Source organism: Protomyctophum bolini (assembly GCF_963924005.1).
Source record: "Protomyctophum bolini genome assembly, chromosome: 8".
NCBI classification, from domain to species: Eukaryota; Metazoa; Chordata; class Actinopteri; order Myctophiformes; family Myctophidae; genus Protomyctophum; species Protomyctophum bolini.
In genome coordinates, this window is record NC_137869.1 from 17,104,297 (window position 1) to 17,176,385 (window position 72,089).

At 39.9% G+C, this 72,089-nt stretch overlaps 1 protein-coding gene across 1 annotated transcript; it reads right to left on the reverse strand.

Moving 5' to 3' along the window:
- Positions 1-1,448: 1,448 nt before the first annotated feature.
- On the reverse strand, positions 1,449-17,022 carry lmo4b (LIM domain only 4b). Its single transcript, XM_080770163.1, has 5 exons — positions 16,475-17,022; positions 14,350-14,590; positions 8,757-8,853; positions 7,607-7,762; positions 1,449-4,453 (listed from the first exon to the last, which is right to left on the reverse strand). The coding sequence occupies exons 2-5, from the start codon at positions 14,583-14,585 to the stop codon at positions 4,445-4,447; spliced, it is 498 nt and encodes a 165-aa protein (XP_080626289.1). The 5' UTR covers positions 14,586-14,590; positions 16,475-17,022; the 3' UTR covers positions 1,449-4,444.
- Positions 17,023-72,089: the final 55,067 nt, after the last annotated feature.

The window sequence follows — 72,089 nt, forward strand, 5'->3', positions numbered from 1 at the left end:
GGAGATGAATATTGATTAAAAGAAAAAAGAAAAGAAAAAGTTACAGCAGAATGGAATTATCTACAAATAAACATAAACGGTCCACAAATAAATATACGGAGAGTGGGCGACTGCTCCTAAGTAATCTGGTTGTGGTACATCCACAGGGTCCCTGGTGGGGAAGGAAGAAGCTCAAGTTGAAGTAAAGTGATTTCCCTCAGGCAGACATGCCATTTAAGAGTGCTCCATTGTAGTGGGTGAGATCCATTAGGCCTCATTCTGCTGTGGCACATCAAAGTCACTCCTCACATATGGATTATGTGTAAAATGGTATTTGGACCGAAAAGAATTTGAGGGAGTTTAGAAAAACTGAGCAATTTTCAGATTGTCCCGTGACTTGCGTTTGAAACGGGAGCCATGTGCATCTGTGTGTAGGGGACAAATATTACTGTATAGACTGTGTGTGCGTGCGTGCGTGCGTGCAGAGAGAGAGAGAATGAACAGCTTAAGAGGATTTCATAATGGAAAAGGCCACCATACTGTTGCATGGCATAGCGCAGCTAAGATTTGGATTACTGAGGTTGCTTTAAAGCAAACTAGAACCCCAAATCAACTTATAGGATCATTCCTGCTTCCCCAGTCACATTCATTCAAATGCACATGACTTAAAAAAACACTTTTGACTTGATTTGTAGGAAGGAACTTAAAGGGGTAGTTCACCCCCAAAAAGCCATCTTTCTATTGATTACTCACCCCATGGAGACTTGAATTCATGGATATGTTTGGGTTTTTGTCGCATGACCAGCTCCCTATACTTCCTGAGGAGACACTGAATTAGACGCTTTGTGTCTCCATAGGGAACCACTGCTGGTCATCAAGTTATTGGCTATAGGATTGTGGCAAAAACAAAAGAAATATCCATGAATTCAAGTCTCCATGGGGTGAGTAATCGAAGAAAGTATATCAAATATAGTGGAAATAGCCGATCTACAAGCTCACAATTTGTGCATCGTGAACTTGTAGATTTGCTATTTTCAATATTTTTTGCAATTGTTTTTTCATTTATTTTCTTTAAATGTCCTGATTTTCAATACAGAAATGCATTGATATGCATAAGAAAATGGACTTTGTTGTACTTGTCCACCACTGGACTCTGGTCATAATAATACTTAAATTGTACTAAAAGTGGTTAAACTCTGAAAGTTAAATTGAGATGCTAGATTTTACTGTGCAGCTTCCCCACGAGCCACGACTCCCCTTTACTTACATTTTGGTGAGGCTGATATTTTAACTCATGTGTACATGGTTATTACTATAAAGTAATTTCCATTTCAGGTTGAATGGGTTCTTGGAGGCCAAGCACCCTATGAATTACACATGAATAAAAATGCAATTACCACAGTCATTCCATTTTCTGTTAAGTGTGATATCACTTTTATGCATATATGTAAGTGCATTGTGGCAATATGCACATACGTTTTTACAAAACGGTAATAATATTCTGTAATGCTGGAGCAGAGTGGAGTTTGAACCTCCCAGTACACAGTACCTCATAATTTCACATTTACAGGAGTTGGGGTCATAGCAATTTTTTTTAAACGTTTCTCTCATGTAATTGTGAACACTATCACATTAAATGAGAAATGCCATGTTCGTGGTATGATTTAAAAGGCTGAGAACAAATCCAGTTGTGTGGCATGTAGTACGGTTTTTCTGAGTGAAACTGTGTTTCTTACAGTAAAGACCCATAACCTCACACTAACCTAACATTTTTCAGACTATTGGGATGTCGGAATAATGGGCCGTCAGACTAATGGGCAGCCCCCCGCAAAAGTAGCATTTTCTTCAGCTTTGCAAGATTTTTCTCTGAGTGAAACCGTGTTTCTTACAGTAAAGACCATCTACTGTCACGCTTTCGTGGTTCATATCAACACTGCAAACTCTTGAGTGTTAATTTAATTCTCAGTTAAAATGTTGTGTATCTTGACTCCGAGTGTACACATGGTTCTATTTGGTTCTATTAAGATTTAAAATAAGGCCTAAAATAAGATTTTGCTGTGGTTCTCCAGCAGAGTGTGGATGGCACTGACAGACCAGGTAACCTACAGTATTATGAATATTATGTATACTAATTAAATTACTGATGATAAATTATATTGATGATATTGTTAATATCATGATAAAATGATGACGTTAGTCTCACAGTAACTGGCGTTACGTTAGTCTCACAGTAACTGAAGTTACTGCCAGCACTTCAGGAAAGGTGTGACCTGACAACCCAGAATCTCAAGAGTATGACGAGCATCTCTGATAATGGTACCAGTAGTACCATTATCAAAATAAATTGAAGATTTAACTACTCAGAAAATAGCAGATCCATATGCTCACACCGCCTTGCAACATGTTTTGAGCTTGTAGATTGGCGTTTTGTGTAGATCGTGTTTTGCCAATTATTTGGGGGCCCACTTGTAGTATCCTCACAGCCCACAGGTTGAGAATCACTGATCTATACTGGATATAATATCTGGCATGAGTTATCTTTTTCGTCATATCCTACAGACCAACATGGTTTCGGTGAACATGCACAAGTACAAGTACAGACACCCAGATATAAGAGCATCAACAGTTCCTGGGTTCCTCCATCAGGCCCATTAGGACTTGCGAAGACTTCAAACACCAATTTGTTCTGCAAATAGCCTATTCAATTTGTGACCGCCAAAGAGAGACACCTCTCTCCCTCTCTGCAGTAATTGAATCTTCAAAGGGACATTTTCCTCTATTTCTGTCAGGCATTATGGTGATGAATAGCAAACGCCCATTTGAACAGAAAGAGAGTGATACATGTTTATCCATTTTTCCTTTTAGACGCCCGTTATGACCATTGTTAATTGCCATGCAGGAAATTGAAAGGCAACGCTACTGCATTTGGAATATTAAACACAGATACTGGTCACACAAACTGTTATCAAAAGGTTGCATGAAAAGCAAATGCTTGACACTTGTACCGATTATTGTATATACCATTCACGAGAAGTCAGGAATCGTTTCATTAGTAAAAAAAAACAAGGCATTGTTCTACTACACTGATGTACTGCAAGGATAAAAAAAAAGATCTAATTGCATGAGATGGCAATATTTAGCACACACATAATTACAAAACAAAACTTATGCAAACCTACTGGAACGCAGTTATAATCTCCTGTCTGTTAGGATCATTATGTCAAGCAATCACCAGGAAACGTCTTATTTTTGAAATCTTGATGATTTTTTTTTATTAATTAAATACACCATACTGGAGCAAATGTCTCGGAAAATATCACAAATAAATTTATCTTTCATTCAGCATTTTATATGTTGGTGAAAATCTCTACATTACTGACTAGGAGCATGTTTCCTTACGGCTGATTTATACTTCGTTGCACGTGGGTGTCGCGCGCCGAAGATAGCCGATCTACAACCTCACAAGCACATCACAGAGCTTGTACATCCCCCATTTCCTGTGCGTGACACCTACGCACAGCTATAAGTATAACTCAGGCTTTAGTTTGCCATGGGTTCGGGGGAGGGGGTAAAGACTGGACTGTGTGTTGAGGGTAGAATGTACTGTAGCCACGCCTTGACAACGACATTTACATGCATACTGTACATACATGGTAGTTATACAAATACAACGCGAGTGTTCATGATTTGTTTTCCACAAAAAGCCACAGATTCTTTTCCCCCCGTCTCTCTCTGTCTCTAAACCCCAACTTTTCATTATACACCACCAAAGAAAACACATCCCTCCCTTTACAACATTTAAAATATAGAAAGTGGAAACACCATGTTGATTCGAGGGAAATGGAGGATAGAAAAGGAAAAGATTTTTTTTAAGGTCCCGGTCACTTCCCTCCCGCCCTCCCCCCAAAATTGTCTTTAAACAAATGCACAAACGCAGATTTCAAAAGCCCTGCGTTCGAGTACCCTTTGTGTCTCTTTTTTTAGTTCTCCGCTCTCGCTCCCCTCACTTCACCCAGAACATCCACCGCGTGGCATCTCATTTTGTCTTCCTGAAGAGTCCCTCAGGCGGCTCGGCTCTGACCAGTCTCTTTTATTTATTTATTTATCTTTTTTTAAATTCCAGGGCCACCGAGTCCTCGGTATCCCAGTTTTGGGGCATTTGTGGCCGCCGAGAATCCACCCATAACCTTGGGGAAAGCCAAAGACTGAAAGTGTCTGTGGGTTTATGGACTTCAGAAATAATATCAGAGTATAGGTAAGGTAGGATGGAGGTGGTGCTCCTGGGTACTCAGGGTTGATGGACACAAGGAGCCTGGGAGCTCAGCTAAAGAAAAACAGGCTTGGGGTGCTGATCCACGTCGTCTCGGGTGACAATGAGTTAAGGGTTTAAATGAAGGCACGCATCCTGCTTCCTGCACGGCGCTCGTTCTCTCTCTCTCTCTCTCTCTCTCTCCCCCCACCCGGCCTAACACACCTAAAGGGATGGAAGATAAAAGTGGGAAAAACAAAAAGATCAAAAGGTGAGTCAATGTGGGTTGGAGAGAGAGACAAAAGGTGAGATGACAGTAACAAGAGAAGAGTCGGGGTCCTCCTCCCTGAAGCATTCACGCACTAAAACACTCCCACAATATTCCACAGCATTCCTGTGAGCTGCGGAATATTCCATCAACGGGTTTTTATTCCCCCTTTCCTCATCAGATCCAGTAAAGCCCTCATTTAATTTATTGATCAGTGAGGCTTTGGAAACCATCTGCTGCCCCATTTCCTTTGCATTAACTTTAAAGGTGCACGCATGAAGTGATTCTCTTTGGTATCATTTTAACAATGCTCCAACGTAACCACAGGAGGCGACCGAGTTCCTGTGAAAACTCTAAAAATGCGGCAGAATAAAGGCAATTATCTGTCTCGCTTCCACAAACATTCAGGCCAACTTTTTCATCTCTCTATCCCCCCCCCCCCTCGCTCCCTTTGCTTCTTTCCTTTACGATTTCTAAGGGGCAATTTACTTTTCCCTTCATCCCTCAATCCACTAGGAGGGCGTCAAGTCTATTAGTAATTGCAAACTCCTACTTGGGGGCTAATTAAAGTGACTGACGCTGGGAGGGTCTCGTTCCCCTGGGTCATGGCTGCTCCGTATGAGAAAGGTAATTTGTCTGTCCTGAAGAAGGAGATTAGGGAGAGCCGGGGAGGCCTACTTAATAAATGAGCATCAAATGTCCTGTGTGCCACGACGAGCACACAGACGACACCAATTGTGTCACTGTGAAATCGCACATTATCAAAATGATGGCCAATAGATGAGCCTGCGTGTCCATGCGGGCAAAGACTGATTCATTTGCTTTCCACACTGCTTTCCATTGCTTCCTCCCTCTCTCTCTCACTGCCTCTATTTGCTTGTTATGTTGCACTGCTGGAGATATGTAAGTTGTATTGGCTTTGAAAGCCCCTCTCAGCACCAGCAGTTATTCTACTAGGAATGTACGGTGCACTCATACTGCACATGCATCCGCACACAGCTGCTGTTTACACAGACTCAAAGAAACACAACCTATGTCTGATGAAGGTCCTCACCAGGAACATAATTCTACTGGTTTCACAGAGACGACACGAGGCCTCTCAACCCGCTGTGCTAGGGAGGGAGGTGTCTCTGTTTATTTAATAATTCCCTCTCCGCTATAATTAAAGCACCAGGGCCAATATTCAGATTGCATTTTAGCATCAATAATTCAGTAGTTTTCACTACAATTGATGTTAGTCCATAAATAAACAATGAGGCCTCATATTTACTGCACCAGCCATGGTACAGCAGACACTGTGGGAGGGGGGGGGCGGCGGAGAGCAAAGGACTTAAACAGACATTTAAAATTAAGCTAGATAATGCAACGGCTTTCAATTTGAATGTGAGGCACTCTTAAGAGCTGATTTGTAAAAGTGACAAGCCCTTAAAAGGCCTGTAATGTGGAGGAAGGGAGGGGTTGAGGGAGAGTGTGTGTATGGGGGGGGGGGGGTTTAATGGAGTTCCACCTCTCCACCACTCACATATCCACTCAAGGTGAAATGCATGCTTCCAACAATATAATTCCTCCTTCAGTCCAACTCTGACACACACACACACACACACACACACACACACACACACACACAATACAGTGTGTGCAGACAAGGTATCAATAAAGCTGCTTGTTGTGAGAGCCGCAATGATTCTATCACCCTGCTGGCAGAATGGGAGCTATCCTGAAGAATGAAGTTATCCTCCATATATGATTAGTCCCTCTGTTTCTGCTTTCACCGGAGGCATCCAGATCAAATCAGGGTGAGCCGTGATGACATGTTGCATGATATACTAGCTGTGGCTGGGTGTCTGTGATGAACCTCAGGCCTTGGATACATATTTTCGGCCCTGCACGTAATATCTCCGAGCAGGTGGTAACACTCACATTGATACGGTTGATGAATGCGTCCTTTAAAGCAGAAAGGAAAGAACACAAAAGTAGCTGCTAATAGAGACAGGCTTTATGTCGTTGCTCTGCAACATTGTTGATCGACTACTGTGTGATTTGTTGGAGGGAGACAGAGAACGTGACACTTCTAACGAATTTTAGGCTCATTGTATGATGAATATCTGAAGTAGCTGATCTGCAAGTTCACAGCACATCGCATGGTGACATGTTGTGAGTTTGCAAATTGGTGATTTTTGAAAATGTGAACAATAAAATAAAAAAGAGGAAAATATCACCAAAATAGGGATGGCAGGATTAATGTGGTTAATGCGTGAGGAACAAAAAAACGCTTGTGCTTATAGTGGAGTGTTTGTGTACACACGAGTAAGGCACTCTGAATCACTCTCACAGATTCTATGTGGCTCCCCACCCCACCCCATGCCTTCTGTCCACTGCACAGAGAATGATGGAAAAATCCATCGCCGGTCTAAAAAAAATTTAAATTCATCTTCGGTCAATAACATTTAATATCTATTCCTTGCCTCGCAGTAAAGACGAAATCAATGTCATCAATATAATCAGAGTGAAAAATGTGGGCGTTGAGAAATAACAGAATCCCCCCTTCCTCTCTCTCCCTCTGTCAACTACTCCTGTTGACTGATGATAACCTTGCACTGACTGGCCTTTTTTCGGGAGTTACCGCCTGACCCTTTGAAATGAGGCCGCAGACAGGAAGCGAGCGGAGATACCTCTAGATCAGCGGTTCTCAAACTTTTCTGGATCAGGGCCCACTTGAACATCTCGGAGGCGTTCGCGGCTCACCCATCTAACCACTTAACATGGCAGCCAAAGGGCGGGTGGTCAGATGGGTGTGCATTTTCAGAGCATGTTTATTTTAATCAATCAATTGTGTTCCGGCTTGGATCAATGGAACCGACGTAGTATACTTTAAATACGCATTTATCAGTATCAATCAATCGAATCAATTGAAACACATTCTTTCAAGGCATTAAAGTATTATTAATAATATTAACATATTTACATTGTCATTAACATCTTAGTATCTTGCCAATTATTTGGGGGCTCACTTGCAATGTCCTCACTGCCCACAGGTTGGGAAAGGCTGCTCTAGCTCCACCAGGGCAGCACAGCTTTCATTTTCCATTGATAACAGGGATGGCTCTTACCTTCTGGTCGGGCAGTAGGGGGTTTGTCTGCAGTGAACTCAAGTGGCCATTGATGAGAGCTGTGGGTCTGTCGTGTTCGCAGAACAGGCTTCCGTTGATGTAGTGGAACCGGTCCCCTGGGACCAGACGGTTCCGGCAGGTGGAACACGTGAAACACTGTAGCGGGGGGATAGAGAGACACAATGAAGAGAATCTATTCTATCCATCTCTATCGCACACACTCACAGACACAGCCCCTCGGACCATGAGGCAAGAGCACTCCATCCAGTTATGTGATGATACCTTTGGCTTTTTAGTGAATGTGCATGAGCATGCACACGTGTGTGTGTGTGTGTGTGTGTGTGTGTGTGTGTGTGTGTGTGTACGGAAATACAGACACAATGAGTGAGAGGCAAGCAGTTAACCATAGTCTTCCTTCCGAATGTTTTGCATATTTTTGCTGAATGTTTGTGTATTTCCACCAAATGTTTGTGTATTTTCGACTGCCCAGAATAGGTTCATGTGGTTATTATAAGGATCATGTTACTTGACTAGGACAGTACGTGTTGTTCCTTGAGGTATTTGACATGCAGGTTTATAACAGTATGTATTTTTTGGAAAACCTTAACAATCAACAAACCAGGTTTGTTGACTCAGCTTTAAACATCGACTACATGCTTGACCTTGAAGGCCTTCAATGTATGAATGCTAATCAGTCCCCCTTATCGTGCTTTGTCGTCTTATCATAATCATTCTTATCATTCTTAGTCTGAACATTTAAGGCTAATGAATACTTTGCCGCACGCCTCTTTCGACCATTGTCACCCGCCAAGAAAGAAGTCACTTGTAGAGCAAAAAGTGTCCCGCAACAATGTACCGTTACCGTATAAAGTCTGGTTCTTGGTGTGGGGGCCCAGGGGTCCTTGAGGGAATTCCAAGAGGGACCCCAGTTAAATGATTGATAGTTGGGAATCAAATAGACCCTTTCGGGTCTATAACTCTGAGAGTGTACAAATGGTTCCATTTGTATGCTCTCAGAGTTAAATTTGATTTTACAGTGTAGATTAGGGTTTCAGGGGGTCTGTGACCAGATGCATATCAAACTGTGGGTCTGGTCATTGAAATGAACAAGGATTAGCCCATACATTATGGACATCATCATGGACATTACCTTAAGGTGGTACACATTGCCCTGTGCCCTCATCACCAATTCACTGGCTGGAATGGATTGACCACACGCACTGCAAGCTCCGCTGTTACCGAATAACCTACAAAATGAACAAAAGAAAAGCAAGCGTTACAGCAACATTGTATAGAACTGCAAGCCGGCGTTCAGTCATGTAAAATGTACTCAACATATGTTGGCTGAGTTTGGTATCCACCAAACTAAAGGACGAGCTCAGTCCTTCACCTAAAAGGAAATATAAATCCACAATGAGGAATGCAGTTAGACTTGACACAGTCATATACAAAAATCACAGCAACTATACCCACCACTGCACTGCAGCTACAGCACGCCAAACGGCACATTACTTTTGGTGCACTTTTTTTTTTGCAACGTAATAATAACCTGGAACATAAGCAATCAGGGCCTAAGAGGATTTGATTGTACATCGAGGCGGAGACATAGTGCTTTTGCCATTAGGACCTCTGTGAATGCTCTGTCAGTGCCGCGTTTCCATTAGAAACCCGCAGCTACTCGGGTTGATATATAATGTGCATGGGTTAACCTTTTCAATCATGGTGTCAACACTTTAGATTTGCTTCTGCTCATCTCTTTCGTCCGTAACCTTCTCTCTCCCTCTCTCTCTCTCTCTCGCTGCCTCTTGATAATGAAATGCTTGCTCCAGCTTCCCTTCTATCTTCCTTCTGAGTCCACAATTTAGATTACTTCATCTTGGTGAGCAGCAAACTGAATGAAATTTCGATTTGAGCAGAAAGTAATTTACTGGGATCTGGACCCATTTGTCATCATATCTCACTGGGTGTTTGCTCTATCACTGCACTTTTCCTAAGCAATCAAATAAGACCACGGCATCTGACATGCTCAGGAGAGGGGGGGGGGGCTGGGGGGAGGATGGAAAGAGAAAGGGATAGGGGGGAGTGGTTAACATCGGTGTGTGTGAATCTGATAAAGATGTTTTGGCCAAAAGGAAAAAAAAGCAAGGAAGAAGAAAAAAAGACAACGAAATGTACTGTAGTTATTATTATTTATAAAAACCCACAGACAGGCTTAACTCCTTTCAACCTCGCATCCCTATTTTGAGGATGTGATTGATTGTCAGTCAAGTGAACATTTCTTAAAAATAACATTTCTTAAATAAACTAAAAGCTCACAACACTTGATGTGTTGTTAGCTTGTTGTAGCGCTTCCATTCTCGCTACTTTTGCATGACATGTCGTACAAAGTATAAGATAGGGCATGAATTTAAGAAAAGAAAAAGGATGAAATATGGAGATACAAGATTTCTGCCGGACAGCAACGATACTTCACAAAGGAGTTCAAGGAGAACTCTTTAAGATATATGCTGCATGCAAATAACTACCAAGAATAAAACTGCGAGGCCCGCACGTAATTGTTAAAACATATTGACAAAACGGCATGGGGGAGTTCTTTGTAAAAGGGACACTAAAATAGCTTTCAATAGGCAAGGCCCCTGGAAGAAGCAAATTTCGTCTTGGCATCGATTGGAAGGCCTCCATCAAAACTCAATTTCAGAAACTAATTAACTGGAGACTGTTGTCACAACATTGCCAATATTGTGCCTTTGCCGGGACAAACACGACGTCGGTGACGAGCACAAAGCCTTTGTTTTAAAAACACTTGTCTGTGTTCGTTTGTTTGGAAGGAGGGTGGGGGGACGGGGTTCACAAGCAATCACACTTACGAAATCAAGAGGCATCATTCCAAACAATAATAATCTGTTCTTGACTTGGACATGCAAAAGTTTAAACTTTTGTCAATTTCATTTTCTGATATGCCCATGATGCAAACTGAACAAAATGGAATGTGTTCTATATTTCCCTTTGTGTGTGTGTGTGTGTGTGTGTGCGTGCATGCTTCTGTGTACTTGTATTACTATACTGAGGGCCAAATGTATAGTATAGCTATTTTTGGTGCGACACTGTCATGCAACCAAGTATAACTCAGGTTTTTAGGATTGGCAACAATATTTCTTTTTATACATTTCCATCCTAAAGTTTTGATGTCCTCACAAGTATAGTAATACCAAATGTATGTGTGTGTGTGTGTGTGTGTGTGTGGGCTTCTTACAACAAAGGAAAAGGCTATGGGAGATTTCTGCCGCAGCCCTCGTTCTTTACCACTGGGCACCACTCATACCAGGTTAATTATTTGACAAGGCGACGGCTCCTGATACGAGTTGATTTAAAGGCCTGAAGCCTTCAGGTGCTCAATTAAGTTGCTATCAGTTTGCACTTGGACTCTAATGGCCTCGTCTTCCATTGAACTCCTGTAAAGGGGTGAAGAAGAAACCTCGGGTCAGTGTAATTAAAGCCAGGGGACTCTTTAATTGCAGTGACACATCTGGTTTCATCCCCCACACGCCCCCACCCTACTCCAAATCAGCCGCGTAGTTTCCAGGCCTGAGCCTTGTGAGATCATTTACAGACGCGGGAGGATGGCTTTGTCAAGAGCAACGTAAAGAGAGCGCCACGTTGATTTATTTGTTCCCCCCTCAACCACTCACACCGGGGATCTGACTTTGAAATAGCCCACTACCACCACGAGCGACGTCTTTCATTAAATAAAAAACAAATTTGGAGCCGTCCTCGCTGTCTATGGGCGATGACTATTGGATTTCATTTCGGCAAAGCCTTGCCAGGTGAAATATAGCATGGCTTGCTGTTAGGGGCTGTCTGGTAAATGTAGAGCTCATTCACCAAGGCCTCAGAGCGGGGTAAAATTACCCCCACAACAATGATTTCTGCAACACAGTCCATTAAAAATGACTCCCTACATCAGCAGCCAAAGCACCTTAAAAGCACTCGGCCATATTGATACTGAGCGAGGCTTTGCATAATGGCAAGAGCTGCATTAGAGGAAGGGTGGGAGAGGAGGGTGGAGTGTGTGTGTGTGTGTGGGGGGGGGGGTTTGTGGTGAGGTTGGTGGTGAGGGTAGAGGTGTGGGGGGGGATCAGCCAAATTACACTTGGTTAATTCAGAGTAACAGATCTGGCCCCAAGTGAATTGAAGGCCTTGAATTAATTCTGTTATGACAAATCAAGATAAACGTTTCCCCTAAATTGCATGCGATTTAATTAATTTCTGAGATCCCCCTTTTTTCCTCTTCCCTGCCCTAATAGTTCACATTCTCTGGTGCTGTCATAGTGCTTGAGTGGGCAGACTTCAAAGTGATATTAAATAACCAAGTATTAGATTTACCTCACACGTTCCATTGGAAAAGTGCCATTTAATTACCTAGGCTTATTCAATTAAGGGGGACAGCATTTTCCCTGAATCCAGCAGCCACATGTATATTAATTCTCTCTCCACTAGCAGCAGGCACAAATAATACCAACCTCCAGCTTCAAAACAACACCATCCAGGAGAGCAAACACTAACTTTGAGGTAAAACAAACCCTATATACTTTGTTGTACAACAAATAGTGAAAATGACTGATCTATAAGCCCTCGGCGCATTGTGAGCCTGTAGATGTGCTATTCTTTCAATCAAAGAAATATATATATTTTTAAACTGCCCAAAATAGGAACACCAGGGTTAATAGGCCTATGTATTGTGTAGCGCCATGGAAGAGGCTGTACCATGCAGTGCAGAGATGCATGCTAGTCCTGTGGCATTTGTGGCATCTGTGCATCCCCTGCGTGATTGATGAGAGATGGGTATCATCCTACGCCAGGCGAATATCCCATTAGCCATAATGTGATGCATTTCCACTCAAGCATCCTGATCAATCGGATTGAGCATTATCATATCGCTCGTATTAATAAACATTAAAGAAATATATCACTCCCAAATGTATGCTGTAAAGTAGACGCCGGCTTTGTAATCCATCACAAAAACAAAAAGAGGCTGGCCTGGCCCTTTAAGATGAAAAAAAGAAGAAAACACACACACACACACACACACACACACACACACACACACACAGGCAACTGGCCTTCGCAATAATCCCCCATCTCGCTCCGTCTTTCTCTCTTGCTCTCTCTCAAAAGCCAATTTGGTTAATTAAATGTTTTGTTTGCAATGTGGCTCTCATTCATTTCGGACACGTCATTGGGAGCGGATACAAGCCAGAGACCAGATCTCATTAGATAAAACCCATCAGGACTAAAGGAAATGGAGGGGGAGAATAATTAAAGCATTTAATTGTGTGGACTCACTGTCAGATTGCCCCCCTCCCCTCCCCCTGGCAGCCCCCGCCCCCGCTTATCTCCGCAGACATCTCGTGCTTCCATATAAGATGTGTTCTCTCTCCAGCAGGCGCCATGGTCTCATTTACAAGTGGAAAAGGTGTACCCACATTTTACCCCTTCCGATTTTAATTAGGTTATATTCCCATTATGAATGAAGTACCCCATTGACTTTCCTCAGCCTTTCTACGGGGGGGGGGGGGGGGGTGAGAGCGCACCACACACAGGCACACTTTAGATTTCGACTCGTCTGCGCAGGGTTTAATAACTGTGTGCCATGTTCATTTTCACCTCCTGAATTGTTTGGAGTGCAGCTGGTGGAAAAATTCACTGGCAAAGTCAGTGGCCGTTAATGTAAGTAAAACTACAGCTGCACACACACCCACAAACATCTACTACAGCAAGGAACACAGGTTCATCTTTTTAAAGATCTTCAAAGAGGAAGAAAGGAAATACTATACTATATTTGAAAGAGCAAATATAGGCTGAAATGTGTGTGCACAGTAAAATCTACTGTAAATGTATCTCCAAAATGTGTACAAATGGAACCACAGTCTTCGGAGTTAAATACTAAGTGACTGTATAAGTTCAGTGTTGCAATGAATAATCATATTGAAGTGTGCTTGTGTTTGCTGCTCAATGAAGGCTGCTGCTTGTCCTTCTCAGGGGTCAAACTGTTGAATGGTCAAGTTGTCACTTCAGACTATTCCACATTATCAGAATGAGAGTGTCGTCACCCAGCTCTGGTTCAAGGTCCGACACGCTCGCATAAATATTTTAAAAGCCCCTTTTCGCTAATTAAATGCTCCCTTTCTGATCCACAAACTCAACAAAAAAGGAGAGGGACCCCCTCCAATTCCACAAGAGCCCCCGAGAGTTCATGTGTCCCGAGCATGTCGGTAGAGCAAACGACAAGCGTGCAAGACCCTGCCCCTCTCCTTCAGCTAGCCATGAATGACAAACAGACGTGCAGATGGTGTGCAGAACAACTCCTCAGCTCTGTCAACATGCATGTCTGTGACCTCTTTTAGGCAGAGTCCAGGGACACTTCAACCAGAGCGTTTTAATGAGCCCGGGCCCCGAATGATGAGATACATGTTGCAAAAATAACAATGAAAAAAAGAAAAGAAAAACATCCAACCTCATACTATATGGCCAATTCCAATAAATGTATTTGCAACTATTTTGGATGAATTAATGAAAGAAAAAGTATAATTTCTTTTCAGAACATTTGTTTTTGTGGTAGGCTATAAACGAATAACGAAACACAATACTTTCAACAAAATATCATAGACAGAAAAAAATAGAAAATACATTTGTTTTAGTTCACACCGTGGAGTTACCGCAGTGAGAAACAGTAATTTCTTTACCTGATATAGTCGTTTCTGCAAAGGATCATGCCGCTTTTCGTGTAGCACGATGTGCCTATTTCGCCCAGCTGGGCCTGGCAGCATGAACACTTGAGGCAACGGCTGTGCCAGTAACTGTCCATGGTGTAAAGAAGGAAACGGTCTGCGATTTTGCCCCCACAGCCTGCACACCGCTTCCAGGAGAGAGAGCCTGTTCCCACCGGTGGTGGCTGGCTGCTGCCTCCGGGATTCACCATTGTCCCTGAAAAACAGAATGAAAATAAATATTACATCTACTGTAGAAGGCTAGAAGCCATGTTTATTGCACATCGTACAGTCCAAAAGTTCTACCTGCTACTTGGTAGTTGTACCACTTTCAGTTTCAACCTGGCGTTCCTTGGAAAAAATATCTGATCTACAAGCTCACAGCGTGTCACCATGCAACACATTGCGAGCTTATAGATTGTCTATTTATTTTATTTTTAATAGGGCGTAAGTGGTTAAGGCCTTGTTTGGTACACAATGGCTCAGAACCAGCAATGGGTCGTGACCCTGTGTGTTCTGATTCCCAACATGACGACAGTGATACTGTATTAACACAACCTGGCAGAATCTATTGTACTTGTTATCTATTCTATCCTCAACATGAAACTATTGGGCTTCATCATATGCTCTCGAGCATTGAGTGACATTACATTTTACTCTTCTTCAGTGGCTGCAGACTGCAGATTCCACAACGGCAACAATAGTTGATCTCATTAGGGGGCCAGCCCAGTTCCATGTGCTGTCCTGGTACAAGAGAACCACGGGTCATTTAGTGAACTAATCTGCCCTTGATCTCAGCCTCATCCTCATGCTGTTGCTTGATTGGATGTCTCATGATGAATGTCTGTTAACTGATAACACTAGAGGCCACAGGAACAATTATGCAGCAGGATTGCCTTTTGTTGAGCATGTCTTTAGAATGTCTAAATAGCACAACAATACTTTGACACACTATGCCTCACTTCTTCCCAGTCTGTACAGGTAGAAAACATTTTGAAATGTAGCCACAAAAGAGCAGCCATACATTAAAAGATGTTGCCCAAAAGTTGGATTGTTGGTTCAGTGTTTACCAACACTCAGTCACTCAATGTTGCACCACTTCATGGCATCCTTATAATAAATTGCAATAACAATGTGGGGATAGGATCTATCCTCCACAACGCAATATCCATGTGGATTTATGGGACAGATAGCCATGATATACTATAGGCCTGCTGTAATCCTGTAGTATGGTAGGTTACCCACACCTAGCCTAGTTATAATCTATTAATGCAATGCAGGCATTTGTTTCCCCCACAAATGAATGTACCGGTAGGTATAGGCTGTTTCTATTCTAATCCTCCCCAATTTTGTCAGGCAGACTTCATGGCTGGCTAAGCCAAATCTTTGTTGAAAGGCAGGTAGGCTAATTAGAGAGGGGAGGAGGGAGGTAGTGAGGGGGGAGGGGGGTACAAAAGCATTCAGTAACCCCATTAGCGAAGGCTCTTAGGGACAAGCTATAGCGTATCTTAGTGCTGATTAAATCTAAAAGCAGATGAATCAAAAAGCCGACCTGAAAGTGACTCCCCTAGATAAATAAGACGGACCATCGTCAAGTTTCATTCAGAGTGAGAGAGGACTTTTCGCGGAGGGGAGGGGGAGCGGGGAGGCTTTTAACTTAAATGGGCCAACTCAAGTAATTACACGGACAGGCAATTTGGGCACCGAGATGTCGGAGCCGCGGAAATAGAAAACATATCAGGCGGCCAAACGCTAAAAGAGCCTGTCCGCTAGCCGCTCCGTTTTAATGGAAAATAAAAGTAGGCTAAGAGATCTAGTGCCCGTGAGCCCCCGTGGTATATCACACACTGGTCTTATCGTTGGGTAAAAGCATGAATAGAGACGAGGAGGGGGGATAATGTAGCAAGAATAACACAGGCTATCAAATATCACCGCTAGCATTCTTAAAGAAAAACGCCAGCTTTTTACGCGACCAAGTCGGAACCAACTAAGCAGCGCATAGCTTCCCTCCAATGTAATCTGTCTATAATTAGAATTCATTACAAGGAGTCATCATGCAACATCTAATGTTAGAAGAATTATGGACAGTCAAGACACCCACCTCGTTTGTCCCTTTTAAGTGTAATGGCTGAATCTGATTGTGAAGTTAATCAGTTGAATCTTGAACAGGCTGCTGAATGTAAATTTATATTAATATTATGTTTAGCAGCAGGCTGGTTATTTAGTCCGTGAACTCTGGTAGTACGCACAGTCTCTGTCGCCACAAAACGATCTTTAAGTCCTTCTGTATGAACAGCGGAGAAAAAAACCTCAGGACTTCAGCTGCCTTGACTGCTGCTGGAAAACCATGGAAGTACAGCAAATGGAGTTATCAGATAGTATTTCCAACGGATCCGTCCCGTTTTACTGTTGCTCGTGGCTGGCCGGGCTTTTCTCTCTGGAGTGGAAAGAGTCCATTACAAGGCGTAATGACAGGTCTGTGCATGCTGTAATGTCCTCCTCGGATCGAGAAGTGATCGGGCCCTGGACGGCAGGAGAAGATGAGGCTGCGACACACGCACAACACGCACACTACACACGCACACAGTGTGACTGTTCGTCCGCTGATCATCAGCTCTCTCTGGATGGATGGATGCTTGCTTGGTTGTTCTACATGTGTCGCTGACAGAGAAGAAATCTCCAGTAAACCCCTTTTAGGCGGATGACGTCAGCCTCTTTGCAGCCAATCTCCACGCAGTCCATTTAAGCGGAATAACAAATCCACCCAATCAGAAGAATGCGAGATGGACTTGGACACGCCGATGAGGACAGGAAAGAAAGGCTGCAAAAAAGGAGGAAAAAAAAGAACACAAAATAATAATTATAATAAATAACGAGAAAATAAGTTGGGACAGGAATGGCCGGGCCGCTTCCGAATGGTTCGCGACATGGAACTGTGATTTGTGAGAGACGCGCGGCGTGTCACACTCAGATCATCAGATGTATAAGCAACCGACGTGTGTCAGTGACAAGGAAGGGACGAACCAACAAATTCCAGGGGAGACCCCCGCTGCGTTAGGTCTAAAAGGTTTTATTTTTATTCCTTGTGTCGCACTCGTAACAAGAGCATTATTTCCTTCACGGCCACACTTTTAAGGTAACCGTTTTGAATGTCATGATTGTCATCCATCCATTTGCATATCACAGTAAAAATCCAAAATATAACAGAAGTTTAATTGGTTGCCAGTGGCACTCAATAACTTCATAATGTACTGTTGGATTACTCCTCCAACCTCGGAAAAATATCGAAAAGCGTAATGGCGCCATCGTCTGTCGTTAAGAGTAATTACAAGAAGGCGCACTTGTATCTGCACAAGCTTGACTGAGCTGCCGAAACTCATATTGTCATTCATATTTTGACAATTTCTTTTAAGTTTCCACAAAATTAGCAAATATATATTTTTTAAATGGTAACCACGTTTCTTCTACAAATGTACATTGTGTATATTATATTTTTCAAGAACAATTTGTCTTTCTAGGCATATGAACCACTATAATAACAGATTAATAACATATTCCATCCTCTTTCCCAAAAATCAATATGTTCATAAAACCCTTGAAGCACAAAGTTTCTATGATGCAGCTTCTAAAAAAAGGCAAGTGACTTTTTCAGTGACGATGACAGCTTTTGAACCAAAAGTTACCTTAGAAGTTATTTGTGATTCAGTGGGTAGAATGGGTTTTACATGACAAAACAGTTTTATTATGAGCTGCCCCAGCTTCATTAGAAAGACATCAGATGTGTAAAGATGATCTTATTCTTGACTTTAATTGTTTAATTATTCCTGGTGCTCCAAAGAGATTGCACTTCATCAAGTTGATTTCCCATTGGCAAAGCCACCCCCCCCTCCCACCTGGGTTTGAGCTGCATTCTCTTGACGATCTCATCAAGCCCCTCACTCTGTTGAACAAAAAACACAGAAGACGGCAAAGAATGTTGTTTCCACCAAGGAATGATTAATTGATCTAAATGATTAAAAACAGAGCGAAATTAGGAGATGAATTTGAAAAGGAGGCCTCACAGGAAAAGCTTTGTTTGTTCCAGACCTATTTTAATGAGCTATTCATAACTGGGCACGACAAATTATATTCTGCGTGTTCCTTTTTCTGCAGTTCTTTTACAAAAATGATTGTGGCTAGTGAGGAGGAGGGCGGCATCAGAGATAGCTTCATAAATCCTGCCAGAGTGTCTCACACACACACCGGAAATAGACAATTTACAAGTTCCCAGCACATTGCAGTGCAACACGTGGTAAGCTTGTAGATCGGCTATTTATGGTGTGAGACACCACGACAAAACCAAGTATAAATCAGGCTTAAAGGGGATAGGGGTGGATGCAGAGGGATGGAGATGGAGGGGGGCATTCCTCAGAAATTGGTCTTCCCTCTTTTCTCCTGAGATCTTTCAATCCTGTGGCAGTTTCTAAGCAGCCCCCATTATTAGGTGGACCAGATGAAAACAGTGGCACAACAATATGGTGCAACGCTGTTTCAATGTTTAAACAGGAGCAAGAGATAGAGTCAGATGTTGATACTCCCCACAGGGGTTTGTCTACAGAACTGAAGACAGGGTGACTACTTCATAATGAAGTTTCTTGTGTCCTGGGAGGGGGGGGGGGGCTCGTACGAGAGCTTCTGAAAGAGACATTCCGTGTGATGGTAAACTTTGGATTGGAATTCACACTTCATTATAATCTGTTAACATGGCAAGCTGCCACGGAGGGGTCTTGTGCTATCAAGATGGCCATATATCACAAGCTGCAGTAGCTTGAATAAATACCAACAAACAAGCGCACGTGTACATACACACACACACACACACACACTTCCATGTGATATACATATTTCTACCATCAATTTGCTGGAATATATCTGACTGTATTGCAAAAGGTGTGTGTGTGTGTGTGTGTGTGTGTGTGTGTGTGTGTGTGTGTGTGTGTGTGTGTGTGTGCTCGCGCGGGCTGTCTTTTGGAGAGAATAATATTCGGTTAGCTGAGCCAATTGATGAGGGGAGATTAGAGTCCAGATGATCTAGTGATAGAGAGGAACCACTCTGTGCTCCTGCTACATGATGGGAGGCTCCACAGAAACATCTCCAAATGAGATCTTCTAAACTAAATGAGTAAGTGGTTCTGTGGTTCCGTTGACCACCATCCTCAACCCCAATTCCTTTACCTCAACACACGTCAAATCACCTCAGATCACATGGACACAGTGTGATGGCGTTTCCTAATTTCCTGCATCACAATTAGTTTTTGTTTCGTTCTTTTTTTGAACCCTAACCCTACAGCTAAATATAACTAGACTTGCAATTTATTTTCCCATTCATTTCTGTGATGAATACTCTGTATGAACACAATCAATACATTACAGATCAATACAGCCTGCAGAGGCAATAGTACAATATTCTCTGTTTAGAGAGGAGAGACCTTGAAGTAAACACATGGAATGACTTTGAATTTATGCATTCAAAATCCAGCTCTTTCTCCTGATCTCCATACAATCCAGAGTTAATTTAATCAGAGAGCATACAAATTAAACCCAATGGACCCTTACCAACTTGTAACGTCAAGAGTGTACAAATAGAACCAAAGCGACTGCCCCATTTGTACACTCTCATGAGTTAAATGAACACTGTGTACTTCCTCCTCCCTCGTTCCTGTGTATTTTCAGCTCCGCTGACGTTTGGGTCATGACACAGTGAAACAAGTCCATTTCAGGATAGATTGGCTGCTTCCTCTGTTTCTCCCTCCATTTATACACAGCTATTGAGCTTGCTCATCAATTGTTTGTCATTCAAAAGCAAATAAGTGAGCTTAATTAAATACAAATCAATAACTCCCCATAAGAACCACCACCATATATATCAATGGATTCCCACAAAGCCTTTGCAGCTAAGTTGATTCCTTCCACAGAGCGTAACAACTGGCAAACCCGTGGTAGGATAAATAAAGTCTGAAAAATTAAGCACTATTATGTTTTATATTGAACAGAGACACAGTGAAATCTGTGTGTGTTCATTTAACTCTGAAAGTATAAAAATGCAGTGCAATATTTGTGGTTCTTTTTTGGGGGGGCTTTTTCTGCCTTTATTGATAGATACAAAGTAAGTTGACAGGAAACGGGAAGACACACAGCAAAGTTCGTCAGAATCAGAACTCGAACCCACGACACACTGTCATGCTGGCTTACCAGCCAAGGTGCCTGGACCACTAAGCCGGCCCAGTACAGGCTTTAGTTTAGGCATACTATTGGTCTGACTGTCATTAGACCGACAACCTACCTCAAGTCAAACTAACCGCAAGCATGGGAGCAGCGCATGTTCGACCGTTGTTTCCGCATGCCGGTCCGTTGGTGTGTTTAATCTGCGTGTGCATCCCGGCCCGGGCCTCAACTTTTTAAATAGAGGCAGAGTAGAATACAATCACTTCTGACAAGAATTAAATTCACATACTGTTTCTTAAAAGTTGCACAGTGAAAGTGTAAACATGGACCCCATTTTAGTACAGTTTTAGAGACCGTGTGAGGACCCAGGATTTTACTGTGTGATGCTGCCACCCTTTTAGATATTTTCCTAGATAAGATCCATGTTCTGATAATTACTGTAATGATCCTAAAACAGAGCCACTGACCCATTCATTGGTCGGCCCACCAAGCATATGCCCGGTGTGTCACACGGTCAGTCAAGGCCTGAACTGGGGTTTGATTCCTCCATGGTGCATCAAACTTGGCTGGACGCTCCAAGGCCGGGTGGGGAGGGTGATCTCCATCCTATCAACCTCCAGGTTGCTAGGAATAAGGTTCCTCCTGATACTCTCCCAGTGTGAAAGACGTCCTCACTGTCCGGTGAAAAGAAAAAGCTGATGTATTGGAGGAGATACAACCTTCACAAGACCAAGTAGTAGTCAGCAATGATAGGGATTACTTGGGACTGGGAGAATTCAAATTGGGAATTGAAAAAACAAATTAACAAGACCCACAAATTGATCCTCAGTGAATGAAATGAACCACCGCCACGCTACACATATTACTACCTTAATCCACCGCCAATGCAGGAGTAAGTGGAGGCTATTCTTCAGAGGTGCTCATTTTATGAGATATTGTCAGAGACATAATCCCACAAAATGCAATACATTTGCGGTTTTGAGGGGTACATACATTGTTTCCTAATAGGAGCACCTTCATGGATGATGAAAAAATTGCAAGGTCAATTCAACAAACACACACAAAAGTTACAGGGACACTTTCCTGGGGTCTTTATGTGTCTAATATGTGGTTTTAGATATTTTAGATGTTCAGTGTCCATGATATCATGGACACTGATATCATGAATCTCACAATGCGTCATGATGTGATGAAGTATAAATCAGACATGAAGATAAAAATGACATATAGGAGTCACACGCCAAAACAGTGGTACTAAATCACATTCTCAGTGCTACAGTTGCTAAATCACTGGATAATTACTTGTACACACATTATTTCAGTCTTTCTCTGCATGCATGCTTGCACGCATGTGCGCACGCACGTGCGCGCGCGCACACACACACACACACACACACACACACACACACACACACACAGACACAAATAGAACACCATGTGCTGCCTCCTGAACAACACTGCTTTAATGAAACCTTGTGAATCCTTAATGAGTCTCAATGTCTTGTGATAAATTTCATAATTATTCAACCCCACACTACTGCGTTGGGAAATTCATCAGTCAAAGCAAATTAGCTGGGATCCATTAGGGTGTGGTGTCTTGTAGGGACACTCACTTTATTAGCCCCTTACACCCATTGCTATAATTGGGAGCATATTTCATTTGGCTGTAACCCCACTTTAGTGAATGACTGCTCTTTTCCTGTGTATTTACAGTAGCATGCTCTTCACCATTTATCGTACCCATACAATGCCTATTATACAGTAAAGTCTGCATGAAAAAGATCCACTTGTTTGACTAGTGTTGTTTATTAGAAGAAAAGTATTTTGGGAGATTTCTAGCTTCGATTTGCCATAGCGATTCTCCCTTTAGTCTAGAATTAACAGCTCCTAATTACACCTCGTCGAACCACTCACTGTATCACATATTTAACGCAAATGACTTGGTCACACTTTGGAGTAAAAATTAGGCTTAACAAGTCATGAATGAAAGGGGGTATTGTCTTTTTGTGAAAAGGCTATGCACTGTGCATGCTGGTCCTAGTGGCACAGGGCAGAAGGGATATTTTTTTAGGATGACTGTCTGACGATGGGTTCCGTTCACAGATGCCTCTCTTGTTTGTCCTGGGTCTGCCTCGGGGTTTGTCTTGCCCTGCACCTCTCTCTCTCTCTCTCTCTGACAACCTGCAGACATCTCAGATGAGCTGCATTCTTCCCACAGAGACACCAAGTCTAAGACATGGAAGAATGAACAGGAAAGCCTCTCTGTTCAGTGTCGCTCCCCCTTTGAGACCATGAGAATCTGTGGATGCTTGAAAGAGGGTCTCTAAGGCCATGGGTTTGGGATTAGGAAGCCCATTTTATTGCTCATTGAGAAGACTCCTTTCAGCACATCTTTTTTTTTTCTCTAATAGCATTTAGAGATGTTAGTCATTGTAGCCTGAACCATGGTTCTGAAGATTCCAGCAGATACAGTATGCCACTTACTACTATTAAAACTGATGGTTGGTTTTACGGTGTCAAATCTCATCAAGTCTTGGGTCAAGTTGATTCTTAAAGCAGTCAAGTCACAAGTTAGGCAATGTCACGGGGCAACCCGTGCCCTATACACATACATTGATGGAGAACAATGCCTAAACTACACAGTTGCATCCAATTAACTAACGTTGCCGGCTGGCTTGGAAGACTGTTAATGGACATGAGTGCATCATTTTTATTATTGTAGCTCACAGTGAATTGTAAAAGAGAACTTTGCAAATATTGTCACAGCATATATGTTTGGTGTCATTTGTGTTTAATGATGATTGTGTGGCACCTGGCTCTCCTGCAGTACTATTGACAGTGGAGGAAGGTACCAACTACCAAGTACTATAGAGCAGGAGGGGTGTCTGGGTTACAAGAGCTCTTGTGTTATGTTTTCTATTTATCTTGATGTTGGGTAATGTATCTGAAAGGTATTTGAATTGGTTTAGTTAAACCATATAATTGTGTAAATCAACTCATGGGCCATGGTTTGCCTTATTTGAGTTAAGTGGTTACCAATTAATTCTGTGTTCTTGGTATGGTCTCACCTAGTATAAAAGGGAGGCTGCAGGATGCCGAGGTTGAGTAGTGGCTTGGGCAACAAGCAGGTAACATCCAGGGAGAGCTGCTAGGGGTCCCTTTTGGAAGGGTTTATACTTTATAGCCTAATAGAGTTTCTCAAGTTCTGGCTTTGGTTTCCTATTTGCTTTCAAGTGATTTTCTGTCTTTTGTAAGTTTAGTCTTCAGTGTTTCTTTTGTTTGTCAGGCCTGTGTTTCCACTGTGAATAACCTGCATCGGGAGAAATAAAACACCCTAAAAGGTATTGCTGGATTCTGTCACTTTTTGGAGCCTTGGCTACTCGGCCAACTTTACAGTCCAGTCTCACTGCAGCAGTCCAAGTCAATGTGTACCACTAAAAAGCAGAAATAACTGCAAATAACTGCAAATAATAGTCATTTGACATAAAATATTGTCATAAACTTCAGATGTGTAACTGTTGACTGGTTCCATCACGCTCTATTGCACAGAATTCTTCTGAATATCTAGACTGGTACTGTGAAATGATGTTTGTGGGAACGTTCTAGAGCTTTCCTTCACTCCCATGAGGGTGGCCTTTTTGACAGTCCATGTTGGCCAGCTGATGAAACGGGGTTAACACAATTTAAGGGTTAAGGCAATTTCAGTTTCATAATTGCCTTATTATAATTTGGGAACTACAAATTATTTTCCCCTCAGCTATCAAAGGGGCACCAAACATTCAGTACAGCTGTGCAGGTGGTCCTTCAGCCAGACACCCTTGTCGTGGTTACTTAATCTTTCCTCATTCTACTCTCATCATGGTCATGTTTGTCCAAAACAATGGAGGAATGGCCTTAAAGTCATGAAAGGGACTGCTGTGGAGCTGACCTGATTGGAAGGTAATAAAATTCTCAGCTGAACAAAGGAAAGAAATAGGCTACATTCACACACATGCATGCGCGCAAGCATGCACGCACGCACGAAATAGCCCCCTTATCATCCCTGTTTCATTTAGAGTTGATTACTGTCGGATTATAATGCAATCACCACACTGTGTGAGCCGTAACTATGGGAACTGGTTTTAACTGTTTATCTAGCCACAGATCTTAATTTAAGTTTGAACACTCTGGATCACTTAGATGTGTGAGACATGGGGAAATGACAAAAAAGGGGGGAGGGTGAGAGTAGAAAAAGAGAGGGAAGGGAATGAGAACTGTCGGAGAGAAAATGGAGAGACAGACACTTTGTTGTTCGCCCTGTTGTATTTCATATGCAATTTAATTTGTCTTTCAGAGGGAAAATCAATTTATGATGACAATCCGCAGGGCAGTAATGAAAGCGACAGAGCTCCTCTGCCATGGGAAAGTTGCTGCCGGAGACTGCCGCTAATCTTGGCAAAATTAATCATTCATTCACACTTTATTTGGACATCTGTGTAACCCCCCCCCCCCCCCCCCCCTCCCCTCCCAACTTTCAGTCATTTTGTGACGGGTTTATTACAAGTTGTGCAGGTGGCTGGAGGCTCGGGAGCCAGGAGGAATGCTGGATGGAGATGGTCCAAGATGTCCAGGAGAGAGGGGCGAGCTTGGAATGGGATTTTCCTTTGTACGACATAACCGTCACAATACCTGGGGAAGACTCCACAAGCATACTAATGCTACAGCTACACAGTAAAATCCTCTCAGTGTTGAAGGGAAACGTTGCCCATTTTAAACCGAAACGCCTCTGTTCGGACGTGAGGAAATAATTTATATAGTGTGGGGTGTCTATAACCGAGTGGGTAAAGTGTCCCTGAGCTCCCCCTGATCAGTCTTCTGAGCAGCCATCAGCTGGGTGAAGGCAATTTCCGGGGAACATAGTGCCGTGGCTAACTGTGTGTTCTTCTCCTGGATGATCCTTGCAACCACAATGCAGTCTGTCCAACAAAGATGTTTGACTTTGAGGTGTGTGTGGGCTGGGCCGGATTAAGACTTGGGAGCTGTGACTATTTCCATTAGCCTCCTATCCCTGCCACAGCCCCTAGAACAACCCCATCCTAGATACAGGATATTGCATAGGAGTATTTGGTATGCATTATGCAATATGAGACCCACAGAACACCGGTCGTTGTCACTTTTCTTTTGGCATTGCAAAACAAATGTTTGCACGATTCACTTATCTTGAAACAACTGAGACTGAAAAAATATACATCAAACATGTTATTGATATTTATTTTATTTGTGCAGATACAGTATATCTGTATCAGACTAATACAAAATGCACTGTGCGTTTGAGGCATTTTGAGGCATGATTTGAGGCATTTTGTTCAAAATGGACCAATCTTGCAAACTTTGTAAGGCAATCTTAGCCAATGGGGATGGAATATGGGGAAGTGGACAGGTCTGTGTTGATCACATGACTATAGAGATGGTAATATAAAGAAATGTTTTGCAAAAATCTGCCTCATGGTGGCACTATAACAGGCTGCTGTGGAAAGATTGGGACAGAGGTTTGTCGTTGGCATCCAGGGAGTGTGTGTGCACAGTTTGGCATCGACTGGGCTTAGATTATCTGTACATGGACGGACGGACATACACATGCGGATGGAGTGCATAATATACTCTCCCCATGCCTTTGGCTGGTGGAGACAATAAGGGATAAATCATATCCCCACCATTGATTACGAAATTTAAAAAAATAAAAAATAAATACAAGATTCGAGGGGGATATCAAAAGGAGAGGCATGTATTTTATTTTCCCTTTATATGGCCCAGATAATCGAATCCTGCTGTTATGAATAAGTTTAATGGTATTTTTCTGAGGTTGTGTGCAGTCTTTAGTGATACACAAAATCTTGACACATCAAAAAGTTGGGCATTATATTAGTCACAACTGATAAGAGTAGGATATCTACCTTTTTCATGTCGTAAGCATTACTGGTCAAATATAATCCTTAGTCATTACTACCATTGTGAACATTAATCATTCTCTAAAGTCTGCTGATGATAGTACTGCATGTTTTCTCACACATACAGGAATTATTATATCTGAGGCAGTACCTTTATAGACCACAGGTCTACGGTACTGCTTCTATTACGTAAAACTTATCCTGTGTTTATTTCACACATATGTATTTCACACACACACACACACACACGCACACGCACACACACACACACACACACACACACACACACACACACACACACACACACACACACACACACACACACACTACCTATTTCTTCACCCTAAATGTGCCATTTGAAACACCACTACAGCAGCCAGAAATGTTGTAAAAAGATGTTTGGAAAATATGTGTAAAAGGTCATAGAGACCATTATTATACAGACAGACAGACAGGTACATACACAGATCTCATATGAGCATAAAAGGGACACAGTCACAGACACAGCTGGTCTGACCAACTTCCCACTTGACACAACCGATATGTTAGAACTCTATGGGCACAGCCCACGCCCTCAGGTCCTTGGCGATACACATGTCAGACTGAGTTTGTGATCCCTCAGCATCTTGGACCACCTGCTATTAGGTTATTCTTATGATAGTCGTATTACATTCAGTTTCACTTGTCATCATATATCCTTATCCCTGTGTACTGTTCAAAACTAAATGACCAAATTAACGCAGTTGAAACGGGATCTGTGAAATGGAAATGCACTGAATTGGCAAGGTCAGGTCACTGATCAATAGTAAGTTAATTAATAAACAGCATGCAATGTTGTCAAGTATAGATCTCCCAGTGCGTATGATTGGGTTCCAAGGATTCAGATGTCACCAGCATGACAGTACATCTGATAGAAATATTTATATGACTGTTTCTCAACGTCTGTCCGTGGCCCACCAAGGGTCCAAATTAATGCTGTACTGAGAGTGTACAAAGGTAAAATGTGTGGCAGTTCAGCATGCCACTGAGACTGAATGGCTAAAGTTTGAATTATTATTTATTGTGTATGTTGCAGAGAATTAAATTATTGTGGGCTGTGTATGTATATTGGTTGATGCTTGATTGTTAATTGATTGTTGTCTCCATGGTAGGGAGCAACTATCAGCTGTGGGGTGTGGGGAACATACCAACAGTATGAGGGTTTGTTTAGAGTACCCTGCTTTCTCATTGTTTATGATATGGTTAATTGATTGAATAATAAGTGATGTATAATAATATGTGATGAATAATATGTGTTGTCCCTGGACATTATGAAGTACTGGTGTAATTGTGGAATAAATTCAGGCTGGTGTGTTCCAGTGGGAGGGGCCTTTATATGTAGGGAGGCCTCCCACTGCCTGGCAGTCAAAGTAGGACTGTGGAGGTGGAAGGAGCTAAGGCCACCTGTCCAGTATCAATGTTAATACTTTTGTTTTGACAACACACACACACACACACACACACACACACACACACACACACACACACACACACACACACACACACACACATACATACAGTATGCACACCTGGACCTGTAAATGAACAACACAAAAACTAATGCACTGGTGTCGGACTTCTGGTTTACCGGAACGGGGTTCAACTGCAGTGCCCTGCTCAATGTGTTGTATTTACCGGAAAGGATGGGAAACATTAGCAAATTGCGGAATGTTAGAAAAAAAAGGATGGGTTATAGCCCATGTTTTTTCATTTTTTTGAAAAATTGCGGAAATTGCGGAAAAAACGATTTTTTTATAATAAAACCTTTTTTCCGCAATTTCGCAATTTTTTAAAAATTGACGGTCGGGTCGAGCATCTGCCCGCATTCCTGGTTTCTTGTAAAAGAATATAAAAAATACAAATAAAAAAAGGGAGAACCCGAAGCAGCAAAGCAGCAAAGAAATGTGCATCTTTTGAGAGATTATATTTATTTATTTACGATATTTTTCTTCACCGCACAGTATATTTATTTTCCTCTTGTTTTGTGATTAAAGGATGTGTATTTCAACACCATGCAGTGTGACGCGACTTTATCTTTTATTTGGATCAAAGCTTATATATACTGTCGGGACACAGTGGTGGAAAGTAACTAAGTACTTTTACATGAGTAGGCTACTGTTCTTTTGAAAAAGTATCTATTCAACAGCTCAACTGCAGCATAAAACTGTGTGTGTGTGTGTGTGTGTGTGTGTGTGTGTGTGTGTGTGTGTGTGTGTGTGTGTGTGTGTGTGTGTGCATGGCTATCCTCAGCCTACACCTGTTTACATGAGCTATCCTCACGTTTACATGCAACATGTTGCACATATTTTCTCAACAGGTTTAAGTAGGCTACTTATAAGTTATAATACACTGTCCAAGTGATTCATGCTTTGTGCCTATTCTTTTTATTTCACTTTGATATTTTGAGCACACATATTTTTCAGCCAATGATTGTGCCTGTTATTGGACTTTATTGCCTCAATACAAGTCAAGTTGCCTTTAAGAAGGGAGATGTAACCCACTGCATGTATCTAAACCACCACACGATGGCGCTGTAGCAACAGACCACCTGTTACACTCCGCAGATCATATAGTCCCTCGAGACTTTGGGACGGGAGTTGAGTTGATGCGTGAGATCCAAGATGGCGGAATAAACAAACCTATAAAGGCTGATACAGACAGCCACAGACACACACGTCCTTGTGTTTATTAATATAAGTGTTTATAACCAACCAAAGGGTGAAATAATGCACGTGCGTGCGTGAGTGCGTGTGTGCGTGCGTGCGTGCGTGCGTGTGTGTGTGTGTGTGTGTGTGTGTGCGTGTGTGTGTGTGTGTGTGTGTGTGTGTGTGTGTGTGTGTGGTGCACACAGCTGTTACATCAACAGTGGATGATCTAAACACAAATCACTCTGACCAACGGACCAATGACGGACGGACTAGTTGAACAGGTGACCGGATCCAGTGGGCGGGGCTTTGGATTTAAATAGGAGCGGCCATGTTGTTTACCAGCAACTGTCTGCGAGCAGAGCTGTTTGGTCCAAGGTAAGAAGCGTTTGTTTGAGAAACACGGTTTTATCCTTGAGCACTGTTGTTGTTTAGACATTAAGAGGATTTATAGGACTGTTTATTGTTTAAACAGAGTATTTATAAGACTGTTGTTTATTGTGACACTAAATAGACAACAATGTCAGCAATGTTTGTCCTTTTAGGCCTCATTCACACATGAACACATGTTCTGTTGCCCTGCCTGTGTTTGCTGGCCGCCTCAATGCTTTTCCAATGGGAGGCACATGGTTTGACCGAACACTTGTGTTTGATTGCCCCCCCCCCCCCCCCCCCCCCTCCATCAAACACAAATGTTTGGTCAAACCATTTGACTTCCATTGGAAAAGCATTGAGGTGGCCATCAAACACAGGCAGAGCACAGAACATATGTTTGTGACTGAGGCCTTGCCCTTGGGCCTCGATCACACAAAAAAATAATTTGTCTTGTCTGTTTAATGGCCGCCCCAATGCAAGGTTTTTTTCTGTTCAAAATGACCAAGTATGCAGATTGTCCCATTTGAAATGTTTAAGTACATTTTGATGCCAACCTTTTTACTTTGACTCAAGTTATATAATGTAGATTTTGAAGTTTAGATTTTTTTTACCAATATCTTAAAGGGACAATTCACTTTAAAAAACAAACTTTTTGTCATTGTATTATCTACTCGGGTTTATGTGAACACTACAGACAGTTTTTAAGTTAAAAAGCTAAAATGAATATCGAATATCTAAATACTGAATCAAGCAACTTAAAAGCTGTCTGCAGTGTTCACATAAGCCTGAGTAGACGATAAAGTGAAATATCCTTTTAATATTATATGAATTTTACAATGTATGAAATCTGGATGAAGAGTAATGTTGTTTTTATTTATGTCTTACAGGTTAATCATGTGACCTTGGATGGGGTCATCAGGAGATGGCTGGTATTGATAATAGAGTGTCTACTCGGCTGAGCTGAAACGTATAACGGTGTCAACGAACGCTCCCTGAGATTACGAGGCGTACGGTGCTCGGGACGTATTGTGCCATACAACCTACGCGGCTCTATTAATACCGGCTATCTTCAACCGAGCGACGGAAGCCCCGCCACGGTATGTACCTGGATTACATGTGGCTGTAGTAGAAACAAGGGCTGTGTCACCATTACATGTCAAGTTGACCATTCATTGTCATACATATGATTTTACATATGTTTGGGTGAAAAACCTTACTGAGGTTTTTATGTGTTTTTAGTATTTCAATGTGTCCATGATTTCATGGACACTTCCTACCCAGACTACAATTCCCTTAATGCTTTGGTGCACTGCTCCTTGTGCATAGGGGGGTCTTACTGAGACAACATGTAGTCTAGGGAGGAAGTGAGCCCAGTGTCCATGACATCATGGAGCCCATGGACACTTTTGAAATACTACATATCTAAAAACGACGATTACCCACATAAAAAACCCAGGAAAGTGTTTCTTGTCTCCCAAACATCATTAAAATAAGCTCTGGTTGCAAAAGGGGTGAAGTCGCCGTTTAATGGGTTGAATCATTAAAGCTGCTATAAGCAATATGTCAAATGTAATTACTTTTTTATTTTTTGGTATTCAGACTGCCAGCAATGGGTAAAACAATATTTTGTCTCTGACACATCTTGGGGCCACAATCTGCATTCAAAGATGTTCCTAGCTTTGTCATTGGTCGATTTGCCTGTCTACTTCCTGATTGGTCAGTCATTTTGACCGGGTTCTTTTTTTTTTCTCATAATTTATTTAACTCACGACCATGATCACATGGTTTGGAGCACAGATTCATAAAAGTATACAATCGGAAGTATACAATACATTACAGATTACACGATATACATAGTCATATCGGAAGGCTTTCCCTATTTGTACAGTGGAAGAACATTTTTCAGAAAAGCACCCAATTTATAGATTACTTTTTGTTTTTCTCTGACCAATGACAAAGCTTCTAGGAACATCTTTGACTGCAGATTGTGGCCCCTAGATGTATCTCAGACTAAATCATTTTTGGGAGTGTTTTACTCATTGCTGAATGAAATAAAAATCATTAAAATTGACATTATTGCTTATAGCACAATTGTATCACAATTTGCGACAATAATAAAGTAAGATATTGGTGACAGAGCTTTCAGTGACTGTTATGACTTCCAAAATGTCATCCTGTAGGCCGACAACTAAAATATATATATTTTTTTCTTGTCATTTCAGAACGTGAAGCTGACAAGGCGACGTCGGTATTGAAGGTACAGTGCTGTTGCCACTCCTGGGTGCTGTTGGCAGTGAAGGTTAGTAATGAACCTTTTGATTCCTGATGCTTGTGTAAGTGGGCTACATGCTACATGCTACCATACCATAGGTTGTCATTCGCACCGTGTATCGTTTCACGTAATTTGTGTATAATGCCACTCTACATCACATGCCGCAATGTGATTTATGTATTGTTTAACATAATTTACGGGTAAAGCTGTCACGTCACGTCACGTCACATCACATTATGTATGTTCTGTTGTAGTCTTTCTGTGCTGTTTTCTGTGTCGAGTTATTAGAATTTCTATTTCCTTTCTCTTTTAATAAAAAAAAGTGTTTTATTTATTTACTTGCCCATCTATTGCCCTAGTTCTTCACTAGTGGACTGTGTGTACAAAATGTGATGTGGCGTCATGTGACTTATTTCCGGTATCATTATGGTAGCATGTAGCCTGCTTAACACTGTTTACAGCCTTCTATGCTGTAGATCTGTCCAAACTAACAGGAAGAAAATTATGGCAGATTTTCTTCGTTGGTTAGTTTGTTTTGTTTAGTGCTGATATTGAAGGTAAGTGGGCGTAGTTTATTATCTTTTGATGTCGGGCAGAAACCTTGTATCTCCATAGTTCAACCTTTTGTAAATTAATTTCCTTACTTGGTCATGCTACAGTGTCACACACTAAAGTAGCAAATAGCTGATCTACAAGCTCACGATGCAAAGATCATCCATTATTGAATATAACCTATTAGTATCGAACATGCACGGTTTCTACCCCGACCTTTCATCTTCTCTTCTATTCTTTGCTTTAATAAAGTTATTGTTTTTTCTGGTCTCAGTGTTTTTAATCGCATTTTGCTTTATTTTTCATAAATAATTTCTTTCTTTCCTTCTTTCCTATCTATCACTAGTTCTTCACTAGTGTATGTGGTGCGTGTGTCGGGTCGTGTCTCTCATACAGTTTCTAATCATTTGATTGGAGCTGTATCGTTTCACGTCATTTGCGTTGTGTCATTTGCCGGTAAAGCGCCATCACGTCAGTTCACATCAGATATGAACACAGGCCACTTATGTGATATTTTTATGTGATTATTTCACAAATTGCGGATAGCTCGTTGCACGCCATGCACTCTGTTCATTGCTCTTGTGTTCTAATGTCATCCTCAGTGTTGTATGTATGTTGTGTTCTCATGTTCATAGTGTTGCTGTATTGCTGACAAATACTGGGGTCCAAAGAATGCTTCTGCCATTGCATAATTTGCACCTCGTATAATTTGTCAATCGTCCACAAATGGCATAAATTGTAATGTATATTTAAATGTGGGCAATTCTTTTGAAAACATGTAGATTTTAAAATAGAAATGTGGGACAACTGGCTAGAAAAACTGGCCACAAACCTAAGGCCAACTGCTTGGGCGGAGACCAAGAATCTTTTTGTTTTGTTCATGTTCATAAAGCGCTCAAAGTGCTTGAAGTGAGAAGTCCAGCAGCAAACCTCTAGGTCATAAGAGCATTGTTTGTGCTATATTATCAGATCTAATTTGTGAGTAAAGCTTCATCTAAGCCCACATCACATATGAACACAGGCCCGGTATGTGATGTGTGTTTATGTCTCGTATCATTTCACATTGGTGAGTAAGGCTTCATCACGTCATCCCCACATCACATGATGAATTTAGGGTTAGGGCTAGGGTTAGGTATGTGATGTGGATTGATGTGATGTATGTCTTTTATAATGTGCGAGTGAAGCTTCATCGTGTCAGTTCACATCACATTATGTGGTGTGTATTGATGTGATTTATTTATGCTGCCATTTGCAGCTAAAACTTAATTCATGCCGGTCAGTAGGCGAGGCATTGACGATGGGCCTATGACCCAAAGGTTTTCTGCTGCACTTTTCACTTTTAGCACTTTGCAGCTCTTTATGAGCACGGAAAAATAAAATATTTTCTTAGTTTATGTCTGAGGAGTTTTCCTTAGTCTTCTTCTCGATTTCAATTGTAAGACATAATCATGGCTATCATTTATAGTCCATTATGATTCAAATTATTATGAATGTGATTGCTTTTGGACCTGTAAATTACAACAAAACAAACTAAGGCACTGGTGTGGTACTACTGGTTTACCAGAATGGGGTTCAACTCCCTGCGGTGCCCTCAATTTGTTGTATTTACATGGTTCATTTTCTGCTCATTGTTGCCTTTTCAGAGATTATAACCCCCAGGTTCTTTACTGCGTTTGTACTCTCCACAGTTGGGTTACAAGTCTATTTAGGGACAAGCCCGAAGGTACTCTTGGTTTTCTCTTCTCCTTCCACCAAAAATGGTAGTTCTGGCTGAACCGTTCTGTCGGGTTTTCGCGAAATAATATGGTAGCCCCCTATTTTTATTTTATTTTTGGAATGACGATTGGCCCTGATTTCTGATCACCCCTGATCACCATCTGATCGGTGTTGTGTTCTTATATCCTTACTGAATTGAATCGTATACACAAGATTGTCTTTCTGGTTTCTTTATTGCCATGACCGCTCCTGTCGACTTGCCGGTCTCAATCATAACATCCTGTTACATCACCTTTGGTGTCCCTATACATTTCTGTTACCTGTCGGTACCTGCTTCCTGGTCATGTGACTTCAGTAAACAATACACGACAATCGTGACAACCTCTAGAGGGCAATGCTAAACGGTGAGGATGCGAAACCCACAACCATTGTCCATATGGGTGGCCCTATAGCACTCAACTGAGAATGCTAACTTTAAACGGGCATAGCTCATGATCCGTTTGACCGTGAGCAATAAAATGTGTCTCCTCTTGCCTCACTTTCATGTTCTGACTTTTGACCTCTGACCTTAGATCAACTGCTATGTTGAATTGTATCTTTGATCAAAATGCCCAAACACTGACTTACTGTAATATTTGTGGGTTTACTATACAGGTCCATCCCATGTATTTAGAATATTTTGTAAAAGTGTTTCTTCCGTAATATAATTAATGAAACTTTAATACATTCTCAATTCATTGTGCTTAAAGTGAAGTATTAAACTTAAAAAAAAAAAAAATCTTGATGGCGTACAGCTCAAGGAAATCAAAGTCCTACCGGTATTCTTTTTTTTTTTTTAAACTAAATGTCGACCATCTGAAAAGTGTATTGTACATGCAGTATTTGCACAGACAGGAAATGCTTCTTCCAGTTAGAAGCATAGAAAGAAATACAAGAGAGAGACGGGGAAGAAGATGCAGGCAAATACAACTGTTAGCAATACTAATGTAATGGTGTAAGATAATGTGATATAGCAATGTTGTCGGATAATGTATGAGAATATTAAGATATGGTGTAGTGGTGTAATAATCCATGGTCGTTCTCTGTCAGGAGGCCGGGGTCCACGATCAGACGTTTGTTTGGCCCCCGTGAAGAGGCCTGGTCCACGGTCACACTTTTGATTGGCCTCCGTGAAGAGGCGTGGTCCACGGTCACACTCGGCAGTCAGTTGGGGGTTGGGGGTCCATTAGAAGTCCATGGAACTTTTTTTCAAATCCTCGTTTTTCAGTATACCGTTTTTCATTTTTGAGGATTTGCAAAAATAGACTAATCATTCCAAGATCATGGACTATAGCCCATGGTCTCGGAATGATTTTCGTTCCATAGTGAGGCGGCATAGCTAACCTATCGTTCATTTTATGACGGAAGCGCCAAATTTGGCAGAAGTTGACAGATATATTGGTAACAAAACTGGATATTTGGCCATCCCAAATTCTCATTCTGGTGGGTATGGGCTATAGCCCATATCGTACGGCATACTATAGCACGCCGTTTTTCATCATTTTGGAGGATTTGAAAAAAATGAAAAAATAAAAAAACGATGGGTTATAGCCCATGTTTTTTGAAATTTTGAAAAAAAAAGTTAGCCTCGTTTCTCATCATTTTGGACCATGGGCTATAGCCCATATCGTACGGCATACTATAGCACGCCGTTTTTCATTTTGGAGGATTTGAAAAAAATGAGAAAATAAAAAAACGATGGTTATAGCCCATGTTTTTTGGAAAAATTAGTTAGCCTCGTTTCTCATCATTTTGGACCATGGGCTATAGCCCATATCGTACGGCATACTATAGCGCGCCGTTTTTCATCCTTTTTGAGGATTTGAAAAAAATTACAATGACAAAAACGATGGGTTATAGCCCATGTTTTTGAAAATTTGAAAAAAAAAGTTAGCCTCGTTTCTCATCATTTTGGACCATGGGCTATAGCCCATATCGTACGGCATACTATAGCGCGCCGTTTTTCATCATTTTTGACGATTTGAAAAAAATGACGAAATGACAAAAACGATGGGTTATAGCCCATGTTTTTTGAAATTTTGAAAAAAAAGTTAGCCTCGTTTCTCATCATTTTGGACCATGGGCTATAGCCCATATCGTACGGCATACTATAGCGCGCTGTTTTTCATCATTTTTGAGGATTTGAAAAAAATGACAAAATGACAAAAACGATGGGTTATAGCCCATGTTTTTGAAATTTTGGAAAAAAAAGTTAGCCTCGTTTCTCATCATTTTGGACCATGGGCTATAGCCCATATCGTACGGCATACTATAGCGCGCCGTTTTTCATCATTTTTGAGGATTTGAAAAAAATGACGAAATGACAAAAACGATGGGTTATAGCCCATGTTTTTGAAATTTTGAAAAAAAAAGTTAGCCTCGTTTCTCATCATTTTGGACCATGGGCTATAGCCCATATCGTACGGCATACTATAGCGCGCCGTTTTTCATCATTTTTGAGGATTTGAAAAAAATGACGAAATGACAAAAACGATGGGTTATAGCCCATGTTTTTTGAAATTTTGAAAAAAAAAGTTAGCCTCGTTTCTCATCATTTTGGACCATGGGCTATAGCCCATATCGTACGGCATACTATAGCGCGCCGTTTTTCATCATTTTTGAGGATTTGAAAAAAATGACGAAATGACAAAAACGATGGGTTATAGCCCATGTTTTTGAAATTTTGAAAAAAAAAGTTAGCCTCGTTTCTCATCATTTTGGACCATGGGCTATAGCCCATATCGTACGGCATACTATAGCGCGCCGTTTTTCATCATTTTTGAGGATTTGAAAAAAATGACGAAATGACAAAAACGATGGGTTATAGCCCATGTTTTTTGAAATTTTGAAAAAAAAAGTTAGCCTCGTTTCTCATCATTTTGGACCATGGGCTATAGCCCATATCGTACGGCATACTATAGCGCGCCGTTTTTCATCATTTTTGAGGATTTGAAAAAAATGACGAACTGACAAAAACGATGGGTTATAGCCCATGTTTTTGAAAATTTGAAAAAAAAAGTTAGCCTCGTTTCTCATCATTTTGGACCATGGGCTATAGCCCATATCGTACGGCATACTATAGCGCGCCGTTTTTCATCATTTTTGACGATTTGAAAAAAAATGACGAAATGACAAAAACGATGGGTTATAGCCCATGTTTTTTGAAATTTTGAAAAAAAAAGTTAGCCTCGTTTCTCATCATTTTGGACCATGGGCTATAGCCCATATCGTACGGCATACTATAGCGCGCCGTTTTTCATCATTTTTGAGGATTTTAAAAAAATGACGAAATGACAAAAACGATGGGTTATAGCCCATGTTTTTTGAAATTTTGAAAAAAAAAGTTAGCCTCGTTTCTCATCATTTTGGACCATGGGCTATAGCCCATATCGTACGGCATACTATAGCGCGCCGTTTTTCATCATTTTTGAGGATTTGAAAAAAATGACGAAATTTTGAAAAAAAAAGTTAGCCTCGTTTCTCATCATTTTGGACCATGGGCTATAGCCCATATCGTACGGCATACTATAGCGCGCCGTTTTTCATCATTTTTGAGGATTTTAAAAAAATGACGAAATGACAAAAACGATGGGTTATAGCCCATGTTTTTTGAAATTTTGAAAAAAAAAGTTAGCCTCGTTTCTCATCATTTTGGACCATGGGCTATAGCCCATATCGTACGGCATACTATAGCGCGCCGTTTTTCATCATTTTTGAGGATTTGAAAAAAATGACGAAATTTTGAAAAAAAAAGTTAGCCTCGTTTCTCATCATTTTGGACCATGGGCTATAGCCCATATCGTACGGCATACTATAGCGCGCCGTTTTTCATCATTTTTGACGATTTGAAAAAAATGACGAAATGACAAAAACGATGGGTTATAGCCCATGTTTTTTGAAATTTTGAAAAAAAAAGTTAGCCTCGTTTCTCATCATTTTGGACCATGGGCTATAGCCCATATCGTACGGCATACTATAGCGCGCCGTTTTTCATCATTTTTGAGGATTTGAAAAAAATGACGAAATGACAAAAACGATGGGTTATAGCCCATGTTTTTGAAATTTTGAAAAAAAAAGTTAGCCTCGTTTCTCATCATTTTGGACCATGGGCTATAGCCCATATCGTACGGCATACTATAGCGCGCCGTTTTTCATCATTTTTGAGGATTTGAAAAAAATGACGAAATGACAAAAACGATGGGTTATAGCCCATGTTTTTGAAATTTTGAAAAAAAAAGTTAGCCTCGTTTCTCATCATTTTGGACCATGGGCTATAGCCCATATCGTACGGCATACTATAGCGCGCCGTTTTTCATCATTTTTGAGGATTTGAAAAAAATGACGAAATTTTGAAAAAAAAAGTTAGCCTCGTTTCTCATCATTTTGGACCATGGGCTATAGCCCATATCGTACGGCATACTATAGCGCGCCGTTTTTCATCATTTTTGACGATTTGAAAAAAATGACGAAATGACAAAAACGATGGGTTATAGCCCATGTTTTTTGAAATTTTGAAAAAAAAAGTTAGCCTCGTTTCTCATCATTTTGGACCATGGGCTATAGCCCATATCGTACGGCATACTATAGCGCGCCGTTTTTCATCATTTTTGAGGATTTGAAAAAAATGACGAAATGACAAAAACGATGGGTTATAGCCCATGTTTTTGAAATTTTGAAAAAAAAAGTTAGCCTCGTTTCTCATCATTTTGGACCATGGGCTATAGCCCATATCGTACGGCATACTATAGCGCGCCGTTTTTCATCATTTTTGAGGATTTGAAAAAAATGACGAAATGACAAAAACGATGGGTTATAGCCCATGTTTTTGAAATTTTGAAAAAAAAAGTTAGCCTCGTTTCTCATCATTTTGGACCATGGGCTATAGCCCATATCGTACGGCATACTATAGCGCGCCGTTTTTCATCATTTTTGACGATTTGAAAAAAATGACGAAATGACAAAAACGATGGGTTATAGCCCATGTTTTTTGAAATTTTGAAAAAAAAAGTTAGCCTCGTTTCTCATCATTTTGGACCATGGGCTATAGCCCATATCGTACGGCATACTATAGCGCGCCGTTTTTCATCATTTTTGAGGATTTGAAAAAAATGACGAAATGACAAAAACGATGGGTTATAGCCCATGTTTTTTGAAATTTTGAAAAAAAAAGTTAGCCTCGTTTCTCATCATTTTGGACCATGGGCTATAGCCCATATCGTACGGCATACTATAGCGCGCCGTTTTTCATCATTTTTGAGGATTTGAAAAAAATGACAAAATGACAAAAACGATGGGTTATAGCCCATGTTTTTGAAAATTTGAAAAAAAAAGTTAGCCTCGTTTCTCATCATTTTGGACCATGGGCTATAGCCCATATCGTACGGCATACTATAGCGCGCCGTTTTTCATCATTTTTGACGATTTGAAAAAAATGACGAAATGACAAAAACGATGGGTTATAGCCCATGTTTTTTGAAATTTTGAAAAAAAAAGTTAGCCTCGTTTCTCATCATTTTGGACCATGGGCTATAGCCCATATCGTACGGCATACTATAGCGCGCCGTTTTTCATCATTTTTGAGGATTTGAAAAAAATGACGAAATGACAAAAACGATGGGTTATAGACTTATAGCCCATGTTTTTTGAAATTTTGAAAAAAAAAGTTAGCCTCGTTTCTCATCATTTTGGACCATGGGCTATAGCCCATATCGTACGGCATACTATAGCGCGCCGTTTTTCATCATTTTTGAGGATTTGAAAAAAATGACAAAATGACAAAAACGATGGGTTATAGCCCATGTTTTTGAAATTTTGAAAAAAAAAGTTAGCCTCGTTTCTCATCATTTTGGACCATGGGCTATAGCCCATATCGTACGGCATACTATAGCGCGCCGTTTTTCATCATTTTTGACGATTTGAAAAAAATGACGAAATGACAAAAACGATGGGTTATAGCCCATGTTTTTTGAAATTTTGAAAAAAAAAGTTAGCCTCGTTTCTCATCATTTTGGACCATGGGCTATAGCCCATATCGTACGGCATACTATAGCGCGCCGTTTTTCATCATTTTTGACAATTTGAAAAAAATGACGAAATGACAAAAACGAAAGGTTATAGCCCATGTTTTTTGAAATTTCGAAAAAAAAAGTTAGCCTTGTTTCTCATCATTTTGGACCATGGGCTAAAGCCCATATCGTACGGCATACTATAGCGCGCCGTTTTTCATCATTTTTGAAGATTTGAAAAAATGACAAAAACGAAAGGTTATAGCCCATGTTTTTTGAAATTTTGAAAAAAAAAGTTAGCCTCGTTTCTCATCATTTTGGACCATGGGCTATAGCCCATATCGTACGGCATTCTATAGCGCGCCGTTTTTCATCATTTTTAAAGATTTGAAAAAAATTACGAAATGACAAAAACGAAAGGTTATAGCCCATGTTTTTTGAAATTTTGAAAAAAAAAGTTAGCCTCGTTTCTCATCATTTTGGACCATGGGCTATAGCCCATATCGTACGGCATACTATAGCGCGCCGTTTTTCATCATTTTTGACGATTTGAAAAAAATGACGAAATGACAAAAACGATGGGTTATAGCCCATGTTTTTTGAAATTTTGAAAAAAAGAGTTAGCCTCGTTTCTCATCATTTTGGACCATGGGCTATAGCCCATATCGTACGGCATACTATAGCGCACCGTTTTTCATCATTTTTGAAGATTTGAAAAAAATGACGAAATGACAAAAACGATGGGTTATAGCCCATGTTTTTGAAATTTTGAAAAAAAAAGTTAGCCTCGTTTCTCATCATTTTGGACCATGGGCTATAGCCCATATTGTACGGCATACTATAGCGCGCCGTTTTTCATAATTTTTGAGGATTTGAAAAAAATGACGAAATGACAAAAACGATGGGTTATAGCCCATGTTTTTTGAAATTTTGGAAAAAAAAGTTAGCCTCGTTTCTCATCATTTTGGACCATGGGCTATAGCCCATATCGTACGGCATACTATAGCGCGCCGTTTTTCATCATTTTTGAGGATTTGAAAAAAATGACGAAATGACAAAAACGATGGGTTATAGCCCATGTTTTTTGAAATTTTGAAAAAAAAAGTTAGCCTCGTTTCTCATCATTTTGGACCATGGGCTATAGCCCATATCGTACGGCATACTATAGCGCGCCGTTTTTCATCATTTTTGAAGATTTGAAAAAAATGACGAAATGACAAAAACGAAAGGTTATAGCCCATGTTTTTTGAAATTTCGAAAAAAAAAGTTAGCCTCGTTTCTCATCATTTTGGACCATGGGCTATAGCCCATATTGTACGGCATACTATAGCGCGCCGTTTTTCATCATTTTTGACGATTTGAAAAAAATGACGAAATGACAAAAACGAAAGGTTATAGCCCATGTTTTTTGAAATTTTGAAAAAAAAAGTTAGCCTCGTTTCTCATCATTTTGGACCATGGGCTATAGCCCATATCGTACGGCATACTATAGCGCGCCGTTTTTCATCATTTTTAAAGATTTGAAAAAAATTACGAAATGACAAAAACGAAAGGTTATAGCCCATGTTTTTTGAAATTTTGAAAAAAAAAGTTAGCCTCGTTTCTCATCATTTTGGACCATGGGCTATAGCCCATATCGTACGGCATACTATAGCGCGCCGTTTTTCATCATTTTTAAAGATTTGAAAAAAATTACGAAATGACAAAAACGAAAGGTTATAGCCCATGTTTTTTGAAATTTTGAAAAAAAAAGTTAGCCTCGTTTCTCATCATTTTGGACCATGGGCTATAGCCCATATCGTACGGCATACTATAGCGCGCCGTTTTTCATCATTTTTGAAGATTTGAAAAAAATGACGAAATGACAAAAACGAAAGGTTATAGCCCATGTTTTTTGAAATTTTGAAAAAAAAAGTTAGCCTCGTTTCTCATCATTTTGGACCATGGGCTATAGCCCATATCGTACGGCATACTATAGCGCGCCGTTTTTCATCATTTTTGAAGATTTGAAAAAAATGACGAAATGACAAAAACGAAAGGTTATAGCCCATGTTTTTTGAAATTTTGAAAAAAAAAGTTAGCCTCGTTTCTCATCATTTTGGACCATGGGCTATAGCCCATATCGTACGGCATACTATAGCGCGCCGTTTTTCATCATTTTTGAAGATTTGAAAAAAATGACGAAATGACAAAAACGAAAGGTTATAGCCCATGTTTTTTGAAATTTTAAAAAAAAAGTTAGCCTCGTTTCTCATCATTTTGGACCATGGGCTATAGCCCATATCGTACGGCATACTATAGCGCGCCGTTTTTCATCATTTTTGAAGATTTGAAAAAAATGACGAAATGACAAAAACGAAAGGTTATAGCCCATGTTTTTTGAAATTTTGAAAAAAAAAGTTAGCCTCGTTTCTCATCATTTTGGACCATGGGCTATAGCCCATATCGTACGGCATACTATAGCGCGCCGTTTTTCATCATTTTTGAAGATTTGAAAAAAATGACAAAATGACAAAAACGAAAGGTTATAGCCCATGTTTTTTGAAATTTCAAAAAAAAAAGTTAGCCTCGTTTCTCATCATTTTGGACCATGGGCTAAAGCCCATATCGTACGGCATACTATAGCGCGCCGTTTTTCATCATTTTTGAAGATTTGAAAAAATGACAAAATGACAAAAACGAAAGGTTATAGCCCATGTTTTTTGAAATTTTGAAAAAAAAAGTTAGCCTCGTTTCTCATCATTTTGGACCATGGGCTATAGCCCATATCGTACGGCATTCTATAGCGCGCCGTTTTTCATCATTTTTAAAGATTTGAAAAAAATTACGAAATGACAAAAACGAAAGGTTATAGCCCATGTTTTTTGAAATTTTGAAAAAAAAAGTTAGCCTCGTTTCTCATCATTTTGGACCATGGGCTATAGCCCATATCGTACGGCATACTATAGCGCGCCGTTTTTCATCATTTTTGAAGATTTGAAAAAAATGACGAAATGACAAAAACGAAAGGTTATAGCCCATGTTTTTTGAAATTTCAAAAAAAAAAGTTAGCCTCGTTTCTCATCATTTTGGACCATGGGCTAAAGCCCATATCGTACGGCATACTATAGCGCGCCGTTTTTCATCATTTTTGAAGATTTGAAAAAATGACAAAATGACAAAAACGAAAGGTTATAGCCCATGTTTTTTGAAATTTTGAAAAAAAAAGTTAGCCTCGTTTCTCATCATTTTGGACCATGGGCTATAGCCCATATCGTACGGCATTCTATAGCGCGCCGTTTTTCATCATTTTTAAAGATTTGAAAAAAATTACGAAATGACAAAAACGAAAGGTTATAGCCCATGTTTTTTGAAATTTTGAAAAAAAAAGTTAGCCTCGTTTCTCATCATTTTGGACCATGGGCTATAGCCCATATCGTACGGCATTCTATAGCGCGCCGTTTTTCATCATTTTTAAAGATTTGAAAAAAATTACGAAATGACAAAAACGAAAGGTTATAGCCCATGTTTTTTGAAATTTTGAAAAAAAAAGTTAGCCTCGTTTCTCATCATTTTGGACCATGGGCTATAGCCCATATCGTACGGCATACTATAGCGCGCCGTTTTTCATCATTTTTGAAGATTTGAAAAAAATGACGAAATGACAAAAACGAAAGGTTATAGCCCATGTTTTTTGAAATTTTGAAAAAAAAAGTTAGCCTCGTTTCTCATCATTTTGGACCATGGGCTATAGCCCATATCGTACGGCATACTATAGCGCGCCGTTTTTCATCATTTTTGAAGATTTGAAAAAAATGACAAAATGACAAAAACGAAAGGTTATAGCCCATGTTTTTTGAAATTTCAAAAAAAAAAGTTAGCCTCGTTTCTCATCATTTTGGACCATGGGCTAAAGCCCATATCGTACGGCATACTATAGCGCGCCGTTTTTCATCATTTTTGAAGATTTGAAAAAATGACAAAATGACAAAAACGAAAGGTTATAGCCCATGTTTTTTGAAATTTTGAAAAAAAAAGTTAGCCTCGTTTCTCATCATTTTGGACCATGGGCTATAGCCCATATCGTACGGCATTCTATAGCGCGCCGTTTTTCATCATTTTTAAAGATTTGAAAAAAATTACGAAATGACAAAAACGAAAGGTTATAGCCCATGTTTTTTGAAATTTTGAAAAAAAAAGTTAGCCTCGTTTCTCATCATTTTGGACCATGGGCTATAGCCCATATCGTACGGCATACTATAGCGCGCCGTTTTTCATCATTTTTGAAGATTTGAAAAAAATGACGAAATGACAAAAACGAAAGGTTATAGCCCATGTTTTTTGAAATTTCGAAAAAAAAAGTTAGCCTCGTTTCTCATCATTTTGGACCATGGGCTAAAGCCCATATCGTACGGCATACTATAGCGCGCCGTTTTTCATCATTTTTGAAGATTTGAAAAAATGACAAAATGACAAAAACGAAAGGTTATAGCCCATGTTTTTTGAAATTTTGAAAAAAAAAGTTAGCCTCGTTTCTCATCATTTTGGACCATGGGCTATAGCCCATATCGTACGGCATTCTATAGCGCGCCGTTTTTCATCATTTTTAAAGATTTGAAAAAAATTACGAAATGACAAAAACGAAAGGTTATAGCCCATGTTTTTTGAAATTTTGAAAAAAAAAGTTAGCCTCGTTTCTCATCATTTTGGACCATGGGCTATAGCCCATATCGTACGGCATACTATAGCGCGCCGTTTTTCATCATTTTTGAAGATTTAAAAAAAATGACAAAATGACAAAAACGAAAGGTTATAGCCCATGTTTTTGAAATTTTGAAAAAAAAAGTTAGCCTCGTTTCTCATCATTTTGGACCATGGGCTATAGCCCATATCGTACGGCATACTATAGCGGGCCGTTTTACATCATTTTTGAAGATTTGAAAAAAATGACGAAATGACAAAAACGAAAGGTTATAGCCCATGTTTTTTGAAATTTTGAAAAAAAAAGTTAGCCTCGTTTCTCATCATTTTGGACCATGGGCTATAGCCCATATCGTACGGCATACTATAGCGCGCCGTTTTTCATCATTTTTGAAGATTTGAAAAAAATGACGAAATGACAAAAACGAAAGGTTATAGCCCATGTTTTTTGAAATTTCGAAAAAAAAAGTTAGCCTCGTTTCTCATCATTTTGGACCATGGGCTAAAGCCCATATCGTACGGCATACTATAGCGCGCCGTTTTTCATCATTTTTGAAGATTTGAAAAAAATGACAAAATGACAAAAACGAAAGGTTATAGCCCATGTTTTTTGAAATTTCAAAAAAAAAAGTTAGCCTCGTTTCTCATCATTTTGGACCATGGGCTAAAGCCCATATCGTACGGCATACTATAGCGCGCCGTTTTTCATCATTTTTGAAGATTTGAAAAAATGACAAAATGACAAAAACGAAAGGTTATAGCCCATGTTTTTTGAAATTTTGAAAAAAAAAGTTAGCCTCGTTTCTCATCATTTTGGACCATGGGCTATAGCCCATATCGTACGGCATTCTATAGCGCGCCGTTTTTCATCATTTTTAAAGATTTGAAAAAAATTACGAAATGACAAAAACGAAAGGTTATAGCCCATGTTTTTTGAAATTTTGAAAAAAAAAGTTAGCCTCGTTTCTCATCATTTTGGACCATGGGCTATAGCCCATATCGTACGGCATACTATAGCGCGCCGTTTTTCATCATTTTTGAAGATTTGAAAAAAATGACGAAATGACAAAAACGAAAGGTTATAGCCCATGTTTTTTGAAATTTCAAAAAAAAAAGTTAGCCTCGTTTCTCATCATTTTGGACCATGGGCTAAAGCCCATATCGTACGGCATACTATAGCGCGCCGTTTTTCATCATTTTTGAAGATTTGAAAAAATGACAAAATGACAAAAACGAAAGGTTATAGCCCATGTTTTTTGAAATTTTGAAAAAAAAAGTTAGCCTCGTTTCTCATCATTTTGGACCATGGGCTATAGCCCATATCGTACGGCATTCTATAGCGCGCCGTTTTTCATCATTTTTAAAGATTTGAAAAAAATTACGAAATGACAAAAACGAAAGGTTATAGCCCATGTTTTTTGAAATTTTGAAAAAAAAAGTTAGCCTCGTTTCTCATCATTTTGGACCATGGGCTATAGCCCATATCGTACGGCATTCTATAGCGCGCCGTTTTTCATCATTTTTAAAGATTTGAAAAAAATTACGAAATGACAAAAACGAAAGGTTATAGCCCATGTTTTTTGAAATTTTGAAAAAAAAAGTTAGCCTCGTTTCTCATCATTTTGGACCATGGGCTATAGCCCATATCGTACGGCATACTATAGCGCGCCGTTTTTCATCATTTTTGAAGATTTGAAAAAAATGACGAAATGACAAAAACGAAAGGTTATAGCCCATGTTTTTTGAAATTTTGAAAAAAAAAGTTAGCCTCGTTTCTCATCATTTTGGACCATGGGCTATAGCCCATATCGTACGGCATACTATAGCGCGCCGTTTTTCATCATTTTTGAAGATTTGAAAAAAATGACAAAATGACAAAAACGAAAGGTTATAGCCCATGTTTTTTGAAATTTCAAAAAAAAAAGTTAGCCTCGTTTCTCATCATTTTGGACCATGGGCTAAAGCCCATATCGTACGGCATACTATAGCGCGCCGTTTTTCATCATTTTTGAAGATTTGAAAAAATGACAAAATGACAAAAACGAAAGGTTATAGCCCATGTTTTTTGAAATTTTGAAAAAAAAAGTTAGCCTCGTTTCTCATCATTTTGGACCATGGGCTATAGCCCATATCGTACGGCATTCTATAGCGCGCCGTTTTTCATCATTTTTAAAGATTTGAAAAAAATTACGAAATGACAAAAACGAAAGGTTATAGCCCATGTTTTTTGAAATTTTGAAAAAAAAAGTTAGCCTCGTTTCTCATCATTTTGGACCATGGGCTATAGCCCATATCGTACGGCATACTATAGCGCGCCGTTTTTCATCATTTTTGAAGATTTGAAAAAAATGACGAAATGACAAAAACGAAAGGTTATAGCCCATGTTTTTTGAAATTTCGAAAAAAAAAGTTAGCCTCGTTTCTCATCATTTTGGACCATGGGCTAAAGCCCATATCGTACGGCATACTATAGCGCGCCGTTTTTCATCATTTTTGAAGATTTGAAAAAATGACAAAATGACAAAAACGAAAGGTTATAGCCCATGTTTTTTGAAATTTTGAAAAAAAAAGTTAGCCTCGTTTCTCATCATTTTGGACCATGGGCTATAGCCCATATCGTACGGCATTCTATAGCGCGCCGTTTTTCATCATTTTTAAAGATTTGAAAAAAATTACGAAATGACAAAAACGAAAGGTTATAGCCCATGTTTTTTGAAATTTTGAAAAAAAAAGTTAGCCTCGTTTCTCATCATTTTGGACCATGGGCTATAGCCCATATCGTACGGCATACTATAGCGCGCCGTTTTTCATCATTTTTGAAGATTTAAAAAAAATGACAAAATGACAAAAACGAAAGGTTATAGCCCATGTTTTTGAAATTTTGAAAAAAAAAGTTAGCCTCGTTTCTCATCATTTTGGACCATGGGCTATAGCCCATATCGTACGGCATACTATAGCGGGCCGTTTTACATCATTTTTGAAGATTTGAAAAAAATGACGAAATGACAAAAACGAAAGGTTATAGCCCATGTTTTTTGAAATTTTGAAAAAAAAAGTTAGCCTCGTTTCTCATCATTTTGGACCATGGGCTATAGCCCATATCGTACGGCATACTATAGCGCGCCGTTTTTCATCATTTTTGAAGATTTGAAAAAAATGACGAAATGACAAAAACGAAAGGTTATAGCCCATGTTTTTTGAAATTTCGAAAAAAAAAGTTAGCCTCGTTTCTCATCATTTTGGACCATGGGCTAAAGCCCATATCGTACGGCATACTATAGCGCGCCGTTTTTCATCATTTTTGAAGATTTGAAAAAATGACAAAATGACAAAAACGAAAGGTTATAGCCCATGTTTTTTGAAATTTTGAAAAAAAAAGTTAGCCTCGTTTCTCATCATTTTGGACCATGGGCTATAGCCCATATCGTACGGCATTCTATAGCGCGCCGTTTTTCATCATTTTTAAAGATTTGAAAAAAATTACGAAATGACAAAAACGAAAGGTTATAGCCCATGTTTTTTGAAATTTTGAAAAAAAAAGTTAGCCTCGTTTCTCATCATTTTGGACCATGGGCTATAGCCCATATCGTACGGCATACTATAGCGCGCCGTTTTTCATCATTTTTGAAGATTTGAAAAAAATGACGAAATGACAAAAACGAAAGGTTATAGCCCATGTTTTTTGAAATTTTGAAAAAAAAAGTTAGCCTCGTTTCTCATCATTTTGGACCATGGGCTATAGCCCATATCGTACGGCATACTATAGCGCGCCGTTTTTCATCATTTTTGAAGATTTGAAAAAAATGACGAAATGACAAAAACGAAAGGTTATTGCCCATGTTTTTTGAAATTTTGAAAAAAAAAGTTAGCCTCGTTTCTCATCATTTTGGACCATGGGCTATAGCCCATATCGTACAGCATACTATAGCGCGCCGTTTTTCATCATTTTTGAAGATTTGAAAAAAATGACGAAATGACAAAAACGAAAGGTTATAGCCCATGTTTTTTGAAATTTCGAAAAAAAAAGTTAGCCTCGTTTCTCATCATTTTGGACCATGGGCTAAAGCCCATATCGTACGGCATACTATAGCGCGCCGTTTTTCATCATTTTTGAAGATTTGAAAAAATGACAAAATGACAAAAACGAAAGGTTATAGCCCATGTTTTTTGAAAATTTGAAAAAAAAGTTAGCCTCGTTTCTCATCATTTTGGACCATGGGCTATAGCCCATATCGTACGGCATTCTATAGCGCGCCGTTTTTCATCATTTTTAAAGATTTGAAAAAAATTACGAAATGACAAAAACGAAAGGTTATAGCCCATGTTTTTTGAAATTTTGAAAAAAAAAGTTAGCCTCGTTTCTCATCATTTTGGACCATGGGCTATAGCCCATATCGTACGGCATACTATAGCGCGCCGTTTTTCATCATTTTTGAAGATTTGAAAAAAATGACGAAATGACAAAAACGAAAGGTTATAGCCCATGTTTTTTGAAATTTTGAAAAAAAAAGTTAGCCTCGTTTCTCATCATTTTGGACCATGGGCTATAGCCCATATCGTACGGCATACTATAGCGCGCCGTTTTTCATCATTTTTGAAGATTTGAAAAAAATTACGAAATGACAAAAACGAAAGGTTATAGCCCATGTTTTTTGAAATTTTGAAAAAAAAAGTTAGCCTCGTTTCTCATCATTTTGGACCATGGGCTATAGCCCATATCGTACGGCATACTATAGCGCGCCGTTTTTCATCATTTTTGAAGATTTGAAAAAAATGACGAAATGACAAAAACGAAAGGTTATAGCCCATGTTTTTTGAAATTTTGAAAAAAAAAGTTAGCCTCGTTTCTCATCATTTTGGACCATGGGCTATAGCCCATATCGTACGGCATACTATAGCGCGCCGTTTTTCATCATTTTTGAAGATTTGAAAAAAATGACGAAATGACAAAAACGAAAGGTTATAGCCCATGTTTTTTGAAATTTTGAAAAAAAAAGTTAGCCTCGTTTCTCATCATTTTGGACCATGGGCTATAGCCCATATCGTACGGCATACTATAGTGCGCCGTTTTTCATCATTTTTGAAGATTTGAAAGAAATGACAAAATGACAAAAACGAAAGGTTATAGCCCATGTTTTTTGAAATTTCAAAAAAAAAAGTTAGCCTCGTTTCTCATCATTTTGGACCATGGGCTAAAGCCCATATCGTACGGCATACTATAGCGCGCCGTTTTTCATCATTTTTGAAGATTTGAAAAAATGACAAAATGACAAAAACGAAAGGTTATAGCCCATGTTTTTTGAAAATTTGAAAAAAAAAGTTAGCCTCGTTTCTCATCATTTTGGACCATGGGCTATAGCCCATATCGTACGGCATACTATAGCGCGCCGTTTTTCATCATTTTTGAAGATTTAAAAAAAATGACAAAATGACAAAAACGAAAGGTTATAGCCCATGTTTTTGAAATTTTGAAAAAAAAAGTTAGCCTCGTTTCTCATCATTTTGGACCATGGGCTATAGCCCATATCGTACGGCATACTATAGCGGGCCGTTTTACATCATTTTTGAAGATTTGAAAAAAATGACGAAATGACAAAAACGAAAGGTTATAGCCCATGTTTTTTGAAATTTTGAAAAAAAAAGTTAGCCTCGTTTCTCATCATTTTGGACCATGGGCTATAGCCCATATCGTACGGCATACTATAGCGCGCCGTTTTTCATCATTTTTGAAGATTTGAAAAAAATGACGAAATGACAAAAACGAAAGGTTATAGCCCATGTTTTTTGAAATTTCGAAAAAAAAAGTTAGCCTCGTTTCTCATCATTTTGGACCATGGGCTAAAGCCCATATCGTACGGCATACTATAGCGCGCCGTTTTTCATCATTTTTGAAGATTTGAAAAAATGACAAAATGACAAAAACGAAAGGTTATAGCCCATGTTTTTTGAAATTTTGAAAAAAAAAGTTAGCCTCGTTTCTCATCATTTTGGACCATGGGCTATAGCCCATATCGTACGGCATTCTATAGCGCGCCGTTTTTCATCATTTTTAAAGATTTGAAAAAAATTACGAAATGACAAAAACGAAAGGTTATAGCCCATGTTTTTTGAAATTTTGAAAAAAAAAGTTAGCCTCGTTTCTCATCATTTTGGACCATGGGCTATAGCCCATATCGTACGGCATACTATAGCGCGCCGTTTTTCATCATTTTTGAAGATTTGAAAAAAATGACGAAATGACAAAAACGAAAGGTTATAGCCCATGTTTTTTGAAATTTTGAAAAAAAAAGTTAGCCTCGTTTCTCATCATTTTGGACCATGGGCTATAGCCCATATCGTACGGCATACTATAGCGCGCCGTTTTTCATCATTTTTGAAGATTTGAAAAAAATGACGAAATGACAAAAACGAAAGGTTATAGCCCATGTTTTTTGAAATTTTGAAAAAAAAAGTTAGCCTCGTTTCTCATCATTTTGGACCATGGGCTATAGCCCATATCGTACAGCATACTATAGCGCGCCGTTTTTCATCATTTTTGAAGATTTGAAAAAAATGACGAAATGACAAAAACGAAAGGTTATAGCCCATGTTTTTTGAAATTTCGAAAAAAAAAGTTAGCCTCGTTTCTCATCATTTTGGACCATGGGCTAAAGCCCATATCGTACGGCATACTATAGCGCGCCGTTTTTCATCATTTTTGAAGATTTGAAAAAATGACAAAATGACAAAAACGAAAGGTTATAGCCCATGTTTTTTGAAAATTTGAAAAAAAAAGTTAGCCTCGTTTCTCATCATTTTGGACCATGGGCTATAGCCCATATCGTACGGCATTCTATAGCGCGCCGTTTTTCATCATTTTTAAAGATTTGAAAAAAATTACGAAATGACAAAAACGAAAGGTTATAGCCCATGTTTTTTGAAATTTTGAAAAAAAAAGTTAGCCTCGTTTCTCATCATTTTGGACCATGGGCTATAGCCCATATCGTACGGCATACTATAGCGCGCCGTTTTTCATCATTTTTGAAGATTTGAAAAAAATGACGAAATGACAAAAACGAAAGGTTATAGCCCATGTTTTTTGAAATTTTGAAAAAAAAAGTTAGCCTCGTTTCTCATCATTTTGGACCATGGGCTATAGCCCATATCGTACGGCATACTATAGCGCGCCGTTTTTCATCATTTTTGAAGATTTGAAAAAAATTACGAAATGACAAAAACGAAAGGTTATAGCCCATGTTTTTTGAAATTTTGAAAAAAAAAGTTAGCCTCGTTTCTCATCATTTTGGACCATGGGCTATAGCCCATATCGTACGGCATACTATAGCGCGCCGTTTTTCATCATTTTTGAAGATTTGAAAAAAATGACGAAATGACAAAAACGAAAGGTTATAGCCCATGTTTTTTGAAATTTTGAAAAAAAAAGTTAGCCTCGTTTCTCATCATTTTGGACCATGGGCTATAGCCCATATCGTACGGCATACTATAGCGCGCCGTTTTTCATCATTTTTGAAGATTTGAAAAAAATGACGAAATGACAAAAACGAAAGGTTATAGCCCATGTTTTTTGAAATTTTGAAAAAAAAAGTTAGCCTCGTTTCTCATCATTTTGGACCATGGGCTATAGCCCATATCGTACGGCATACTATAGCGCGCCGTTTTTCATCATTTTTGAAGATTTGAAAGAAATGACAAAATGACAAAAACGAAAGGTTATAGCCCATGTTTTTTGAAATTTCAAAAAAAAAAGTTAGCCTCGTTTCTCATCATTTTGGACCATGGGCTAAAGCCCATATCGTACGGCATACTATAGCGCGCCGTTTTTCATCATTTTTGAAGATTTGAAAAAATGACAAAATGACAAAAACGAAAGGTTATAGCCCATGTTTTTTGAAATTTTGAAAAAAAAAGTTAGCCTCGTTTCTCATCATTTTGGACCATGGGCTATAGCCCATATCGTACGGCATACTATAGCGCGCCGTTTTTCATCATTTTTGAAGATTTGAAAAAAATTACGAAATGACAAAAACGAAAGGTTATAGCCCATGTTTTTTGAAATTTTGAAAAAAAAAGTTAGCCTCGTTTCTCATCATTTTGGACCATGGGCTATAGCCCATATCGTACGGCATACTATAGCGCGCCGTTTTTCATCATTTTTGAAGATTTGAAAAGAATGACGAAATGACAAAAACGAAAGGTTATAGCCCATGTTTTTTGAAATTTTGAAAAAAAAAGTTAGCCTCGTTTCTCATCATTTTGGACCATGGGCTATAGCCCATATCGTACGGCATACTATAGCGCGCCGTTTTTCATCATTTTTGAAGATTTGAAAGAAATTACAAAATGACAAAAACGAAAGGTTATAGCCCATGTTTTTTGAAATTTCAAAAAAAAAAGTTAGCCTCGTTTCTCATCATTTTGGACCATGGGCTAAAGCCCATATCGTACGGCATACTATAGCGCGCCGTTTTTCATCATTTTTGAAGATTTGAAAAAATGACAAAATGACAAAAACGAAAGGTTATAGCCCATGTTTTTTGAAATTTTGAAAAAAAAAGTTAGCCTCGTTTCTCATCATTTTGGACCATGGGCTATAGCCCATATCGTACGGCATTCTATAGCGCGCCGTTTTTCATCATTTTTAAAGATTTGAAAAAAATTACGAAATGACAAAAACGAAAGGTTATAGCCCATGTTTTTTGAAATTTTGAAAAAAAAAGTTAGCCTCGTTTCTCATCATTTTGGACCATGGGCTATAGCCCATATCGTACGGCATACTATAGCGCGCCGTTTTTCATCATTTTTGAAGATTTTAAAAAAATGACGAAATGACAAAAACGAAAGGTTATAGCCCATGTTTTTTGAAATTTTGAAAAAAAAAGTTAGCCTCGTTTCTCATCATTTTGGACCATGGGCTATAGCCCATATCGTACGGCATACTATAGCGCGCCGTTTTTCATCATTTTTGAAGATTTGAAAAAAATGACGAAATGACAAAAACGAAAGGTTATAGCCCATGTTTTTTGAAATTTTGAAAAAAAAAGTTAGCCTCGTTTCTCATCATTTTGGACCATGGGCTATAGCCCATATCGTACGGCATTCTATAGCGCGCCGTTTTTCATCATTTTTAAAGATTTGAAAAAAATTACGAAATGACAAAAACGAAAGGTTATAGCCCATGTTTTTTGAAATTTTGAAAAAAAAAGTTAGCCTCGTTTCTCATCATTTTGGACCATGGGCTATAGCCCATATCGTACGGCATACTATAGCGCGCCGTTTTTCATCATTTTTGAAGATTTGAAAAAAATGACGAAATGACAAAAACGAAAGGTTATAGCCCATGTTTTTTGAAATTTTGAAAAAAAAAGTTAGCCTCGTTTCTCATCATTTTGGACCATGGGCTATAGCCCATATCGTACGGCATACTATAGCGCGCCGTTTTTCATCATTTTTGAAGATTTGAAAAAAATTACGAAATGACAAAAACGAAAGGTTATAGCCCATGTTTTTTGAAATTTTGAAAAAAAAAGTTAGCCTCGTTTCTCATCATTTTGGACCATGGGCTATAGCCCATATCGTACGGCATACTATAGCGCGCCGTTTTTCATCATTTTTGAAGATTTGAAAAGAATGACGAAATGACAAAAACGAAAGGTTATAGCCCATGTTTTTTGAAATTTTGAAAAAAAAAGTTAGCCTCGTTTCTCATCATTTTGGACCATGGGCTATAGCCCATATCGTACGGCATACTATAGCGCGCCGTTTTTCATCATTTTTGAAGATTTGAAAGAAATTACAAAATGACAAAAACGAAAGGTTATAGCCCATGTTTTTTGAAATTTCAAAAAAAAAAGTTAGCCTCGTTTCTCATCATTTTGGACCATGGGCTAAAGCCCATATCGTACGGCATACTATAGCGCGCCGTTTTTCATCATTTTTGAAGATTTGAAAAAATGACAAAATGACAAAAACGAAAGGTTATAGCCCATGTTTTTTGAAATTTTGAAAAAAAAAGTTAGCCTCGTTTCTCATCATTTTGGACCATGGGCTATAGCCCATATCGTACGGCATTCTATAGCGCGCCGTTTTTCATCATTTTTAAAGATTTGAAAAAAATTACGAAATGACAAAAACGAAAGGTTATAGCCCATGTTTTTTGAAATTTTGAAAAAAAAAGTTAGCCTCGTTTCTCATCATTTTGGACCATGGGCTATAGCCCATATCGTACGGCATACTATAGCGCGCCGTTTTTCATCATTTTTGAAGATTTGAAAAAAATGACGAAATGACAAAAACGAAAGGTTATAGCCCATGTTTTTTGAAATTTTGAAAAAAAAAGTTAGCCTCGTTTCTCATCATTTTGGACCATGGGCTATAGCCCATATCGTACGGCATACTATAGCGCGCCGTTTTTCATCATTTTTGAAGATTTGAAAAAAATGACGAAATGACAAAAACGAAAGGTTATAGCCCATGTTTTTTGAAATTTTGAAAAAAAAAGTTAGCCTCGTTTCTCATCATTTTGGACCATGGGCTATAGCCCATATCGTACGGCATACTATAGCGCGCCGTTTTTCATCATTTTTGAAGATTTGAAAAAAATGACAAAATGACAAAAACGAAAGGTTATAGCCCATGTTTTTTGAAATTTCAAAAAAAAAAGTTAGCCTCGTTTCTCATCATTTTGGACCATGGGCTAAAGCCCATATCGTACGGCATACTATAGCGCGCCGTTTTTCATCATTTTTGAAGATTTGAAAAAATGACAAAATGACAAAAACGAAAGGTTATAGCCCATGTTTTTTGAAATTTTGAAAAAAAAAGTTAGCCTCGTTTCTCATCATTTTGGACCATGGGCTATAGCCCATATCGTACGGCATTCTATAGCGCGCCGTTTTTCATCATTTTTAAAGATTTAAAAAAAATTACGAAATGACAAAAACGAAAGGTTATAGCCCATGTTTTTTGAAATTTTGAAAAAAAAAGTTAGCCTCGTTTCTCATCATTTTGGACCATGGGCTATAGCCCATATCGTACGGCATACTATAGCGCGCCGTTTTTCATCATTTTTGAAGATTTGAAAAAAATGACGAAATGACAAAAACGAAAGGTTATAGCCCATGTTTTTTGAAATTTTGAAAAAAAAAGTTAGCCTCATTTCTCATCATTTTGGACCATGGGCTATAGCCCATATCGTACGGCATACTATAGCGCGCCGTTTTTCATCATTTTTGAAGATTTGAAAAAAATGACGAAATGACAAAAACGAAAGGTTATAGCCCATGTTTTTTGAAATTTTGAAAAAAAAAGTTAGCCTCGTTTCTCATCATTTTGGACCATGGGCTATAGCCCATATCGTACGGCATACTATAGCGCGCCGTTTTTCATCATTTTTGAAGATTTGAAAAAAATGACGAAATGACAAAAACGACAGGTTATAGCCCATGTTTTTTGAAATTTCGAAAAAAAAAGTTAGCCTCGTTTCTCATCATTTTGGACCATGGGCTAAAGCCCATATCGTACGGCATACTATAGCACGCCGTTTTTCATCATTTTTGAAGATTTGAAAAAATGACAAAATGACAAAAACGAAAGGTTATAGCCCATGTTTTTTGAAATTTTGAAGAAAAAAGTTAGCCTCGTTTCTCATCATTTTGGACCATGGGCTATAGCCCATATCGTACGGCATTCTATAGCGCGCCGTTTTTCATCATTTTTAAAGATTTGAAAAAAATTACGAAATGACAAAAACGAAAGGTTATAGCCCATGTTTTTTGAAATTTTGAAAAAAAAAGTTAGCCTCGTTTCTCATCATTTTGGACCATGGGCTATAGCCCATATCGTACGGCATACTATAGCGCGCCGTTTTTCATCATTTTTGAAGATTTGAAAAAAATGACGAAATGACAAAAACGAAAGGTTATAGCCCATGTTTTTTGAAATTTTGAAAAAAAAAGTTAGCCTCGTTTCTCATCATTTTGGACCATGGGCTATAGCCCATATCGTACGGCATACTATAGCGCGCCGTTTTTCATCATTTTTGAAGATTTGAAAAAAATGACGAAATGACAAAAACGAAAGGTTATAGCCCATGTTTTTTGAAATTTTGAAAAAAAAAGTTAGCCTCGTTTCTCATAATTTTGGACCATGGGCTATAGCCCATATCGTACGGCATACTATAGCGCGCCGTTTTTCATCATTTTTGAAGATTTGAAAAAAATGACGAAATGACAAAAACGAAAGGTTATAGCCCATGTTTTTTGAAATTTTGAAAAAAAAAGTTAGCCTCGTTTCTCATCATTTTGGACCATGGGCTATAGCCCATATCGTACGGCATACTATAGCGCGCCGTTTTTCATCATTTTTGAAGATTTGAAAAAAATGACGAAATGACAAAAACGAAAGGTTATAGCCCATGTTTTTTGAAATTTTGAAAAAAAAAGTTAGCCTCGTTTCTCATCATTTTGGACCATGGGCTAAAGCCCATATCGTACGGCATACTATAGCGCGCCGTTTTTCATCATTTTTGAAGATTTGAAAAAATGACAAAATGACAAAAACGAAAGGTTATAGCCCATGTTTTTTGAAATTTTGAAAAAAAAAGTTAGCCTCGTTTCTCATCATTTTGGACCATGGGCTATAGCCCATATCGTACGGCATACTATAGCGCGCCGTTTTTCATCATTTTTGAAGATTTTAAAAAAATGACGAAATGACAAAAACGAAAGGTTATAGCCCATGTTTTTTGAAATGTTGAAAAAAAAAGTTAGCCTCGTTTCTCATCATTTTGGACCATGGGCTATAGCCCATATCGTACGGCATACTATAGCGCGCCGTTTTTCATCATTTTTGAAGATTTGAAAAAAATGACAAAATGACAAAAACGAAAGGTTATAGCCCATGTTTTTTGAAATTTCAAAAAAAAAAGTTAGCCTCGTTTCTCATCATTTTGGACCATGGGCTAAAGCCCATATCGTACGGCATACTATAGCGCGCCGTTTTTCATCATTTTTGAAGATTTTAAAAAATGACAAAATGACAAAAACGAAAGGTTATAGCCCATGTTTTTTGAAATTTTGAAAAAAAAAGTTAGCCTCGTTTCTTATCATTTTGGACCATGGGCTATAGCCCATATCGTACGGCATATTATAGCGCGCCGTTTTTCATCATTTTTGAAGATTTGAAAAAAATGACGAAATGACAAAAACGAAAGGTTATAGCCCATGTTTTTTGAAATTTTGAAAAAAAAAGTTATGGGCTATTTTGGACCATGGGCTATAGCCCATATCATACGGCATTCTATAGCGCGCCGTTTTTCATCATTTTTAAAGATTTGAAAAAATGACGAAATGACAAAAACGAAAGGTTATAGCCCATGTTTTTTGAAATTTTGAAAAAAAAAGTTAGCCTCGTTTCTTATCATTTTGGACCATGGGCTATAGCCCATATCGTACGGCATACTATAGCGCGCCGTTTTTCATCATTTTTGAAGATTTGAAAAAATGACGAAATGACAAAAACGAAAGGTTATAGCCCATGTTTTTTGAAATTTTGAAAAAAAAAGTTAGCCTCGCTTCTCATCATTTTGGACCATGGGCTATAGCCCATATCGTACGGCATACTATAGCGCGCCGTTTTTCATCATTTTTGAAGATTTGAAAAAAATGACAAAATGACAAAAACGAAAGGTTATAGCCCATGTTTTTTGAAATTTTGAAAAAAAAAGTTAGCCTCGTTTCTCATCATTTTGGACCATGGGCTATAGCCCATATCGTACGGCATTCTATAGCGCGCGGTTTTTCATCATTTTTAAAGATTTGAAAAAAATTACGAAATGACAAAAACGAAAGGTTATAGCCCATGTTTTTTGAAATTTTGAAAAAAAAAGTTAGCCTCGTTTCTCATCATTTTGGACCATGGGCTATAGCCCATATCGTACGGCATACTATAGCGCGCCGTTTTTCATCATTTTTGAAGATTTGAAAAAATGACGAAATGACAAAAACGAAAGGTTATAGCCCATGTTTTTTGAAATTAAAAAAAAAAAAGTTAGCCTCGTTTCTCATCATTTTGGACCATGGGCTATAGCCCATATCGTACGGCATACTATAGCGCGCCGTTTTTCATCATTTTTGAAGATTTGAAAAAAATGACAAAATGACAAAAACGAAAGGTTATAGCCCATGTTTTTTGAAATTTTGAAAAAAAAAGTTAGCCTCGTTTCTCATCATTTTGGACCATGGGCTATAGCCCATATCGTACGGCATACTATAGCGCGCCGTTTTTCATCATTTTTGAAGATTTGAAAAAAATTACGAAATGACAAAAACGAAAGGTTATAGCCCATGTTTTTTGAAATTTTGAAAAAAAAGGTTAGCCTCGTTTCTCATCATTTTGGACCATGGGCTATAGCCCATATCGTACGGCATACTATAGCGCGCCGTTTTTCATCATTTTTAAAGATTTGAAAAAATTTACGAAATGACAAAAACGATGGGTTATAGCCCATGTTTTTTGAAATTTTGAAAAAAAAAGTTAGCCTCGTTTCTCATAATTTTGGACCATGGGCTATAGCCCATATTGTACGGCATACTATAGCGCGCCGTTTTTCATCATTTTTGAAGATCTGAAAAAAATGACGAAATGACAAAAACGAAAGGTTATAGCCCATGTTTTTTGAAATTTTGAAAAAAAGAGTTAGCCTCGTTTCTCATCATTTTGGACCATGGGCTATAGCCCATATCGTACGGCATACTATAGCGCGCCGTTTTTCATCATTTTTGAAGATTTGAAAAAAATGACAAAATGACAAAAACGAAAGGTTATAGCCCATGTTTTTTTGAAATTTTGAAAAAAAAAGTTAGCCTCGTTTCTCATCATTTTGGACCATGGGCTATAGCCCATATCGTACGGCATTCTATAGCGCGCCGTTTTTCATCATTTTTAAAGATTTGAAAAAAATTACGAAATGACAAAAACGAAAGGTTATAGCCCATGTTTTTTGAAATTTTGAAAAAAAAGGTTAGCCTCGTTTCTCATCATTTTGGACCATGGGCTATAGCCCATATCGTACGGCATACTATAGCGCGCCGTTTTTCATCATTTTTAAAGATTTGAAAAAATTTACGAAATGACAAAAACGATGGGTTATAGCCCATGTTTTTTGAAATTTTGAAAAAAAAAGTTAGCCTCGTTTCTCATCATTTTGGACCATGGGCTATAGCCCATATTGTACGGCATACTATAGCGCGCCGTTTTTCATCATTTTTGAAGATTTGAAAAAAATGACGAAATGACAAAAACGAAAGGTTATAGCCCATGTTTTTTGAAATTTTGAAAAAAAAAGTTAGCCTCGTTTCTCATCATTTTGGACCATGGGCTATAGCCCATATCGTACGGCATACTATAGCGCGCCGTTTTTCATCATTTTTGAAGATTTGAAAAAAATGACGAAATGACAAAAACGAAAGGTTATAGCCCATGTTTTTTGAAATTTTGAAAAAAAAAGTTAGCCTCGTTTCTCATCATTTTGGACCATGGGCTATAGCCCATATCGTACGGCATACTATAGCGCGCCGTTTTTCATCATTTTTGAAGATTTGAAAAAAATGACGAAATGACAAAAACGAAAGGTTATAGCCCATGTTTTTTGAAATTTAAAAAAAAAAGTTAGCCTCGTTTCTCATCATTTTGGACCATGGGCTATAGCCCATATCGTACGGCATACTATAGCGCGCCGTTTTTCATCATTTTTGAAGATTTGAAAAAAATGACGAAATGACAAAAACGAAAGGTTATTGCCCATGTTTTTTGAAATTTTGAAAAAAAAAGTTAGCCTCGTTTCTCATCATTTTGGACCATGGGCTATAGCCCATATCGTACGGCATACTATAGCGCGCCGTTTTTCATCATTTTTGAAGATTTGAAAAAAATGACAAAATGACAAAAACGAAAGGTTATAGCCCATGTTTTTTGAAATTTCAAAAAAAAAAGTTAGCCTCGTTTCTCATCATTTTGGACCATGGGCTAAAGCCCATATCGTACGGCATACTATAGCGCGCCGTTTTTCATCATTTTTGAAGATTTGAAAAAATGACAAAATGACAAAAACGAAAGGTTATAGCCCATGTTTTTTGAAATTTTGAAAAAAAAAGTTAGCCTCGTTTCTCATCATTTTGGACCATGGGCTATAGCCCATATCGTACGGCATTCTATAGCGCGCCGTTTTTCATCATTTTTAAAGATTTGAAAAAAATTACGAAATGACAAAAACGAAAGGTTATAGCCCATGTTTTTTGAAATTTTGAAAAAAAAAGTTAGCCTCGTTTCTCATCATTTTGGACCATGGGCTATAGCCCATATCGTACGGCATACTATAGCGCGCCGTTTTTCATCATTTTTGAAGATTTGAAAAAAATGACGAAATGACAAAAACGAAAGGTTATAGCCCATGTTTTTTGAAATTTCAAAAAAAAAAGTTAGCCTCGTTTCTCATCATTTTGGACCATGGGCTAAAGCCCATATCGTACGGCATACTATAGCGCGCCGTTTTTCATCATTTTTGAAGATTTGAAAAAATGACAAAATGACAAAAACGAAAGGTTATAGCCCATGTTTTTTGAAATTTTGAAAAAAAAAGTTAGCCTCGTTTCTCATCATTTTGGACCATGGGCTATAGCCCATATCGTACGGCATTCTATAGCGCGCCGTTTTTCATCATTTTTAAAGATTTGAAAAAAATTACGAAATGACAAAAACGAAAGGTTATAGCCCATGTTTTTTGAAATTTTGAAAAAAAAAGTTAGCCTCGTTTCTCATCATTTTGGACCATGGGCTATAGCCCATATCGTACGGCATTCTATAGCGCGCCGTTTTTCATCATTTTTAAAGATTTGAAAAAAATTACGAAATGACAAAAACGAAAGGTTATAGCCCATGTTTTTTGAAATTTTGAAAAAAAAAGTTAGCCTCGTTTCTCATCATTTTGGACCATGGGCTATAGCCCATATCGTACGGCATACTATAGCGCGCCGTTTTTCATCATTTTTGAAGATTTGAAAAAAATGACGAAATGACAAAAACGAAAGGTTATAGCCCATGTTTTTTGAAATTTTGAAAAAAAAAGTTAGCCTCGTTTCTCATCATTTTGGACCATGGGCTATAGCCCATATCGTACGGCATACTATAGCGCGCCGTTTTTCATCATTTTTGAAGATTTGAAAAAAATGACAAAATGACAAAAACGAAAGGTTATAGCCCATGTTTTTTGAAATTTCAAAAAAAAAAGTTAGCCTCGTTTCTCATCATTTTGGACCATGGGCTAAAGCCCATATCGTACGGCATACTATAGCGCGCCGTTTTTCATCATTTTTGAAGATTTGAAAAAATGACAAAATGACAAAAACGAAAGGTTATAGCCCATGTTTTTTGAAATTTTGAAAAAAAAAGTTAGCCTCGTTTCTCATCATTTTGGACCATGGGCTATAGCCCATATCGTACGGCATTCTATAGCGCGCCGTTTTTCATCATTTTTAAAGATTTGAAAAAAATTACGAAATGACAAAAACGAAAGGTTATAGCCCATGTTTTTTGAAATTTTGAAAAAAAAAGTTAGCCTCGTTTCTCATCATTTTGGACCATGGGCTATAGCCCATATCGTACGGCATACTATAGCGCGCCGTTTTTCATCATTTTTGAAGATTTGAAAAAAATGACGAAATGACAAAAACGAAAGGTTATAGCCCATGTTTTTTGAAATTTCGAAAAAAAAAGTTAGCCTCGTTTCTCATCATTTTGGACCATGGGCTAAAGCCCATATCGTACGGCATACTATAGCGCGCCGTTTTTCATCATTTTTGAAGATTTGAAAAAATGACAAAATGACAAAAACGAAAGGTTATAGCCCATGTTTTTTGAAATTTTGAAAAAAAAAGTTAGCCTCGTTTCTCATCATTTTGGACCATGGGCTATAGCCCATATCGTACGGCATTCTATAGCGCGCCGTTTTTCATCATTTTTAAAGATTTGAAAAAAATTACGAAATGACAAAAACGAAAGGTTATAGCCCATGTTTTTTGAAATTTTGAAAAAAAAAGTTAGCCTCGTTTCTCATCATTTTGGACCATGGGCTATAGCCCATATCGTACGGCATACTATAGCGCGCCGTTTTTCATCATTTTTGAAGATTTAAAAAAAATGACAAAATGACAAAAACGAAAGGTTATAGCCCATGTTTTTGAAATTTTGAAAAAAAAAGTTAGCCTCGTTTCTCATCATTTTGGACCATGGGCTATAGCCCATATCGTACGGCATACTATAGCGGGCCGTTTTACATCATTTTTGAAGATTTGAAAAAAATGACGAAATGACAAAAACGAAAGGTTATAGCCCATGTTTTTTGAAATTTTGAAAAAAAAAGTTAGCCTCGTTTCTCATCATTTTGGACCATGGGCTATAGCCCATATCGTACGGCATACTATAGCGCGCCGTTTTTCATCATTTTTGAAGATTTGAAAAAAATGACGAAATGACAAAAACGAAAGGTTATAGCCCATGTTTTTTGAAATTTCGAAAAAAAAAGTTAGCCTCGTTTCTCATCATTTTGGACCATGGGCTAAAGCCCATATCGTACGGCATACTATAGCGCGCCGTTTTTCATCATTTTTGAAGATTTGAAAAAATGACAAAATGACAAAAACGAAAGGTTATAGCCCATGTTTTTTGAAATTTTGAAAAAAAAAGTTAGCCTCGTTTCTCATCATTTTGGACCATGGGCTATAGCCCATATCGTACGGCATACTATAGCGCGCCGTTTTTCATCATTTTTGAAGATTTAAAAAAAATGACAAAATGACAAAAACGAAAGGTTATAGCCCATGTTTTTGAAATTTTGAAAAAAAAAGTTAGCCTCGTTTCTCATCATTTTGGACCATGGGCTATAGCCCATATCGTACGGCATACTATAGCGGGCCGTTTTACATCATTTTTGAAGATTTGAAAAAAATGACGAAATGACAAAAACGAAAGGTTATAGCCCATGTTTTTTGAAATTTTGAAAAAAAAAGTTAGCCTCGTTTCTCATCATTTTGGACCATGGGCTATAGCCCATATCGTACGGCATACTATAGCGCGCCGTTTTTCATCATTTTTGAAGATTTGAAAAAAATGACGAAATGACAAAAACATGAAGGTTACTTTAGTAACCATGGTTCTTTAAGTAAGTGAGCGAAATACTTCGCTTATGGGAGGTTTCGATCTGAGAAAGCGAGGTGCAGATATTCATTTATGAACTCACACAGGCATTTTATATGCACTGTGGGTTTAAGGCTCGTGACGCAGGCACCCAGCGCCTTAGGCGTATATAAGGCCTAGCTGCTGCGTCACAGGCCACTCGAACAATTTCCTTCTGCCACAGAGCATGACAGAAGGGTGTTCAGCGAAGTATTTCGCTCACTTACTTAAAGAACCATGGTTACTAAAGTAACCTTCATGTTCTTTTAAGTTGTGTTCGCGAAATACTTCGCTTATGGGACCTTATGAACTCCCGTATCCAGAACTAGCCAGTGAGTCCTAGGACTTTGGGATAATTTAAGGGCTGGGGACAAACCTCAGGTTTGTGGCCCGGTCCCAGACTACCCCAGGTAGCCTGGGTTTATAGAGGGAGGAGGGGACTTTGTCCCCTTCCCTTCGGGGCTCTGTAAGGTGGACTTTATTATAGTCCACCTATGGTGCGGCTGCTCCCAAGACCGCGTGCGCTATAGAAGGCACCGCCACATCTAGGTTATAGTATGTGGCGAAGGTCGAGGAGGAGGACCAGCTCGCTGCTGTGCAGGCGTCCTGGATCGAGATGCCCCTGTGGAGCGCCCAGGATGCTGCCATGCCTCTCGTGGAATGAGCCCTTAGCGTAAGCGGAGGCTCTATTCCTTGAGTGGTATAGGCCAGATGAATGGCCTGCACTATCCAGTTGGAGATAGTGACCTTGGTGACAGGTTTTCCCCTGGTTCTTTCACCCCAGGATACGAACAATTGATGGCCTATCCTGTAGGGGCCTGTCCTGTCCATGTAGGCGCGGAGCGCTCTTACTGGACAAAGGCGGTTCAGCCTCCTGTCCTCTTCCGTGGCGAAGGGGGGGAGGGTGGAAAGCCTGTAGGTCCACCGGTACGCAGACCGAGAAAGCATTCTTTGGTAAGAAGGCTGGGTTTGCTTTGATGGTGACCTTGGTTGACCTGTCGTCAAATCTCATGCACTCTGGAGTGGTCGAAAGTGCATGTAGATCGCTGACCCTCTTAGCGGTCGTCAGAGCGACTAGGAGGGCTGTCTTAAGAGTAAGAAACTTTAAGTCAGCCGTCTGCAGTGGCTCGAAGGGCTCATTGGTTAGAGCCCTGAGTACTAGTGACAGATCCAAGGAGGGGGCCAGGGGCCTGTTGACCTTACAGTCCCTGCGTACGCCCTTCACAAACTGTTTTACCAGCAGATGTTTCCATACCGTCTGGTTGTCAATGCCCACGTGGCAAGCCGAGATGGCTGCCAGGTGGGTTTTCACTGAAGAGAGGCCTAGACCTCTATCCAGGAACTCCTGCAAGAATGTCAGGATGTCGACTATTGAAGCTTGGAAGGGGATAACCTGGTTAGGTCGTTCGAAGCACCACCGCCCGAACACGCTCCAGGCTGTTTCGCAGCGTATTGCTGTTGACTGGGCTCTGGCTCTCTGAATTGTTGCAATAACATTCGGAGGGAGGCCGGTTTCTGTCAGCATCACCCTCTCACGGGCCAGACCCATAGGTCTAGGTCCCTGGGGCAAGGGTGGAAGATCTCTCCTTTCGCCTGCGTGAGGAGATCCGCTCGTAGAGGGAGCTTCCATGGTCGGCTGTAGAGGAGGGGAGCTATCTCCGTCCTCCACACGCCCCAGGCTGGTGCTACTAGAAGTAGCGTCAGACCCTGAGTCCTCACTCTGTTCAGAGTATGGAGAACGAGACTCAGTGAAGGGAAGGCGTAGAGAAGGGACCTGGGCCATTGGTGAGCTAGAGCGTCTAGTCCCAATGTCGATGGTCCTCTTATGGCGAAGAAGAGAGGACATTCCGTGTCCTGCTCTGAGGCGAACAAGTCTACCTCGGGCGCTCCGAACCTGCCCCAGATCTGGTTTGCTACCTCGGGGTGTAGTGACCAGTCTGCGTATCGGAGGTCTCCCCTGGACAGCAGGTCCGCTCCTGTGTTTAGAACACCCGGGACGTGGCACGCTGTAATGGACAAGAGACGAGCGTTGCACCGCAACGTGAGTTTCTGAGCCAGTTGGTGCAAGCGGGGGGACCTGAGTCCCTCTTGCTTGTTGATGTAGCACATCGTTGTCGTGTTGTCTGTCCTGACCAGGACGTGGCAACCTTGGATGCGCGGTTCGAAGCACCTCAGTGCGAGGAACACCGCCATCAACTCCAGATAATTGATGTGGCAGGACTCAACTCAACTTTATTTATAAAGCACAGTAGTTGTCCTGTCCACAGTCCTCTGGCTGTAGTGCCCTCCAATGTGGCTCCCCAGCCAGACATGCTGGCGTCTGTGGTGACGACTTTCCTGGTCAGAGGTCTGCCCATAGGGACGCCTTCTGAGAGGGCTCATCTGCCCGCCCACCATTTCAGTGCTAGCACGCATTGTGACGTCACTGTTACCCTCTGGCGGCGACGGTGCATGGGTATGCGTAACGCATTCATCCACTGTTGAAAAGGTCTCATATTTTAGCCTGGCTAGGCGTATTATGTAAACCACCGAGGCCATAAGCCCCGCCATCCGCAGGCATGCATGAAAAGGAATCGAGCGATCCCTTTTGAATGATGCCGTGGACTGTATTATCGCCTCTATTCTTTCTTGGCTCGGACGAGCCGTGAAAGAAATCGAGTCCAGCATTATACCGATGAAGTCTATAGACTGTGTCGGCGTTAACACGCTCTTCTCCTGGTTCACTCGGAACCCTAGAGAGTGGAGGTGGTTGAGCACTCGTTGAGTGTGCAACAGCGCCTCCTGTGGCGAGTCTGTTGACAGGAGCCAGTCGTCTATGCACGCTGCTAGACGAATGTCCTGTTGTCATAGTGGAGCTTATAGCCGTGGCTGTAACCTTCACAGAGACTCTCGGACTCAGGGACAGTCCGAACGGGAGGACGTTGTATTCGTACTCTCCCTTTGAACCCGAAGCGCAGAATTTTTTCCTGTGCGGGGGGGTAGTTTGGACCTTGAAAGTATGTGTTCTGTAGGTCCATTTAACGTGTGCCAGTCCCCTTCGCGGAGTAAGCTTAGTAGGGCTGGCGGTGTCAGCATTTTGAAGCCAAAGTCATCAAAATCGAGTCGGGGCTCTGAGGTTTGAATGGGCGAAGCCCGCCCCCTGTCTTTTCACCAGAAAATAGCGGGGAACCCGTTAAGAGACTGGTTGACAGGGACCTCTGAGATGGCGTCTTTCTGCAGGACGGAATCGATTTCCTCCTTTAGAATGTGCCCCTATCCTCTCCGTCTGCTCTCGAGAAGATGATTCCTTCGAGAGTGTGCGGTTTTATTTAACCTTTAGCCCTCTGCTATAGTGCGCATGATCATGGGGAGTTCCCAGTATCCAGCACTGAGCTTGATGACCTAACAGGGAGCCCCTTCTGTTTCAGGGGATTCTGTCCGTGAGGCTTTGGTGCCCTCTAGCGATTTGAGCGCATGGGGACAAATGTTTCTCTTCTTTTAGATGAGAGAATGAGAGCTGCTTTAAACAGTACTGTCTGTGGCGATTATCTCATTAACACATGCTGAATGTGAAGCACATGATCGTGCTCTTTTGAGGGGCCTGTGCTGAGGCATTTCTGCGTGCACGTCCCCTCTGTATTGTCCCGCACCCGCGGTGTGTGTGGCAAATGGGGTCTTGCACACCTGTTTTAACGGGTGATAGGGAGCCTTCCGTCCTCCTGGGAAGGTTCTGTCTGTGAGGTTCTGGTGCACTCTAGTGGCCTAGGCGCGTAGAGGCATTACCATTAAACGCCGTTATTCTTTCATTGAGGTGAGAAAATAATTGGGCGTAGTTTACCCGGCCTGTGACAGTATAATACTGTCACAGAGCGTGGTTATTCCCCACGTATGGGCCTATGGCCTACAGGTCGTATTCGTGTTTTTGTTTCATGTATATTTTTATTTTATTAAAAAAAAATACAGAGAATACACATTAACAACAAATGCAGAAAATGGTACAGAGGCTAGTAGCATGCACAATTTTCGGCTTTGAAATGTCTTTAGAGTCTGCGGTTTTGAGGGTGAGGTCCGTGACCACTACCCTCTAACTCGGACCCCTGAAGGGAGGAGAGATTCAGGGGTACGTCCTGACCCCTGCTCTCGTATATTTCCCACGTATGGGCCTGTGCCCGTGAGAGGAGAAGCCCCCGTTCTAGGGGAAGGTTCTGTCTGTGAGGCTCTGGTGCACTCTAGTGGCCTAGGCGTGTAGAGGCATGGCATCAGTAGACAGGCCGTTAATTTCTCAATTAATTGAAAAAATAATTGGGCGTGACCTCCCGGGCCTGGGACAGTTTTAAAACTGTCCCAGAGGCGGGTTATAATCCCCACGTATGGGCTTATGCCCTTGTGTCAGGTTTCAAGTTGTTCTTGTGTTTTTCGTTTTTGTGTTACTCTTTGAAGTAAAAAACATACACATTGTGACATAATTATGCACATTTTAACATTTGAGGGGTTCTGTACAGTGGCAGCAGCTGCATGTACATTCCCTCTGAAACGTTTGTAGGGCGGAGGAGAGCAGCGGCCAGCGGTCCCGGGGCGTCCTCTGTGTCCGTCGTCCACCCTGAAAGCAGCCTGACTAGTAATGCTAAGCATGCTAGGATGGCAGCGACCATCCAACGAGGTTGTTAAACCCGACCTCTTTTAAATGTTAGCTAAACAGCTAAACAAACCTAGCTTCACAATGTACATACCTTGTAATGTTGAGGGAAGCAGTGGGTCTGGGGAACGGCGTTGAGTGAGATGTTTGTGTTACTTTTTTATTGAATTAAAAAACATACACATTTGTGACATAATCATGCACATTCACCATGTTTGAGGGGTTTGCACAGGGGCAGAACTGCGTGTACATTCCCACTGAAACGTTTGGTTTGTGGTTCGAGACCACTATACTCTCTGCTGGATGTAGTAGTGGGAAGAGGGAAGGCCGCAAAGCCTGGGGCTCGCGTAGCGCGGCCGTCGGGCTGGTGCTGTGTTGACACAGTGATGCGGGGCACGGTCTCCATGTTGTCGCACGGGATATAGCAGGGCTTCCCTGGTCGAACAATGCGAGCATGCGCGAGCCCGGGACAATAGAAAAATATTTTCTGCGGTCAGCCATCCTCCTAGGCACGACAGTGTGTGCTGCGTGCTTCGGGGGAGGCTCCACGGCAGCCTTGACTAGCAGCTGGCGCGGTCTAGTCAATGGAGCGGGGGGAAACTCTTCTACGGTAATATGCCGTATAGCGTGTAACTTCCCCCGCTCAGTTGGCTGCTTTGGCTGGGTCGTCATTTTCTGCTTCGCTCCCCAGGCCCCGTAGTCATGGGTTTCGGCCCTGGCTATCGGGACCCGGGAGGATGCAGTGTTGTCTTTGTTAGCCGCGCTAGCACGCGGCACTGGTGTGCTACGTGCTAACGGTGGCCAGTCGACCCGCTGTCTAGGCATGGAGCGCGGAGGCCCTTCGCAGACCTGCTTCTCCCTTTGAGGAGGCAGGTCTGGGTCGGGTCTGTCGCCCTCGAACTTCTCGTAGAAGCAAACTTAGACATTTGTTTTCTTTTTCGCTATCGTCACAGTTTAGTGAACGGCTAGCTTAAAAGAGCGGGTTCACCCGTTCCTCTGTTAGCTATCGTCACAGTTAGTGAACGGCTATCTTAAAAAGAGCGGGTTCACCCGTTCCTTTGTTCTCAAGTTAGCTATAAGCTAGCGGAGCCGCGGGTAATAGGCCCGTGATTCCGCGCAGCTAAGGCTAACTAGCTTCCCAACGGGAAGATAGCTTGTTGGAATTAGCTAGTTTTCCTGAATTAAAAACTAGTTTAACGTCGAGAAAAAGGCTGTGTGTTTAAGCTAGCTGGGACGGGTGTTAGGCCCGTGAGAGTAGCTATGTTAGGTAGCTTCGCTCGCGCGAATTAGCTTGTAGTAAAATTAGCAGTTTCCTGAGTTTTAAACTAATTTAAACGTCGAGGAAAAGCTTTAGAGTTCTCTCTGCTTTTAAAAAATAGATATGAATCTAACCAGTACACTACTAGGGAACCTCACGGAGCTTGAGTCCTGTCTCTCGCCCGGTTTATGAAGTGTTGAATCGCCCAAAGTATAACTGGCTAGCGTTATCATGCAACCTCTGTGGCAGAAGGAAAACGAGTGGCCTGTGACGCAGCAGCTAGGCCTTATATACGCCTAAGGCGCTGGGTGCCTGCGTCACGAGCCTTAAACCCACAGTGCATATAAAATGCCTGTGTGAGTTCATAAATGAATATCTGCACCTCGCTTTCTCAGATCGAAACCTCCCATAAGCGAAGTATTTCGCGAACACAACTTAAAAGAACGAAAGGTTATAGCCCATGTTTTTTGAAATTTCGAAAAAAAAAGTTAGCCTCGTTTCTCATCATTTTGGACCATGGGCTAAAGCCCATATCGTACGGCATACTATAGCGCGCCGTTTTTCATCATTTTTGAAGATTTGAAAAAATGACAAAATGACAAAAACGAAAGGTTATAGCCCATGTTTTTTGAAATTTTGAAAAAAAAAGTTAGCCTCGTTTCTCATCATTTTGGACCATGGGCTATAGCCCATATCGTACGGCATTCTATAGCGCGCCGTTTTTCATCATTTTTAAAGATTTGAAAAAAATTACGAAATGACAAAAACGAAAGGTTATAGCCCATGTTTTTTGAAATTTTGAAAAAAAAAGTTAGCCTCGTTTCTCATCATTTTGGACCATGGGCTATAGCCCATATCGTACGGCATACTATAGCGCGCCGTTTTTCATCATTTTTGAAGATTTGAAAAAAATGACGAAATGACAAAAACGAAAGGTTATAGCCCATGTTTTTTGAAATTTTGAAAAAAAAAGTTAGCCTCGTTTCTCATCATTTTGGACCATGGGCTATAGCCCATATCGTACGGCATACTATAGCGCGCCGTTTTTCATCATTTTTGAAGATTTGAAAAAAATGACGAAATGACAAAAACGAAAGGTTATAGCCCATGTTTTTTGAAATTTTGAAAAAAAAAGTTAGCCTCGTTTCTCATCATTTTGGACCATGGGCTATAGCCCATATCGTACAGCATACTATAGCGCGCCGTTTTTCATCATTTTTGAAGATTTGAAAAAAATGACGAAATGACAAAAACGAAAGGTTATAGCCCATGTTTTTTGAAATTTCGAAAAAAAAAGTTAGCCTCGTTTCTCATCATTTTGGACCATGGGCTAAAGCCCATATCGTACGGCATACTATAGCGCGCCGTTTTTCATCATTTTTGAAGATTTGAAAAAATGACAAAATGACAAAAACGAAAGGTTATAGCCCATGTTTTTTGAAAATTTGAAAAAAAAAGTTAGCCTCGTTTCTCATCATTTTGGACCATGGGCTATAGCCCATATCGTACGGCATTCTATAGCGCGCCGTTTTTCATCATTTTTAAAGATTTGAAAAAAATTACGAAATGACAAAAACGAAAGGTTATAGCCCATGTTTTTTGAAATTTTGAAAAAAAAAGTTAGCCTCGTTTCTCATCATTTTGGACCATGGGCTATAGCCCATATCGTACGGCATACTATAGCGCGCCGTTTTTCATCATTTTTGAAGATTTGAAAAAAATGACGAAATGACAAAAACGAAAGGTTATAGCCCATGTTTTTTGAAATTTTGAAAAAAAAAGTTAGCCTCGTTTCTCATCATTTTGGACCATGGGCTATAGCCCATATCGTACGGCATACTATAGCGCGCCGTTTTTCATCATTTTTGAAGATTTGAAAAAAATTACGAAATGACAAAAACGAAAGGTTATAGCCCATGTTTTTTGAAATTTTGAAAAAAAAAGTTAGCCTCGTTTCTCATCATTTTGGACCATGGGCTATAGCCCATATCGTACGGCATACTATAGCGCGCCGTTTTTCATCATTTTTGAAGATTTGAAAAAAATGACGAAATGACAAAAACGAAAGGTTATAGCCCATGTTTTTTGAAATTTTGAAAAAAAAAGTTAGCCTCGTTTCTCATCATTTTGGACCATGGGCTATAGCCCATATCGTACGGCAT

Bases quoted from the DNA above. Each gene is read 5' to 3' on its own strand.
- lmo4b (XM_080770163.1), bottom strand. From the start codon at position 14,585: ATGGTGAATCCCGGAGGCAGCAGCCAGCCACCACCGGTGGGAACAGGC. The intron at 8,854-14,349 runs GTAAAGAAATTA...TTCATTTTGTAG, and splicing joins TGCAGAAACGACTATATCAG to GTTATTCGGTAACAGCGGAG. The intron at 7,763-8,756 runs GTAATGTCCATG...CCCCCGCTACAG, and splicing joins GCAATGTGTACCACCTTAAG to TGTTTCACGTGTTCCACCTG.